General features: G+C 42.3%; 3 protein-coding genes across 4 annotated transcripts; all 3 read left to right on the top strand.

The window, feature by feature from the left end:
- Positions 1-5,032: 5,032 nt before the first annotated feature.
- LOC133127948 (protein Z-dependent protease inhibitor-like) lies at positions 5,033-10,300 on the top strand. Its single transcript, XM_061241093.1, has 5 exons — positions 5,033-5,191; positions 6,203-6,823; positions 7,297-7,564; positions 8,337-8,481; positions 8,870-10,300. The coding sequence occupies exons 2-5, from the start codon at positions 6,235-6,237 to the stop codon at positions 9,044-9,046; spliced, it is 1,179 nt and encodes a 392-aa protein (XP_061097077.1). The 5' UTR covers positions 5,033-5,191; positions 6,203-6,234; the 3' UTR covers positions 9,047-10,300.
- Positions 10,301-24,923: 14,623 nt separating this feature from the next.
- On the top strand, positions 24,924-42,373 carry LOC133129509 (ankyrin repeat and SOCS box protein 2-like). Of its 2 annotated transcripts, none has more exons than XM_061243654.1 (12): positions 24,924-25,063; positions 26,149-26,213; positions 26,766-27,095; positions 29,491-29,610; positions 30,027-30,196; positions 30,500-30,655; positions 31,526-31,771; positions 32,779-32,950; positions 33,468-33,521; positions 36,997-37,570; positions 37,698-37,851; positions 39,405-42,373. In XM_061243654.1, the coding sequence occupies exons 3-12, from the start codon at positions 26,830-26,832 to the stop codon at positions 39,554-39,556; spliced, it is 2,064 nt and encodes a 687-aa protein (XP_061099638.1). In that variant the 5' UTR covers positions 24,924-25,063; positions 26,149-26,213; positions 26,766-26,829; the 3' UTR covers positions 39,557-42,373. The 2 variants fall into 2 exon arrangements, with proteins under 2 accessions (XP_061099638.1, XP_061099639.1); XM_061243655.1 differs by having other exon boundaries at positions 26,763-27,095.
- A 5,219-nt stretch (positions 42,374-47,592) lies between these two features.
- LOC133129466 (ankyrin repeat and SOCS box protein 2-like) lies at positions 47,593-57,212 on the top strand. Its single transcript, XM_061243582.1, has 10 exons — positions 47,593-47,684; positions 49,116-49,464; positions 50,534-50,668; positions 50,974-51,140; positions 52,279-52,434; positions 52,870-53,115; positions 53,346-53,517; positions 54,207-54,777; positions 54,861-55,014; positions 56,462-57,212. Exons 2-10 carry the CDS (start codon positions 49,166-49,168, stop codon positions 56,602-56,604), a joined length of 2,043 nt encoding a protein of 680 aa, XP_061099566.1. The 5' UTR covers positions 47,593-47,684; positions 49,116-49,165; the 3' UTR covers positions 56,605-57,212.
- The last annotated feature ends 14,877 nt before the right edge of the window (positions 57,213-72,089 follow it).

Here is a 72,089-nt window from a genome sequence, read left to right as displayed (position 1 = left end):
ACACTTCGACACACCTAGGGCGGGATCCAACCAGCAACCCTCCGACTGCCAGACAACTGCTCTTACTGCCTGAGCCAATGTTGCTCAGAGCGTGAAACAAAGTTTTATGGAATGCATGTCTGTCTTTTGAAATGAACCCAAGGGAAAGTGTTCAGGGATGTTATTCTAGAAATGCTATGACTATTTCGTAAATGCTAGCTGGGTATGAACTGATCAACCTGCTAGTGATGTTAGCTTATCTGTTTCAAATCATGAACTGGTCAGTCAGCTAAACCATGTTGAGTTGGAAGCTGGTCTGAACTGGTCAACCTGCTGTCAAAACCTAGCTTGAACTGTTTTTTTCAGCAGGGTGAGTTTGTCACTTGTTTTGTTGTTGTCACTGTCACTGTTATGTTCCTGTGTTCTGTGTTCTCTTGTAATTTATTATTTTTCATATTTCATGTCTGGTTCTGTTTATTTTCATTAGTCTTTGCACTCGTCCTCCCCTGTTATGTCTGCGTCTGAATGTTTTCCAGTCGAGTCACTCCCCTGTCTGCGTGCCCCACTATTCAGGTGTTTACAGTATTTTCAGGTTTCCAATTAATTCCTCACTCGCGTTTCCTACTTCCTGCTTTGTCTTGGTAGTTAATTGTTGTAAAGCACTATTCTTACTAACCACTACTAATCTAGGTTTTGTACAGTACTAATCCGATTAATACACTTACTGTCTAACTAACTAACAATCACTTTTATTGGGTAGTTTAGAAATATTTACGTTACTAACTCACTAACGCATCTCTTAGCATTTCTGCGCTGTTCTATAACTCCGCCTTCCTATGTTATGCTATCCCTTATTACTCGTTTGTTTCAGCGAAGTGTTCGCACCTGTCTCTTAACTATCACTACGTCTTCAATCTATGCATTGTCTACTCTCTAGTCCAGAGCCGTTTGTTTTACATGTGTGTCTTTGTGAATCCAGTCCGCGTTTTTTTTTCCCCCTCGTTATTGTCCTATTACTCTTTCATGTGTTTCACCTGATGTTCATTTGTTAGACCGCCCTCACTCCCATGCCCCGCCTAGTTTGTCTCATTTCCCTGTGTATTTATACCTGTCCTTTTCAGTCGCATGGTGCTAGTTCTGTTCCCAAGCCCTTGTATTCCATCCCCCAGTTCTAGCCTCCTTGTTTTCCTTAGCCCTTAGCCCTTAGCCCTTAGCCCTTAGCCCTTAGCCCTTAGCCCTTAGCCCTTAGCCCTTAGCCCTTAGCCCTTAGCCCTTGCCCTTGCCCCTGCCCCTGAGTCCTTTCCCTTGCCCTTGGTTATCTGGTTATCTGGTTTTCTGGTTTTGACCCCTGTCTGCTTCCTTGGACTCTTCTTTGTGTTTTGGATTTTTGTACCTCTGCCTGTTTGGACTGACCCCCTGGATTTGAACCTTGGCTTGTTTTTTGACTACGCTCTGTCTGCCCCTGCTGTATTAAAACCTGCCATTTTTCTGCACCCGTCTGCTACTGGTTCCTCTGTTCCCCCCGGCATAACAGTCACATAGGTTCCACCAAAGTATGACTAATAAAGAAATGCCTCTCTCACCCATCTTAGCCCTTACCTCTAACCCCTTAACCCTTACCTCTAACTTCTTCCCCATCCAACTGTAACCCAACCTCCACCCCCAAAATCAAACCTCACGGGCAGCCCCTGACTTCTACACCCAGATCATGAGTTCCATCGGGTTCATCGTGCTCCTCATCTGGCTATTTGAGGTGGGGATGATGACTAGAGGCTGCAAGAAGTATGTGCATACACAGTACACACAGGAAAAGGGTTGTCTTTTATTCCAATTCACAGGCTTAGAAACAGGAAGACAGCTTTTGGTTCACATACTGGGTCTCAATGTAGAGATATACTGTACTTAACACCCACTGTGGTTTGAACAAAGAAACTAGAGTAAGCTATGGAGGCTGGATGTGACAGTGAGATATTCTTGAAACTGTAATGTCCCTCACATGCCATTCACATGAATTTGATCTCCACTGGGCCCACATCAGGTTGGATGCATGTGTACAGAGTTTCATTGCAAAACGCTATATTTGAGAAATGTTTGTATCTATTTTTGTTAATTTTTGGAAACTGACTTATTTCAAGCACCTTTATTCACCTCTGACTGGTTCTCTCATTGGCCCTGTTTCCCCAGCTGTCAGTACTTACTGGGGTATGCTACCTGCAGACCTCCATGGGGAATGTCCTACGCCAGGGGAACCCTGAGTCTGAGTCTGATGGCTGGTTTCTAGAGAACAGCTTCACAGAGAAGGCACACCACAACTTAAATATCATCAAGAACCTGGGCAAGTGTAACCAGGGTAATGAGGAGGACGACCTCAACATCAACATTCCCACATCTTCTCAAAGCGGGCCTGAAAATGTGTCTTCCGGACAGATGAACCTGCCCAATTAAGCCCCCCGCCAAAAGAACATGACACAGCAAACCTTCTCCCTGGTGGATATATCCAAGGCCTTGCCTGTGTGGCAGCTGGAATTAGAGCTGGAATCTGTATGGTGTCTCTTTAAAATGAGTGCAAGCCCTAAGATCTTTGTGCTATGCCTGAATCCTGCCGGAGCGCCGCTAAATGGTTACAAACAGATAAAAACGTGTTAGGAGGGAAAAGATCTCAGATGGTGACTGCAAGAAGCACATTTTCCCTAACTGCTGAGGCTGTCCCGGCAAGAACATTAACAGAAACCACCATTGGCACCATTGGGTGTCTTTCCCCAATTAAATTTTGAAAATTGACAGTGAAATTTGTGGTACCATAAGCCACCTTGATTCTGCAACTGAGCATGACCTTGAAGAGAAGTCACACTGCGTTCACATTACAATGTGCCTCTGTCCACTCAAGATTCATGGGACATTCTTGCCTGAATCATAACAGTAAAAGGTGTTGATTGACAGCCATGTGTATGCCGATGGAAATGAGTAAATACCCATACTTGGTACAGTAACAGCCATCCATTATGCATTTTGTAGACAACAAACTGTCTTGAGAAGGCACCACTATACCTTAAAGGGTGCACAACTCTAGCCCTGGAGGGCTGATCTGCCTGCTAGTTTTTGCTCCAACCAGTTACCAACAAAACCGGAGTTTTCGTTTTCTGACAGCTCAATAGACTACAGTTTAGTCAAGTATAGTCCTGTAATTGAGCACAGTAAAATGTTTTGGTAGGATTACACTTGTTGTTGGCAGCTGTGCTTGGTGCGAATACAAACAGATCAGCCCTTGTGCCCCCCTGCCTGGCTGTGATTATTTTAAATAAATGTGTTAAAAGCTTGACTGTACTGTTAAGACAAGGCCTTCTGTGATTAACAATACTGTGCGACTGTCACACTGGATGCATTTTGATAGATTTGCAAGTAAAAACTGTAGTGGTAATGCCAGCATAAAAAATATGTATATATGTTTTTGGTTGATTAAGCCATCAAGTTTGTTATTGTTTTCTATGCAACCCAAAATGATTTTATATTTCTTGCTGTAACTACCTGAGAACAATAAACACTATTGTTCCTTTCACATTTGCTTGCAACAACTGCATCAAGCCTGTGACCCACTGACATCACCAAACTGTTGCATTCTTCTTTTGTGATGCTTTTCCAGGCTTTTACTGCAGCCTCTTTCAGTTGTTGTTTGTTTTGTTTTTGTTTTTTTTCCCTCTTTAGGTGGTGAAATGCATGCTCAGTTGGGTTAAGGGTCAGGTTGACTTGGCCAGTCTAAAACCTTCCACTTTTTCTCCCTAATGAAGTCCTTTGTTGTCTTGCTAGTGTGTTTTGGGTCATTGTCTTGCTGCATGATGAAGTTCCTTCCAATTAGTTCCTTTTGTAGACTTCTGAATTCATCCTGCTGCTACCATCATGAGTTACATAGATTAGTGAGCCCACTCCAGAAGCTACCATGCAAGCCCAAGCCATGACAGTGAACTTCTTTGCAAATTGTAATCTTGCCTTCCGATTCTTACTACTGACGAGTGGTTTGCATCTTGTGGTATAGCCTCTTTATTGCTATATAGTTTGAATGGTTAATTTAGATACCTTCACCCCTGCCCTGTGGAGTTTGTGATATCACTGACTGATGTTTTGGGGTTTTTCTTCATTGTCTGTCATCAGCTGCTGTTTTCTTTGGTACAGGACATTGTTGTACAAGCTATCCCCAATTCTTGTGCAATGACTTAATCAATTTCCCATCTTTTCACCTCTGAGCAACAAGAAACGCCTGTCAGTCACATATTCCAATACTTTTTTTTACCTAAAAATTGGGTGGTCTGATACAAAAAGGTATAGGTTCTAAGTTGTTTAACAAATCTAGATAAAAATAGCGGGAAATAAAAACAGATATTTGGATCTGTCATCGTTTGACCCCAAACTCTATTGCCTTCAGTATATAGCAAAAACAAAGGAATTGACCTTGCTGTTCCAATACTTTTGGAGGGGATTGTAGATCTTCCAATAAGTGCCAAGGGGTACGTTTTCTGTTTATCGCAGTGCACCATAAAACACATTCCCTCGGTCTCGTTATGCTTAGGACTAGGACCACAAGATACATTTATGGATTTAATGACTCGGATGACAAGATAACCAGGGGCTCGTTTAACGAAATTTGCGATGTCCAAGCTCTGCGAGATCTGCGAGATGCGACAGAGTTATCCTACCGTTTCAACAACATGACGCCTTTATTTTCTTCAAGTAGCTTAGCTTTCAGTTTAAAGTAGTCTATCTTCAGGTTTTAAAAGTCTATAAAAACATTACTAGTTCAGTAATGGGCTATTTTCGGGACGTTATGTTTTTTGTTTTACAGAGATATCAGAAATACAGATGAACAATAACTAAATGGGTCAGTGTTCGGTTTAATCCTATACATAATTAAATTATTTTTACGCAAATACATTCGGCATACACATATTAAATACTACGTTCGGCATTCAAGAACCAAAATAGCTTGTCCTTAAACCATAGGCGTCCACAAACCAGCGCGCTCTCGTTGCTGTTGTGGTCATTTGTGAAACTGACATGGGTTCTGTTCTCTGACGTCGACAAGCTCTTACAGTATTCTGCTGTTTCAAGCCGAACCCCCACAATCAGTTAAACATCATTCAGACAGTACACATGCACTTTGTATCTCCAAATAGCACAAGGCCGTTTTTGTATCAGAGTGAAAGACGAGGAGCAGAGAACAGTAAGTCTGATTTGTACTGCGTGTGTTTGAAATGTCCGTTTTAATGGATGGGGATTATTTATATGGCTGCTTGCGGATCGGCTGCTGGACAGCGCCCTGAATTATAGCGACGGCGAATTCCTGCGTTTTCTGTTGTTTACATTCCCAACAAGTGCAGTCGTTCTGTTTTGTGTGTGAGGGATGGTGTAAATAACATCGAAATTGTGGAAATTGATTGACTTCACTGTTATTGCATCGGGTAGGCCTGGGCTTTTGTGTACGATTTATAGTATAAAAACCATGGCTCTGTCATATAGGCATTAGGTTAAAGCCGATTTAAATATTTTTTTAAATCTTGGATTAAAAAATTAAAATATATTCCCAATTTCCTGTTCCTTCTTTTGTTGCAAATATTTGTTTCTTTTTACTGTCGATAACTAGGCATCGACGTTGTTTAGTAAAATGTAAGCAGGCGACCGTGCCTGTGATGTAACAGCAAATATTGAGCAACTAGGGGAGAAAAATCTATAAAGTATCGTTTAGCACAGCAAGTTTATGCTCTGTACTGGAGTCATCTTGGTACCAACGTAATACAATATATTTAACAACATTTAGCAGTTAGCTGCAGTCCCCTTTCCTTGTGGTAATGTTCCTGTAATGTGAATGTTCCTCCCTGTAATGAGGCATCAACCGTGGATACTGTAGGTATTTCAGATAAACACATCAGAGGCCTGTTGATTGACTTGGACCAGATAATTTCAAAGCCCTTCCTGGTAAAGAGTTAGAGGCAAATGTTTTGCTGATATCAACTACTGTAGCTGTACATATTGTACAGGAGAGTGGCAGTTTAAAGGATTTTCTTAATTGTATCTATTATTTAATGTGGCTGCAACAATCTAGACTACAAGTAGCATAATTACGCTTCTCCTTTTGTTTTGTTAAAACACATTATGAAAACTTAACTGATCAAATGGAGTTTATTACTGAAGATTATACAAGCTTGTGTCACCAAGTTTTTGACTGTCTTTGCAGGGTAGACAGTAGGAAAATCAACAACTGAGACAATGAAGAAGGCACTTCTGTTCCTCCTGGAACTTGGCTTCCTCCTTCAAGTCATCACCGAAGCCCAGGACATGAGCTCTGATGTCACGGTGCTGGCCTCCAAGAACACTGACTTCGCCACAAGCCTGTACCGCGAGATTTCCAGCGCCAGCGATGACAACGTCTTCTTCTCGCCCCTTTGCGTGTCGTCGGCCCTTGCCGCACTGTCGATGGGCGCCCAAGGAATCACGCGTGAGAAGATCCTCCAGGGGCTCGGCATCACCCCGCTGGACCAGGAAGACCAGCCGAAGCGGATCCCAGAGCTCTTCCAGAAACTGCGGGAAGAGGTGACCAAGAACGAGGGGCTGCAGTACAACCCTACCACCGCCCTGTTTATCCGCCAGCAGCTGGATGTGTCGACGGACTACACTCAAGTGATTAAGCAGTACTTCGGTGCAAATATCAGCAAGGTGGACTTCACCAACGCGCAAGTCAGCAAGGCCTCCATCAATGATTATGTGAAAAGCAAGACGGGGGACAAGGTGAAGGAGGTGGTCAGCACCGTGGATCCACAGGCCACACTGATGCTCATTAGCTCCATCTTCTTTCAAGGTGAGAGGACTTTGATCAAAGTTCAGCAGGAGCAGTGACTGTTCATCGCTCACACTGAGGAATGTAGGGAGAAAGTTAGTTAATGCCTACAAGAGGAACATCCATGTGATCAAAATCCGTTTTTTGCATGCTGATTAGTTCTTGACTTTTGGGCATTCTAAAGCTTATGAATGTGATTCCAGCTCTGCTATATTATAGAATGCATTTTTATGTTGTTTATGTTATTTAGTTACTACAACATCATTTAACAAAATGGGGTTCATTTTTCAAAAGTGTAAAAAAAAGTATTATGGTGGCAGCATAGAAAGTAGTAGTAGTAGTTGAAAGTAAGTACCCTGGGTCTAGACTTTTGTGTCTTCAGGTGGGTCTGTAGAGTATGCTGGGCTTATGAGAATTTTAGTTAATTTTCTTAACGTAAATAAAATCTGGCAATAATTAAAGTGCCTAAAGGTGGCTTGTGTTATTGTGCCCAGGGAACTGGAAGATCCCATTTGCTCCCATGCCAGAGGAGCGTTTCTTTGTCAACAAGTACAAGATCGTCCAGGTCACCATGTTGTTCAGTAGTGAGAAGCACTACCTGGCCTACGACCCCACCATGAAGTTGGGCGTGCTGAAGCTGCCATACCAGGGTGGCGTGGCCATGCTTGTCCTCCTACCTGACAAGGATGTGGACTACACCTCCATCGATGAGGTCCTCACAGGAGATCGCTTCCTTGGCTGGATCAAAATGCTGAAGAAAATGTAAGAGCGTGTGCACCATTGTCACATGATTCCTGTTCTACGGCTATTGCCGTGTTTCATCATACTTCACACTGGTTCCCATTCCAATGATAACTTCCAGTACGGAGTAGCTATCAGACAAACAAAGCCAGAGTGGTTTGGTTGCTGAAACGTTGGCAATGCAGTGCAGTCTGTAAGTATTTGGACAGTGGTACAATTTCTGTTCTTTTGAACACCCACATTGGATTTGAAATAAAACAATAACTATGAGGTTAAAGTAAACACTGTCATCTTTAATTTGAGGGTATTTACATTTACATCAAGTGTTCTGTGTACAAAACTAACTGTGCAGTTGGCTTCTCAGCAGGGGGCAGCCTGTAGCCTAGTGGCTAATGTACATGAATGGGACCCAGAAGGTTGGTGTCTCAAGTCCGGGTGTAGCCACAATAAGATGTTGGGCGCTTGAGCAAGGCCCTTAATCCCGCAATGTTCTAGGGGGGACTGTCCTCTGCTTAGTCTAATCAACTGTAAGTCGCTTTAGTATAAGCGTCAGCTAAATAATACATTATTATTATTATTATTATTATTATAATAATAAGCCAACAGTCCAATTACTTTCTCTCCCCTAAAATGGGATAAAATGGAATAAAAAAGGGATGTAATTTCTGCACAGATCACCTGATATGGACGACTGTGCATTTCAGTGGCAAAAAGCATTTGATTATATAACACTTTTCTTTTTTGTCTTACCATTACATTTTCATGAGATTACAATAAAGCTTCCCTTTTCCAGCAAACTGGAAGTGGTACTGCCCATGTTCTCACTCGAACAGTCGTACGCTATGAAGACCGTCCTGCCTGACATGGGCATTTCCAACGTGTTCGAGAGTGCAGACCTCTCCGGACTGAGCGAAGAGCCAAATCTTAATCTATCAGAGGTCAGTATTCCACACAGTTTGTGAAAAATCAGGACCTAAGACACCACTACTGTCCCTAACTGTCTCCTGTCAGCTCTAGGTGGCAGTGTATAGTAGTTGCGAGTTGTGAGTTGAGCATGAATTTGTGTGTAGTGTCTCAGCTAATATTAATGATATTGTAAAGTGTCTTTACTGTGTGTAACGCTCTCAGTGCATCTTTAGGGCATTGTTATAATTGTCTCAATTGAACATTGCTTTGAGTGTATGTTTATTGCGTACTAGTCACTGCATTTAAGTGCCATGCTTTCACTGTCTTTACTGAGCAGTATTACCACCATGATGTAACTGAGTAGTGGTTTCAGCGTGTTAACTGTACGAATCATTGCATTGATGGCGCTGTGATTTTCAGATGATTCATAAGGCCGCAATTGAGGTTAAGAAGTCAGATATCTCAGCCATGGACACCCCAATGGATTCTGCACCCCCCCGCCTCACCATCAACAGGCCCTTTCTCTTTGTCATCTACCACGAGGCCACCAATAGCCCACTGTTCATGGGCAGGGTCATAGATCCCACCAAGAAGTAACCGTGCTGTTCGACGGCCTACTGGACAAGACTCTTCATTATAAATTGCTTGCAGTTTCAGCTAAACATAGGGCTCATTCCCATCGCTTGTTTTTCTTTGTTGTCTGGTCCTTGCTAGTGACCTATAAATCGATCTAGGTCCACCATCTTTAAGGATATACGAACCCGTTAAATGTTCGTTCTATGAGCTAGAAGTAGAAGTTAGGAACTCCCAATCTTGCCTTTGCGCAAGTATTTTTTTGGAAAGTGTGACGTATAAATGATTGACCTGTGGATCCACCTCCCCTCATCTGCTACGTCTGTAACTGACGTTTGAAGGAGCCAGGACATTCCATTTGCCTAATTCACATTTTCTCAATTTGCCTAATTCACTTTTTTTTCCCGCCTCTTTTTCTAGCCTCTCCCGACTTTTCCTAGGAGTAGAAAATAGAGCAAAGAAAAAAAGAGGAGAATAATAAGTAATTGGAATGAGCTCATAATGTTTGCTTTTGTATGTCATGCACATAGGAGTAGAATAATGTGTATCCATTTCTAACATCTATAACTCATCAAAAGCAGACAAGCCAATATGATCGCTAAATGGATGGTCATTCACAGGTCATACATGAGGTATGCTTGCTGTGTTTTTCAAGACTCTGTCTATCACTTTTTAATAGTTTCATTATATATTATTAACTAAGTGAAACCAGTGTTTTGATAGTATGCCTATTTTGTTCATTTGACATGTGAAATGAATTTTTTGTTTAATTTTCCTATCCTGAAAATGACAAAGTTACTATACTGCCCATTTGGTATTGTAGTTTATACACTGCTTGTATAGCTTCATGGGAATTATCATCATAGTGGTGTGTCTGTTCAGTGTTCTGACAATCAAATATGATCTTGAAGCAAATATTCATTATAGACCAGACACATCATGTAAGTCCTCCAGACTCCTGTGTTTAGAAATGGCATACTTTTCAAGCAAAATATTATTTTCTGGTTTATAAAGTAAGATACATTTTTATCATGTGGACTAATGAATAGTTAAAAACGTAAAAACGAGATTGTACAGGGCAGTAAAGATGATACACAGGTATTATTTATGGGCTGCTAAATGTTGGGTTATTGAATTCCAGGCTTTTTTTAACACATGAGGTTTTTAAAGAGGTGTAAACTTTAGCATTCCTAACTACATCTTACTTGGAAATAAGTGAACACATGCATGATGCAGTGTAACAAGAAATGTTAAATAAATGACCTTCTGCTCCACAAATCTGTTTTCATTGTTATAATTTTGAAATACGATATGTTTTATGACAAAGCGGCTACAGCTCTTGTGCGCGTGTATGAATGCATGCGTCCATGTCCACGTGGACTTGCAAAAATACTGTAATATTTCTCTAATCAAATCCCTGCTACAAGTACACTAGCACAATGTTGTTTCATGTATATTTGCTCTGTAGTCATCATTGTGAAATAATGTGGTCTTCTATAGGTTTTCTATCACATAATTTTCAAGACTCATTTATAATACAGAAATGTACTTCTGTAAATTTCACCTGGAATTTCTCTTAATAAATCCTATTTTCCATTGCAGTTGCGAACCAGTAGAGAGCAGCAAAACCTTTTTTTGTTTATCCATTGTGCTAAATGGAAATGTATCAAGTACACTCGACTCCCATATATACAGTGGACCCTACAGGAGAATTTTCAATGAGCGCAGTACCAGTCTTGCTTGCAGAGGCCAAACTTCCAATAAAAATGTAAATCATACTTCATTTTATTCTATCTTATATTACACAAACAATATACACAAAATACACAATTAATGTAAAACAGAAATTAAGTTTAAGTGATCTTATTTCCCGTCCATAGTAGGACCATACTTCTGTGGCAGTGATTGTTTGCATACGTTTGAATGTGCTGACCTACACTCAAATTGCAAATGACTGTATATTAAACACGACACATTGCACAAGCTTTGGAAAAGTGACAACATGGTTTACATAGCTTTTCAGATAACTTACCTTTTGGGCCAAGCATCTAGACAGTCTTGTGACCTAAAGCAGTAGCACTTAGCTTTGCCTTTGCCCTTGAGACCAGTCTGAATCCTGATACCAGAAGTGGTCTGATCCCTGACCCACCCGGCTGCCCCGTCCTGGCCCCCAGCTGCTCTACGGCCCTTGCACCAGCTGCTAAGAATCCTTTTTTTAGCTCTTGAACACCAGACAGTCCTCACATCCACTATTAAATGAGGCAACTTTCACTTTGATTCTACGAGTTCACAGACATTACCCATGGGGGAAAATAAAAACAGTTCCTTTCTTATCCACTCCTTCCTCGCCAAATAATCTACAGAGCTCCTAGTCCAGTCCTTAGTGCTCTCACACCTGGATTCTTGCAATTCTTGCAATGTTTACACCACTAAACCTCTATAGCTAATACAGAATGCAGCTGCAAACATTGTCTAGAATCTTCTCAAGTGTGCTAATGTCACATCCCTCCTCGCATTGGCTGCTTAATACTGCCATTAGCTGCCTGATAATTTTTTCGCTTTTATTTTACCAAGAAGTCTCATTGAGATTCTAAATCTTAATCCAAGGGAGACCTCTAATCAATCATTCAACTGTACGTAGATTACGGGGCAATTGGCTATCTATTCCCTCCATTGTCTCATATCTCACAACATAACCATTGTCCAGTTTCAGACACAGCCTGGGATCAGTCTTCACTGATCACAGTTCATAGAGCAGATTCCTCTTTGCATGAATGCCTGCCAATAATGTTGCACCATGCATGAAAGTGAGAGACTGAATAAGTCTCAAAATGATGAAAGCATTCATTGAACTTTCCATTTCATTTGGAACATGGTACAGCACCGTAGGTTCATTAGCTGGACATTTTAGTTGACATTTTTGGCACAGCAACAGAGGGAAATGTGTTAGCTGATTTTACACGGCCCCGGTGTTCCCTTGTAAACAGGTCATGATCTATAATTAGTACACACACTCAAGAAAAAATGTTTTGTAAAAGGAACCTGTAAAATAATCTAATGTCTGCGGTGAGATATGGGTCACGAGGCAGTGTGCAGGCAAACCTGTTTCACAGGTGGAAGTAATTCTGTAAATATGATGCTGACAATATGGGTGAAGTTTACACTTTTACACTTTACCCCCAGACCTGTTTTCGATACTATTAAATAAAGCTGTTTCACTGTGTGGCAACTCATTGCAGAGACATGGATGATGGCTGAATTTGAAGGGCACGTGTACCATCAAGACTAAATAATCAAAACCTGGGAAACACATGAGAATGTATGTATGGTACACACACAATCTTCATAAAAGCAAAAAATCATAAATTTACATGTTCTAAAATGTAGTGCAACTAAATCTGCTAGGGGTAAAATTATTGTACACAGTTCATTTCCAACATGTTTCCAACCACTAGAAAAATGTTTGTATAAACACCTAAGTATAGATATCTAAAAGCAGTGACAATCTGCAAGGGTTTTTCCAAGATGAGGCACTCGTATCCTTTTGGTGTGCCAAAACCTCTCCAAATGGTATATTTTGGATAATGTTGTGAACACGTACTCTATATCCTAAATCACATTTTCTTCACTTAAATTACTTATTTTGAACAGAGGAAAATCAATTATAACATGTTTGGCGTGGCCTTGCTTTCGGTCGTACAGCTAATGAAAATGGCCATTCTCCCAGATTTCCAATTTGTTTGTCACAATATTATTTAACTCTAGAAAGTGTAAAATAAATAGGTTTATAATGTCCTTTTGGGAATAATACGCAGTTGGGGGATGGGGAGACTGCTTTTGATTTGTTGTCCTGAGCTAAAGGGAGAAGAGATAGGCTACAGACTAGCTTTGTTAGCTTTAGAAGCATCTCCTGCACGCTCTGAGAGTGAACTTTTGCCGTGTTTGTGCGATGTGTTTTGATACAATTTGGATATGTGAGTAGTCCACAATCTGACCTACTGGCAGGTCAATCGCTATGTGGCCGGATGTAAAGGGTTAACTACTTCCTGAAACTTAACCAGATAGTCTCTCAGAATATCATAGGACACTTATAACTTAGCTGTGTTTTAGATTTAGACCGTTTGATTTTAAGAGGGGCTACGGAGTCAAGAATAGTTAATCAGGTGGCGCTAAATATATTAACCAACTCGTCTGTGCACATAAGCAATGGTGGAGTCTCCATAGTGCCGACGTCAGGAGCAGCTATGTATTTATCTGGAAACTGCTTGGCAGTTGGAAGAGTTAAAATAGGAATGAGAGGCCGAGGAGCTACGCAAGACAGAGATAATAATAATAATAATAAAAATAATGGGTTTATGATCAGAGATGCAAGCATCGCAAATAGCAACATGACAAATGGAACGAGAACACAAGACGAAGTGTGTGGCCCTGCTGATGTGTTGGGACATGAACCGACTGAAGAAGATGGAACCAGCTGTAAAAGCCAAATGCTTAGAGGGGCAGCAGATATATTAAAATCACCAATGATCAAAATTATATCGGATCTTCACATGACTGAAGACAAAAAAATCTGAGAAATCCGAAAAACGCTACTGCTCAAAAGTCTGGAATCACCATGCTTTTTTCTCAGATGTGTTTGAGAGTAAAACTATTCAACAGAAAACAACATAATCCATTCTGATCAGCCAGATTTATGCAATTCATAATTGGGCCAATTGTGGACAATTATACTTTATCATTTAGAGAACCGCATTAACCCCTTAAGCATCGCCCCCTTTCTTGACACAAGCTTGAAAATGACATACCCAAAATAAAATGATTACTATTCTTGAAATATAACTGAAACAAAGTTTCAGAAGCTCAAACACAGTGAAAGTTGAAGCTGTTCTTCTCACTGAAGAGATTTTTGACTGGATATAGAATATTGTCACTTTGGCTAGAAACAAAATGGAGCCAAGTCACAAATCCCCTTTCAATTTTGAAAACAATATCACCAAAAAGGACATTTGGAGACTCCCCACTTGTCACCCTCCCCTACCTCTCTGTCCCAAACTTCCTCTCCTTGCAGCTATCCTCAGACAAAAACAGGGCGAGAATAAAAAATAAGTACTATAATCGCAATAATACCATCTTGTATACAAATATATTCAGGTCTATTGATTGAAATTTTTGTCAAATACTCAACCCCCATCAACAAGTTAAACACATTCCATAATTTAACATTCTATTTATTATTCAAAAGCAGGCTGGCTCCTTATTTATAAGCACACTGAATAATAATAAAATATTTTGAGAATGTATTTAGATACTCACTGATATAAAATGGGGTCACGTCACTGAAAATTCCCTCTATTGTGTTGTCTTCACTCAGACGAGAGATGCCTTGGAACTCCTCTATTTAGATGTAGGCATCGCAAAATACATTTTTTGTTGTAAGACATCAACCATGTTTGGCATAAAATATCAAGAACTGTTTTTGCTACAGTTTTGTTATGCAGGCGAAAAAATGCTGTGTTGTTTCATGCATGCCTAAGAAACTATACACCATTGAAAATGTAATGTCATTAGCTAAAATGGTTTTAGTCGTCACTTGTATAACAATCCCATAGTTAGTTCTTTGATGAGCTGAAGATATACTGCATTTTCTTACACACGGGTGGGGGTAATGCATTTTCTCTGCAACAACGTTACAATTATTAGCATTTGCAAGCCTCAAAAGACAGGAAATTACATTGATCAGCCCTAACGCTAACATGAGCCTACTCTCCATCAAGGTATCGGCACAGACCTTCCACAACATGCTACAGCCCTGTACTGTATATTCAGTTTTTTTGCAGAACAAGGCTCTCATTTATAGCCAGTTCTTTGCATAGCATTAACATGATACAAAATTAATTGTATAAATGAACATATAAAACCTACAGTGAGAATACAAGTGGGTGACACTATCATTGAGTGACTGTGAATGCACAGTAGTTAGCCATGATTTATATTAGTAATTATGTGAAGGCCCATATCTATGTGCATACTGTGGGCTGTATATCTGCTTCTACGCTTTTATCCAGAACGACATACAGTAGGCCAATATGAATGAGATCATAGTAATCACTCTATACTCTACACTGTACACTTTATTGTTGTTTGACATAAAGTAGTACATTAAACATGGCTGTAGCTGTGAGCTCTGTGTTGACACATTGATGGCAAACAGGCTGATGTTAGTGTTAGGGCTGATCAATATCTTCAGTCAGCAAATGCATACATTTCACTTAAAATATAGTTTTTTTTGTGATTAATACAATTTGGTTTCACCACCTAGTAAGTACAGAACTTTTATTTATGTAGTCCAACATTGCAATGTTTTAGACAAATCAACAATGTCAAATAAAAGAGTCATGTTTTGGATTTGGTTACATTTCTGATGTCTGTGATCTATCAATGTCATCCGAGTCTGGATATCTTATTTTCAGGTTGTCCTACAAGTGATACCACAACTCTTTGCATTTGAATGGATCTCTATCGAACAAATTTGTTGGCGAATTGGCTTCAAGGTATCAAATAAGCTGGTAGTTTGAGGCTTTTAACCAACAAATGTGTTCCATTCTGCATCAGCAGAATTTACAGCCGAATCTAGTTCACCCCCCCCCACCCCCCCACCCCCCCAATTCCCTTAGAGATCCATTCAAATGCATTAAAACTAAAGAGTTTTAGTATCGCTTGTACAACAACCTGAAAATAAGAATCTGATGATGTTGATAGGTCACAGACATCAGGACGTGATGGCATGCAAATGATATGCAAACAAATCCAAAACATTAAAGATGTTTAAGACATTAAAGGTCAACCAGATTGATTCCATGTATAAAAGATACAAGTTATGAGGTAAGAAACTTTGGGAAACTTTGATTGAGCCTTTTAAATTCATTAAAGGGATTAACAAATTACATTACAGGTCATTTTTCCAGTTTGGTTAGCAGAATGTGTGAGGGAGGGGCTGGATGGAGAGCCAGAAGCGACCGAGGGTGAAACCCTCCTAAACGAACACGCGGGCGTGCTCGTCACTAAATACCCGGGGTAACAGGAAATGAGGAATACGCAGACACTAGAAGGATTTTTTAAGGAAACAGAAAAGAAGCCAAAAACGGCTAAGCGAAAATAAAACTACCCTTTAAAAAACAGGGCGAATGACCCAACCAAAAGCAGTACCAAACAATTATGCACCGGGGGTCACAGCCCAAGGAGAGAAAATAAAAATACAACCTAGCGATAAACTAGGCAAGAAAATAAAACCGAGTCGCAGCTCGGGACCAAAACACAAACCAAAATACAAACCGGAGGACAACGTCCTCCAACCACCGGCTCACACGAGCCCAAAAAAAAACTAAACCCTTGAGGAAGATGTCAGCGAAAGAACACCAGCTGAACACCTTCCTTACCTTCTCTAAATTACTCTCTAGTTATAGACACTAGAGACCACACACTAACATGATACCTGACTCTCAGTGGCAGAGTCTACCTGTGCGTTACCGGCTTAGCGCAATCGCGAACGGTAGAACACCAAAGCACTGAAGGATAGTCAGTGCCGGTCTTAAATACCCTTAAGGGAGATAATTCCCCTGGCGCTAACGAGGAACAGGTGGAGCCAATGATCTCAGGCCCTCTGGTGGTCACAGTGGGAATAACCTCCCACCGTGACAGGACCCCCCTACTAAGGAGCGGCCCCAGACGCTCCTTCAGCCCCTCGCCCGTGGAACTCGTGAATCAGTTCCGGATCCAAAATGTCCCTTGAGGGAACCCAGCAGCGCTCCTCCGGACCGAAACCCTCCCAGTCTATAAGGTATTGTTTACCCCTGCCCACACGGTGCACAGTATATACTGGACCCCCGTCAATTAGCCGTGGAGGTGGTGGAGGGGCCTCTGCAGGTGCCAGCACACTCGTCAATACGGGTTTAAGCCAAGAGACGTGAAAGGTGGGGTGGATTCTCATAGCACGGGGCAGCTGGAGGCGCACCGTAACAGGGTTGATTCTTTTGATTATCTTAAATGGTCCCACATATCGTGGAGCGAGCTTGCGTGACTCCACCAGTAATGGCAGATCCCGCGTGGACAACCACACGCGTTGTCCTACCCTATAGCGGGGCACCGACCGACAACACCTGCCGGCCAGCCTCTTCTGATTGGCCGTGGCCCTTAGGAGGGCAACCCGTACCTTCTTCCAGGTGGCCCGGCACCTCCGAACAAAGGCCTCAGCAGAGGGCACCTCGCCTCCTCTCTCCAGTTCAGGGAACAGTGAGGGAGGGTACCCAAACTGCACCTCGAATGGCGAGAGCCCTGTGGAGGCGTTCTGCAGTGTGTTATGGGCGTACTCAGCCCAAGTGAGTTGCCGGGACCACGCAGTGGGGTTGTCACTAGCCAAGCACCGGAGCGTGTTTTCTAGGGTTTGATTAGTACGCTCCGTCTGCCCATTGGTCTCTGGGTGGAAGCCCGATGACAGGCTTACCGAGGCACCCAATAAGGAACAGAATGCCCGCCAGAACCGAGAAACAAACTGGGGTCCCCGATCCGACACCACGTCCTGGGGCAGACCGTGAAGCCTAATTTGGGCAGCGCTACAAAATGAGCCGCCTTGGAGAACCGATCCACCACTACTAAAATGGCCGTTTTTCCCTCAGATGGTGGCAACCCCGTGATAAAATCGAGCGCGATGTGGCTCCAGGGGCACCTAGGGATAGGTAGTGGGTGTAACCGACCTGATGGGGGGCCGTGGGAACCCTTGCTGCGCGCGCAGACTGGACAGGCGAGCACAAACTCCCGGACGTCCCTTTCCATTCCGGGCCACCAGAACCGTTGGGAAAGCAATTCTTTGGTGCAGTGGACCCCTGGATGCCCCGCCAGCCGTGAGGCGTGTCCCCACTGTAGCACTCGGGAACGAACCCCCGCGGGCACGAAGAGACAGTTAGGCGGACCCCCTCCTGGGTCCGGCTCTCGGCGTAATGCTTTCTGCACTGCCAATTCCACTTCCCTTATAACTGGCGCCACAATTTGAGAGCCAGAGAGAATGGGTTCGGGGCTGTGTTCCTGGTCTGTTTTATCAAAAGCCCGAGAGAGGGCGTCTGGTTTCGTGTTTTTAGATCCTGGGCGGTATGTAACAGTGAACGAAAAACGTGTAAAGAACAGCGCCCAGCGGGCCTGGCGCGAGTTGCGTGTTCTCGCGGTCTGGATGTACTCCAGATTCTTGTGATCAGTCCAAACCGTGAATGGATGTTCTGCCCCCTCCAACCAGTGACGCCTTGTCCCCTACATCATAATTTCTCTCGGCCTGAGACAGTGACCGAGAGAAAAAAGCACAGGGATGCACTTTTTGGTCTTGGGGGAAACGTTGTGAAAGAATAGCCCCCACCCCCAACTGAGACGCATCAACCTCCACAATAAACGGCAGTGACGGGTTCAGAGTTAGGAGAATAGGTTCCGAACAGAACCTCTTCTTAAGCTCCACAAACGCCGCTTCTGCGTGAGGGGTCCAGGCAAACCGTGCCTGAGCATTCTTTTTAGTTAGCGCAGTGATGGGCGCGAGTACGGTGCTAAAATTTCTAATAAAACGCCGATAAAAGTTGGCGAACCCCAGGAATCTCTGAACTTGTTTAATAGACTCCGGGGTGGGCCAATTCTTAACGGCTGTAATTTTAGCCGGGTCCATCTCGGTTTTGCCTGCGGATACGATAAACCCGAGGAAGGATACAGAATTGGCGTGAAACACACACTTCTCCGCCTTTACAAAAAGGCGAGCCTCTAGCAGACGCGTCAGTACCCGTCTAACGTGACGAATGTGCTCAGAGAGGGTTGTGGAGAAGATCAGAATATCGTCCAGATATACGAATACAAACTTCTCCAGCATCTCCCTGAGCACATCGTTGATGAATGCCTGAAATACCGCGGGGGCGTTAGTGAGGCCGAACGGCATAACCAAGTATTCATAATGGCCTGAGTGTGTATTAAAAGCCGTTTTCCCCTCATCGCCTTCCCGTATGCGTACCAGATTGTACGCATTGTGGAGATCTAGCTTAGTGAATACGGATGCCGTCTGCAGGCGCTCGAAGGCGGAGTTCATCAGTGGCAGAGGGTATCTATTTTTTACTGTAATGGCATTCAGCCCTCTGTAATTTATACATGGCCTTAGGCTCGCGTCTTTTTTCTTCACAAAGAAAAAACCCGCTCCCGCTGGGGATGAAGATGGTCTGATGAACCCGTTAGCTAACGCATCATGGATATATTCCTTCATAGCCTTGCTTTCTGGCACAGACAGCGAATAGAGCGACCCTCGAGGTGGAACCGTCCCCGGGTGTAAATCAATCGCGCAATCGTACGACCGATGAAGGGGTAACGTGGTCGCTCGCTGTTTACTGAACACTTCTACTAGCTCCTTATATTCACTAGGAACATTTACTGGCAGTGGGAACCTAATCGCCCCCACCATCCGGTCCTCACTCCCACTGACTGAGGTCCGGAAAAGGCTCTCGGTGTCCCAGTCCGTAACTTCACTGCCCTCACCCTCGTCCATAGGACGATTCCAATCACAAGCCGAGTCCCACTCCAGACTCCCTTCATGTTCCTCCTCCTCCAATGACCCAACATTAGGACTAAGGAACTCCCTAGCCTCCTCCTCGTCCAATTCGGACCCTATGTTGGTCTCTCTGGGAGTGGTTGAGGAAACATGATCAGAGTGGGCGGCGCATTGCGGACCCCACCGGGACACCGGATGGCTCCGATCTCCCCAGTTTATATGAGGTTGGTGTTTTAATAACCAGACATGGCCCAACACTATCGGATATGCTGGAGACTCCACCAAATAAAAATAGATGCGCTCCCGGTGCCCCCGAAACAGGATCCGCATAACCACCCGCTCGGTTATGTGACGGCGACCGTCAAGCGCCGTAATTGCCTGGGGCTCAGGTATTGCCCGAACCGGCAGTTTTTTCTGCTTAGCCCACTGACGGTCCATAAAATTATCTACCGCCCCTGAATCAATAAAAGCCTCTGTCCCAACTACGACCCCTTTCCACTGCAGTTCAACGGGCAAAGTTGTGCGAAAGTTAATATGTTCGATAGCTTGCAAAAAAAACACAGCCCTTCTTTCCCGGGTCGCCTCCTAGGACGAGTCAGTGTAGTGCTATCGAGCTGCATGGGCTCTTCCACTGTGGGTACCTCCTGTCTCCCCACTGCCTCTCTAGCCCTGCCCATCGGAGAAGGAACCGACCACTTAAACCCACCTGTTCTGCCGGCCCTCTCTCTCTCTCATTCCCGCACCCGATTATCGATTCGGATCGCCGTCGAAATCAGCAACCCCAGATCCCCTGGCGGTTCTAAAGTGGCCAGAGCATCTCTGACAGGATCTGACAATGCGCCCATGAACAGCGTCATGAGTGGTTTATCTGCCCACCCCGTGTCCCCTGCCAGAGCCTGAAATGTCACTGAGAACTCGGCGACACTCTGGGTTCCCTGCCTCATCCACGTTAGGCGGGCTGCCGCCTCTTTGCCCGTGACATTGTGATCGCACACCCGGGTCATCTCCTGCATGAGAAGCTGGGAATTGCCCATAACAGGAGATTGTGCCCGAATCAGCGGTTCCACCCAAGTCAGAGCGGTCCCGGTCAATAATGCAAAAATGAATGCCACTCGGGAATCTTCGGTTGAGAAACGTGAGGGTTGAAAAAATTAGGCACTGGGAGAGAAACCCCCTACATCTACCCGCCTCTCCCCCGTATCGCATCGGCAGTTGTAATTTGGGTTCCCTCACCACCGGTGTACTGGATAGGTAAGCGGGCCCCGTAGGTGGAGAAGAGGTGAGGGATTGGGGGTTGTCAGGGGACGGCACCTGTGCCCGCAATGAGCGGAACTCGCTCGCTAACTGTGGAAAACTATCAGCGAGCCCAATCAGCACATCTTGCTGCCTACCCAGCCTGGACAGGATCTCGTCCTGCCGCTGAAACACTATGGTCTGCTGCTCAGTGGTAGCAGCCTGCTGGGCGTGCAATTCTTGCAACGCCTGCTCCTGCCTAGCTAGCATAGCCTGCTGGGTGGCTACCACCGCTTCAAGTGTGGAACCTCCCATCTAATTTCCTGAACTGGTCGCTGGTCTCTCCATAGTGGCTTTGGTGTTCTGTGAGGGAGGGGCTGGGTGGAGAGCCAGAAGCGACTGAGGGTGAAACCCTCCTAAACGAACACGCGGGCGTGCTCGTCACTAAATACCCGGGGTAACAGGAAATGAGGAATACACAGACACTAGAAGGATTTTTTAAGGAAACAGAAAAGAAGCCAAAAACGGCTAAGCGAAAATAAAACTACCCTTTAAAAAACAGGGCGAATGACCCAACCAAAAGCAGTGCCAAACAATTATGCACCGGCGGTCACAGCCCAAGGAGAGAAAATAAAAATACAACCTAGCGATAAACTAGGCAAGAAAATAAAACCTCGAATCGCAGCTCGGGACCAAAACACAAACCAAAATACATACCGGAGGACAACGTCCTCCAACCACTGGCTCACACGAGCCCAAAAAAAAACAAAACCCTTGAGGAAGATGTCAGCGAAAGAACACCAGCTGAACACCTTCCTTACCTTCTCTAAATTACTCTCTAGTTATAGACACTAGAGACCACACACTAACACGATACCTGACTCTCAGTGGCAGAGTCTACCTGTGCGTTACCGGCTTAGCGCAATCGCGAACGGTAGAACACCAAAGCACTGAAGGATAGTCAGTGCCGGTCTTAAATACCCTTAAGGGAGATAATTCCCCTGGCGCTAACGAGGAACAGGTGGAGCCAATGATCTCAGGCCCTCTGGTGGTCACAGTGGGAATAACCTCCCACCATGACAGAATGAGAGGGTAAATGTGGAAATTGGTAAAGGATGAATTCCGCACAGATATTAAGTATCTTTCCAGACAGAGAGTGGTCATAGCTTGCCAGGACATGTTGTGGAGGCAGAAACACTGGAGGTTTTTAAGACTAGGCTTGATATGGTGCTAGATACTATTTTGCTTTTAGGCAAACTAGGCAGTAGGTACACTTTATTGGAAGGAAAAGGCGAGCATTGCTGGGCTGAAGGCCAGTTCTCACCATTATGTTATGACTCTGACATATCTGACATTATGTTAATTTGTATAAAACATTGTAATCTTGGACTACATATACACTCAGTGATCATTAATTAGGTAGACATGTACACCACCTTGTTAATATTTAATCAGCCAATCATGTGGCAGCAACTAAATGCATAAAAGCATGCAGACATGGTCAAGAGGTTCAGATGTTTTTCGGACCAAAATGTGAATGGGGAAGAAATGTGACTTTAACCGTGGAGTGATTGTTGGTGTCAGACAGGGTGCTTTGAGTACCCTAGAAACTGCTGATCCCCTAGGATTTTCACATACCATAGTCTCTAAATTTTGCAGAGAATGGTGTGAAAAACAAAATGCATGCAGTAAGCAGAAATGCATTGTTAATTAGAGAGGTCAGAGGAGAAAGGCCAGACTGGTCAAAGCTAACAGGAAGGTGACAGTAACAAATAACCACACAATACAACAGTGGAACGCAGAAGAGCAACTCTGAACACACAATGTGTCAAACCTCTAAGTGAATAGGCTACAGCAGCGGACCAATACGATTTTAATTACTTAATGAAGAAACATTCAAACATCAGTGGATGTATTGAAATAAAAGCATATGGTAAATGACTGGCATTTTTATAGCGCCTTTGAGGGTGACTTCCTCAAGTACACTTCGACACACCCAGGGTGAGATCTAACTGGCAACCCTCCGACTGTCAGACGGCTGCACTTACCACCTGAGCCAATGTCGCCCTTTGGTTTTCCCATATGTTTGAACATAACATTAAAAACACAGGTAATAATCTGTGTTGTTTATTAAATGCAGCCTTTTTTCTTCATTTGTATGAAGGGTGATGCTGTAACTGCTGATAGCAGCAGCAGAATTAATTATCTGGTCATAAAATGCTTCCAAAATATTTGGACAACACTACATCTTACAGCGATATAATGGTAATGCAAATGTTTTTCAAAGCCCAAAACCAGAAAATTATTGACTGGTCAAAAATTCTCCTAATCCGAATCCAACTGAACGTGTTTCATATGGTGAAAATGTAAGGCAACGAGCAGAGCACCCCCACAGAAGATACTCAGCACCTGGTGATGTCTGTGTCACAGACTTCAAGCAGTCATTGCTTGCCAAGGATATGTGACAAAGTATTAAACATGATTACTTTCATTTATATAACATTAATACTGTATGTCCCAAACATTATGGTGGCCTGAAACGGGGGGCTATGTACCCTGTAAAAATGGCTATGTACCCTGTACAAATGCTGTAATTGTAATGGTGTAAATGTTAAATATTTTTAAATAAAGTTATGGACCTTAAATTAAAGCTGAGAATGTGCACTGTAACCACATCGTAAATGTTGGAGTGCAGAGCTAAATCAAGAAAATATAGGTCTTCGTCCGAATCATTATGGAGCTCACTATATATCGACTATAGGTTGCCTTTGAAGGCCTGGCATTTTACAAATGCAACCATTTGTTTTTTGCATTTAAAGTTGCAATTGAAGAAATGTTCTGTATGTGTGACATGCTGGGCAGGGCAGAAGACCTGTATCACACATGTTGGAAATCAGAGATCAGTGCTCGAAAGCCTCTTGAACATTATAAGCACTGGAGCCCTGTCACTTCTGATCATGTCACACACAGTAACAAATCCAGCTCATGTCATATACAGTAACCAATAAACCTACACTGTATATTCCATTTAACATGCAGATCAGCACAAACTGCTGGGATTTTCACACACAACAGTCTCTAATGGTGCAAAAAACAAAAAACATCCAGTGAGCGGCAGTTCTGCGGGCAAAAACGCCTTGTTAACGAGGTCAGAGGGGAAGGGCCAGACTGAACGCAAATAACCACACATTACAACAGTGGTATGCAGAAGAGCATCTCTGAACACACAACGCATCATAACTCTAAGTGGATAGGCTACATCAGCAGGAGAAAATAAGTCAAAAAGTAAGTCTAATAAATACCTAATTAATAGCTCACTGAGTGTACATGCTCTGTTTCACGACTTAATTTTAGAGCACGTTCATAAAATAAATTTAAAAAAACACTAGGCTAATAACTTTAGTAATTCTACTACAGTTAGGAAACCGCTACAATGAGCAATCGACCTTGCTCTTGAACGTCTGTTAAAAGGGTCATGGTATGAGTGCTTTCCAGTACACAGGAATCTAACCTATGGAGAATCTGACCTTCCCTCTCTAGTACATAAAGAAGAAGTATAAAGCCTGTCATACAGTACATGGATGCACTAGGAAATCAACAATATGTGAGCAGAGATCCTAACACAGCAGGTGCAGGTTAAATCCCTTGGCATAAATTTGCCAGATGGACTTGTTTATCTGTAAAGTAGGAGTAAACACACAGTCACCACTTGGCCGTTTCACTGTGGCGTCCTTTTGCTCCATGGATACAGAGATCCACATCCCCAGAGCAAAACACTTATAATTCAAAGAAAGCAAGTAACTCTTCTCAGCACATTATCATTAGATTTAAAGTGCCAAGTCAGAACACACCTGGAATGGAAGACATGTAAGTATTTACTGAGAAATTAGTTTTAGGTCTGTTTTTTATTTATGCTTTATCTGAGCTTATTACCTCCTGTAGAAATTCCCGAGGGTTGAGTTTTGGTTTGTGCCTGTGGTTGCCACATTAAAAGTAGGGCAAATATTCCTCCCAAGCAACCTGAGCTAAGAAAAAAATAAAAAAAGTTGGGTCATCACTCGTATATCAAGTGAACCTTCCAGAAATATACCATAAACATCAGCTAGAGGGACACAGAGCAGCAGAAGTCTCAGAGCAGAGGATTGTCGACAGAGTAGTCACGGTCAACAAGTGCTAAGCGTTCCTTCAACTGATGAAAGCATTTCAACGTGTCTCTTCAGTCTTTAGCAGGTTTAACAAGGAGGGAGGTAAGCAAATTTTCAAAAGGCAATTGTCAGTAGAATAGCTCCACTTCAAATAGTACTTGATATGACTTTGAAATACCCTTTAACTCTTTATTTAACACCATTCATATTTCTCCCACATCTAGAAATATTGAATATTAACCTAAACTTAACCTACATAGTAATAGGTTATAGCAGGCTATCCATTCACATTTAACATGCACCCAATTAATTTTTTTAAATTATGTTTACATTAAAAAAATTACATTTAAAATAAAAAAAAGACTTTTAAAATTGCTTAAATAATGTGAACATAAATATTATTCAAAGATGAAATGATTTTATAAATGCCTTGTTTCTTTAAGCTGAAAAACCTGATGTAGTCTGTCTAGATGTCGGTCTTTGTCCTTCACGTGCCAATATTAGAATCGGCAGTGAAATTAAATGCATATAAATCTTTAGATATTTAGAGCAGCATGAACCCTTGAGGTTCCCTGGGATTATGTTTTGTGGAAATCTATTTATGCGCAGCTTGTGATCTTGATATACACTGTATGTACCAGTGCACATTAGGGACAGTGCCAATTCAGCTCAACAGCTGGGTGACACTTTACCCGACTCATGACTTGCAAAACACATATCGTAAAATGCAATGCTCACTGCCCTTCATGTTGTTATTTCCCGCACTGTCCCTTCAAAATCAGATTTAAAGGTTGGATAAGACTGAGAAAACACAGGGCAAAACAAAAACATTCTACGAGTATATGATAAGGATTGCTACCAAAAATAGTATTTTGCACTGAAGTGCATATAACTTAGCTGTAAAGGAAATAAATTGTAGTGCAGTATAGAATATTAAATATTTACTAAATTGTATTATTGTGAATAAGAAAGGTAGTTGTGTGCAGATGCAGGTGCTGTAAGTATACTGTATTATCTACAGGTACTAGATATACAAAATACTACATGCCCCTATGCAGCGTTTGTAATGTCATGAACAGTATGAGATGAGAAAAGCATTACAAATGTTTTAAGCAGTTGGCTATATTTATATTGATGGATTTGTTCATACAGGTTGTTTAACTGTGGCATGGTCTCCTCTCTCATAGGGTCTGTTTGCACAACCAGAAGGTTGACCAACCAAATCCCAGGGGCTGCTGCTCTGTTCAAAAGGGTACTGAACTTTAATTAAATATATAAATGTAGCCATAAAATGTATTTAAACAATTTAATCAAATGTATCTAATATACTGGAAAGTATACTGTACATCTTGACATACACTACACAAATACATTTCCTGGATATAATATTTGAACATGAATGGATGCAAATCTAAAGGGTAACTATAGTGTACAGTGCACATTGACTCTGTGATTGCAGTGCAGAGGCCTTAAGAGATATATATTTTGCAGATGATCCCCAAAGACTATCTCTATGAATAGGACCATGCATTTACTAACATGGTGGGAAATTCTTAAGGTTCCTCCATGACACTAGTTTACAGCTCAACCTGAGCAGTCCTTTGTTGCTCTATTTGTGTCTCTGTTGCTCTGGTCATTTTATCACCAGAAAATAATATTAAGGTTCAGGTAACAACTCAAATTCTAGATAGATGAGAAAGAAGAATGGCAAATAATAAATAAACCTTAGGTTAACACAAATTTGTGGTAATGAATTTGCTCCTGAAATGGGGAATAATGGTTGTTTTTTCCATTGCTTTAGCAGACTTGTACAGTGAATATAACGACTGACCCCACAAAGTTGCTGTCCCTTCGATGCTGGAGCCAACATGGCGGCCTCCAGTGTGTCAATACCCAGTTCGAGAACCACGACACTTGGGTTTGAGGACTACAGCCTTTACAGCGGCCTGTCAGAGGATGAGCTGATAGAGATGGCCATTGAGCGTAGCTTGGCCGAAGCCCATGCATCTGCCACTCAAAGCGGGTCTGCCAAAGTACCTGCTCTCCGTCAAAATCCAGTCCATCAGAATCCATGTGTCCGGCAGATGAGCCGTCCACGTGAGCAGAATGTGCCCCCGCCAGCCAACCCACCCAGGTGCGTTCGGGTCACAGCTGTGCAGTGCAGGAGAGAGGGCTGTTAGATGTATCCACGAAGAGTTATTATCCTCCTTAGTCTTTATTTAGATCATTATGCAAGGTCCTGGGTGGACTGGAGGCTGAGACTTTCCATAAATTTGGCAAGGGTATTCCACCTGCTGAACCACTCAACAAGCTAACCACCAACTCTATTTCATACTCAAATCATTGAGAAAATTGTTAATTTAAAAAGTTGAATCCTATTATAAAAGTACTATTTATGTATAGCACTATTCCTGACTGTAGAATAGAAAATAGAAAAGAATACAATAATTCTATTCCAGAATGTATTAAGAAATATGTCATATGAAAAATCAATATTTAAAACAAGTTAGTTAGTCAATTTCATAACTATAGCAGCTATAAAAAAAGAAAAATAGATGAAAGTGCTAATAATTCATACATTTAGACATAAGATAATATTGTATATATGCTATTTCATATATTTTTTGACTTTCAGGTGTTGAGATACTGTATATTGTGTTTTTTCCTTTTGCTAAAGCTTGCTCGTTTGGACACACAACGATTTTGCGGTCCCTGCAATCAGACAGATTATGCGGGTATTTAGTTTGTAAAAACATCGCACTCAAGAATAGTTGCCCTCCCATTAACAGTTTGAGGGGCTTATCATTGCCAGCAGAGGGGAACGAGAAAGCAGGGCACTGACAGGGGCCACTGAGGATCAAGTCTCGCTTTGATAGCCTAAAGCAAGGTCATATTGCGTGAGCTTCGTTAAGACAACTGCACTCTCTCACATGTCCACATTGCATACATACAGCTTTGCCCGTTATTGTGTTTCTGACACGTCTATAATAACATCGGTCAGTAAAAAGGGTACAGGCAGCCCTCATTTTTCATATCAGCAAACTGTCACTGTCTGCTGACCTCTGTTAGATGTTTTAGCATAAGGCCCTTGGACAACACCTGTCTTCCCAACGTCAGTGTCCCCAGCTGGAGGTCGTCCCAGTAGTTCTGGGTGAGAGGTGTGCATGCCACTAAGGGGAACACAAACACATAGAAGAACATAAAAAATTATAACACTTTAAAATTTCAGCCTGAAACCTGGATTTATAAACAAACAGCCATAATTCCAACAAGGGTTTGGCAAACTCAAGATGCTCGGTTTTGTTTATTGTGTTCAGTAAAGGTTGTTTTTGTGCCACCCTTCCAAAGAGTTTGCTGGCATGGAGGTGCTATCGTATGTTTTTTTTTTTTTTGACTCGGTGACCCCCAGACATAATCAATCTCATAAGCAGTTTGTAAACTGCGATCTTTGGGTTACTTATCACCACCCTCACCATTTTCCTTACTGTCTCGGGGGATAATATGCACTAGTGTCCTCTTCCTGGAAAGTTTGCAACCATTCCATATATTTTGCAGATTTCAACATTTTATTATTGCACTTACAGTTCTAAGTGGTATGTTTAACTGTTTATGTATTTTTTCGTATCCATTGCCTGACCCCGACTTGTGATGGTGAATTAGCATCTGTGTCTTCTGAATTGACAGTTCTTTGGCTTCTCCAATGCTGATGGTTGACAAAGGGATTTTGCATGCTTGTTACCTAATTTTTATAGACCACACCAGCAACGCGTCACCGCCATAGCCATGCCCCTTCTCGGGGCAGGCATAACACGGGAATAGGTTATTTGACCTAAATTAGCTATGTCTTTTGACAACAATATCCAATATTTTTAACATTTTATTTCCGACAAGCTGAAAATCTTTTGAGCATTTCCATACTAGGGCTGGTGTGAGAGCTTTGTCTCACACCAGCCATGGCATTATATAAAAGACACGGAGCTAGCTAGCTAGCTAACGTTACTTGACACTGGTGCAATCTATCTATCAATATATCTAACTATCTATACAAATTATATATAGCTAGCTATCAATCGTTCCGGTGAGAAGTGACCTAACTTAACATCAGTGTACTGCCGGATAGAGAAGGTGCAGATGGAGACTGGAGCAGGTGTCAAACAAAACTCTCGTTCTTAAAAACAACTCATCGTAAAAATGTCAACATAGTACGGAAGTGCTCAAAAGACTTGGACAAATTGGATATTGTTGTCAAAAGATATAGCTGATTTAGGTAAAATACCCTATTCCCGCTGTGTTATGCTTACCCCCAAGAAGGGGTATGTACGTCAAAGCACCCGGATTTGCCGCTCTGGTCTATAGTCTAGTGAAACAGGAAGTGATAGAATGGCACAATATAGTTGTATCATTCCATGTCAACCTTTAGAATAACTGCTACAATAACGTGCTAAAAGCTAACACATGCCAATGATTACAGTAGTTGAACAATGATTAATGTTAACAGCACTGCATACATTTCCATTGTTTCTTTCTAGTGAGAAGCCATTTGACAAAATGGGAACCATTGAGGCCCATTTTACCACTGGCAGTGGGAGGCGAATGGTCCGCTGGCGGAAATATGATGGAAGTCTACACGTTTCACCAGAACCTGTGGAGTGAGTGTATACAGAATAGTCACATACTCTCTAAATTGAATTGCACTTTCAGTTCCTGAATAGATGTGTAACCATAAAACATACAGTGTAACTAGTCTACGCTGAGAAGTCCAGTTGCTAATTTTGTTATTCAAAGTTTTTTTGCTACATTTGCGGAAGTTTGTATAAAATCAAATGAAAGAACATTCTCCCACTGGAAAGTTGTCCATGTAAACAACAATGGTGTTATTTAGGAATAACAAGTGAACAAATTGTTTTTGAAATGGAGGCATTCATATAGCAATGCCATTTTCAGAGCTTCTTATTCATGCAGATGAAGAGTAATCACAGAATTACAGCTTCACTCATACTTGCAGGAGTATGGGACCGTAAATAAAAAAGATAATTTAATATTAATGCACATACTTCTCTTAAAGACAAGCAGACCCATTGTTCCAAGCCATCTGGGATGGTAATGTGAGGAAGGTGAGAGAACTGGTGAAACTTTCCCCAAAAAGTATGGGAGAACCCTACAGAGAAGGGTGGATCGCCTTGCACGAAGCAGCATACTACGGCCAAGTGGAGTGCCTCCAGATTCTGCTGAGGGGTGAGTTCAATAACTGAAATTACCGAAATTGTATCACAAATATGGGTCACAGAAGAACCAGCATCTTTAAAGGTTATACAGTTCAACACACCATGTTAGTTCACAACCTAGGTATTGATCAGACAGTTAAAATGTGAACTGAAAGAAAATGCGTGCAAACCTTAGCCGCTGTTTGTACTTTTACAATAGTAGGTGTGTATAGTTGCTTTGAAGAGAAAATATTTTAAAATTGCCTTGACCATTTATATGCTTTGTGTAAACCCTCCCTCATGTGTATGGTTTGTGTAACTCTCCCGTGTCCAGCCCGCCCAGACATGATAAACAAGCGTAGCGACAGAAACCAGACGCCCTTATTCCTGGCCGTGAGCAGAAACAATGTGCCCTGTGTCGAGTTCCTGCTGGAAAATGGAGGGGACCCTGACATGCCTAACACTCACAAAGAAACTCCCCTCCTGAAAGGTAACATCACCACGGAAATGTGAAATTTCTGATTAGATTTCCAGTCATAATGCAGCGACACACACAGCATACACATTCTTTGCAGGAGTACATAGATGCAAAGTAGGAGTGGCTTCAGGAGTACCCCCACACTGATGTTGTTTATGGTTTAAGATGTTTAGCTGGACAAAAAAAATGTTTTGACTGCAATTAGGACCAGACCAAACAAAACAAAAGCAAAACAAAGGCTTCTGAGGTTAAACTTTTGCATGTTCGTTGCATACTGAGGGGATCCTCAAACGTAAAGTATGTAGTTTCTTAATTCAGGGTATCACCCCTGAGATGAAGCCATTCCCAAGAATCTGGAATTTGACAGCTTAAGCTAATTCGGAATTCACTTTTTATAAAGGACAACCTTACCGCATAAATACAAAATAGCTACAATACAATAGCTACAATACAAAAATGACAAGCACAGAAACACAAATAAAAGCTGTTGAGAAGGTATGAATGACTTCTCATTCAAATTAAGCGCCTTTTCTTTTGACCTCTCAATGCTAGGAACAGCTGTGTAAATATTATGATCTATATACATAACCGACAACCGACAAACCAAAGACAATTGACTCAAAGAAATAGGAGTAATTATTTTCAAGCTTGTGTTTCAAGCTTGGGTCATTGCCCGTTGCAATCGTTGCGGAATATCTACATTTATAGAACACAGTATATTAATTTTCCTGTACTTCGGCTTTCTTTCTCTGTGTAAAAAATGCTGAATTCTCTGTTAAGGTGACCTCTGGTTGTGAAAGTCCCTATGCCCTAATTGCATGAGGAAAAAAAGTTAGTTACTCTTGATTACGGTATGTTCCCTACCAATTCACCTTTCCCCAGCTTGTGAACGAGAGAATGCAGAAACCGTGGCGGTGCTCCTGAACCATGGAGCCCTGGTGAACAAGCCCTGTGTCGAGGGCTGGACGGCTCTCCACGAGGCCGTGTGCCGCAACAGTGTGGAGATATGCGAGATGCTGGTGAAGGCTGGTGCCAAAGTCAACGCTCGCAACATGTACGGCATTAGCCCACTGTTTTCGGCGGCCCAAAGTGGACAATTAGACAGCCTGCGCTTCTTACTCAAAAGTGGTGAGCTTCTCACTGATATTCAGTTGGTCATTTTACTCTGAGTTTAGTCAGTAATACCTGCTGCATGCAGGATAAGGGAGTATGAAGCTCCTGGTGGCTGTGGTTGCCACCAGGATCTGAGGAGGCAAATAAAGGTCATGAGAAGGGTGGGAGGTAAACAGAATAGAGAGCCTCACAGGGAATGACTGGATAACCCAGACTTAAATTTGACTAAAGTATAGTGAATTAAATATATATTGCATTCATATTATTTACATTTAATTGACATGTTTTGTCTTGATACAGACCAGACCCACGAAGGACAGAATGGCCCTCATTCCTAACATTATAATACATATGACTGCATAATGAAATCTCACTTGCCACATTGCAAAAAAGTATTACATTTAATATATAATGTAATATATAAAAACACATATTGAGACTTAAAATCTTATGTCTTTAACTTTTTTGCTTAATAAGACAAAAATAAGGAAAAATTCATTTGTCAAGCAAATCTCATCTCAATATTTGCCATTGGACTAAGAAATGTTCATTTGTCAAGAAAAACATATTTTCTTCTTGAGATAAATAAAATAAATTTAACCCGGTAGATCAATTGAATGCCAATAACATCCTGGGGAATTAGGGAAACAAAGAGGGTAGAAAAAAAGAAGGATTATGTGGCAGCACTTTTCCGGGCCACAGTGAGGCAGGAGCTTAATTTAAAATCTCATCTGAAAAAGGAAATCGCCAGTACAGTACACTGCTCCTGTCACTGTGCCAGAGCGCTTGGCTTTCTGCTTGGTCAAGAGGGAAGACTGTCCCCTGCTGGCCTACTACACAACTACATTTCTAGCAGCAGCATAGGTTTCTCAGTAGGCCACCCGATAAAGTACTAATCAAACCTCATACAAATTTGTACTGTATGAGGCTTCCATGTAGCCTCTGTGTATTTCATTTCTGTGCATGTTACCTTGATTTTCTAGGTTTCAAGTAAAGTGGCTTTTGCTCTATGTTTGTTCCAGGTGCGGATATAAACAGCCAGGCGAATGATGGGGCTACAGCTCTGTATGAGGCCAGTAAGAATGGGCATGAAGAGATTGTGGAGTTCCTTCTGTCTCAGAATGCAGATGCCAACAGAGCAGCTAAATGTGGGTTCCTGCCCCTGCACATCGCTGCCGAGCGTGGAAATGAGGGGTATGCACTATTACATTACCTATTTTTACCTGATGGCTTGACATGTTTTGTTTCCCTTTGTCATTTAATTATGTATTCTTTTGTTCCAACATTCCTCTTTTCATATATCATGTCATATCTCAGGTGATTTAACATTCTTGTCAAATCAACTAGATGAGGCCATAATCATGAATATAATACTATTTATTCAATGGATTTTTACAATGAAGCTGGCAAAAACCTAAACAATGTATTCTGTCACATAAAACAGAATAAAACATAAAACAGTTTAAAATTCAAGCTATAATGTAAACACACCATGAACTTCGATTTAGTGTTAACAAAAACTTAAAATGGTGGAAATGATCAGTACTGGAAAGAGGGACAGTAGTTATTTAATTTTGTAGTTTGTCAAGGCAGACTTGGTGAGGACATTCTACATCCTAATGATGAAGCATTCAGGAGAAACCCAAAGTGCTGTCTGATAGCTGTGATGGAGGTGGTTGTGGTATGCTTCATTCTCTTGCATTGTTTTCAGAAAAAGGCTCCTCTTCAAAATGACCGACAACTACTGTTATGAGAATTCAGTTAAGTAAGTCCTTGTGGCAGATAGTGGTAATTGTAATTTATGCTGTACCAGTTAAGCACTTTAACACGTGGCTTTAACCTTAGCTTTCTGAGATTGGTGTCTGGTAGCACATGCTCTTTTTCTACAGTCGTGCCAGAACCAGGCCTGCTGGCCCGGAGAAGGCACTGTCTAATTCTGCGCTTCACTTTGTCCTGAGCTGAGCTGTGAAACTGGTACCACTATATGTCTGGTGTTGGCATGGTAGCAAGAACGCTAGGGTTGCAAACCACATAAGTCTATATCATAAGTGTCAAATAAATAAATATTGGCAGAGGAGACACAAGCCAATGTCTGGCACATTGTACAGTACCTGGCAGAAATCTAGCAACCAAAAGCTTGCACAACCAAATCATCCAGTTACAATTATTGTCATCTAATGTTCACTCGTGTCCTTGATATGGCTATTAGTGCATGGCAGCTATGGCTGGTCACAAGCTGTTCTATGCCAAAATGAGATGTATTATTGTATAACTTGAAATCTACGGACTCTATGTTACACAGCTATTCACAAAGGTATATTCCTGCACAAAGAGTAGAATTGTATTTTTTTGCAAGTTGGACTTGGACAACATATTTCCTGGCAAAGCATAAGCTTGTCTCTGTTACCGTTCCAGCAGTGGACAGGGGATAAAAAGAGTTATTGTAACGCATTAATTCATGATTGCATGTTTTCAATCTATCTAAATCATTTAATTATTTCTAAATGATGTTTTGCTGTATGCATAAAGTGAGGTTTGCATTTAATGATTCTAATACTGAATAATTTACAACTGATAACATTTACACCAGAAGATCCATGACCAGTGGTTACTGCAAGCATATGATTTAATGTTTGTAAAATCCATGTGCCAGTAATCCAATGTACCACCTGCAACCTCATACGGAAATGTAATATATTCTCCGGAGACTCAGCAATTGATTTGTGTTCCCTGTAAGGTAAATGTGTGTATGGTCTCAAGAACAATATATTCTACTACAATGGGAACCTACACTACAAGGGAAATGCATTCATTACTTCATTAAATAGATAAATACATTTTCACTGCAATGTACAGTCATCCAAGACAATTATTGATACAATTAAAATGTTTAATCTGCTGGATCTCAGGAGGATAAGGAACATATCAGGGATTTCCATATATAGGATATAAAGTATGGACATAAGAGCGAATGTATGTCCATATCAATTCCCCATATATGAATCTTATGAATCCTGGAACATTTTCATATATGGCCATATATACAGTGGGCTCCAGAATTTTTGGCACCCTTGATAAATATACATAGGAAATACTGTTATTTACATAAACTTTATTTTCCAACATGTAAAGTAGTGTGCTTCATTAATCATTCATTAGAATCAGCCAATTTCTAATACTTATAAACAAATACTTATAAACCACCCCTGGCAAAGATGACAGCCAAGACTAATTTGTGGCCAGGTTAGAGAACACAGTTGGAGGGATTTTTTACCATTCTTCCATGCATAGCTTTTCAAGATCATTAATATCCTTAGGCTTCTGCTTATAGCCAACAGCCAGCAGCGATGCAAACATGTCCTCTGCTCCTGCCAAATGGCTGAAGCTAAGTGTGGACTTGGCTGGATGGGAGACCTCCTGGGAAAACAAAGTTGCTGCTGGACATGGTGTTGGTAGACCAGTAGCAGCCAATCTACCCTCTGGTCAAATAAACCACAATGCCCCAGTGCAGTGGTGGGGACACTGTGCATATATTAAGGTTCACTGAATACGAAGAACAGCATTCTGCATTAATATGTGACTATTCAAAAAATATAAGGGAGATGATATGGGTTCGATAGTCGCCATGGCTGTAACCAGTGGTGTACTTAAGTAGGCCAATTTTTTGCAGTATCTGTACTTTATTAGAGTATTTCCATTTACTTTCACTCCGCTATATTTCAAAGTAAAATATTTTACTTTTCACTCCACTACTTTATGTGTATGTGTCATTACTCGTTACTCTTCAGTGTGGGAAAAAATGTAATTCCAAAGAATAATTATTATGCACTAATAATGATCACCAAATGCATTCACAATTCCGTTCTACCACAAAAATCTACCCAGCGCTTACTGAAATATGCAGATAAGCTAGAGTATAATTAGAAGATAGACTTTGCCATCTCGCTGCAGCCAAGCCGTGTTTACTGTTTACAACTTTGCTACGTGCCGCTACTAGAGAGAGAGCTTGTACCGGCTATGAGTTAGCCGAGGCTCTTTCCGAAAGTCGTATTAAATTGTAGACGAGTGGTGGAGCTGGAACGAGTAGTGGTATGGAAATATGGATGTTGTTACCTTTAGCTCATCAGTACAAACATTAACTTAACGTTCAGTGAACAAATATTTGTTAAATATTTACAAGATGTGAACCATACATTTCTCACAGAAAACGTAGTTTGTCCACTTTTTCTTTTTTTATTTCACAGCAGTGCCGATAAAACTTAAAAGAAGTAAGTGCTAGTGTGTCGTTGGCCTTTACTGGTCCCCATATGAGGTTACTAGCTAGCATAAGCCAATAGCACTAGCCCATACAATTAGCTTTTTAACAGTACTTGGTCAGTAGAATGATAAAAAACTACATTCAATTACGGTCAACGGCACTGAAAATTTATGTTGCAACGTGACTGCCCCTACTGTCGGAACCTCGCAATTATTTTTTCCCAGCCAGCAAAATTCTTACCACAGAAGCAAAACGCCAAATAAAACACAAAACACAAAAATAAAAAAGTAAGTCATTTCTATGCCCTAGCGAATCAGGAAGTGATGGAATGACACACTATATTTCATTTAGACTGAGACTTAATTAGGTTAAATTATTTTGCCAATTTGATGTTATTTACAATAATTGTTAGGGGTGCCCATAGTTTTGATACAAATGGTTTTCAGAAGAAAATGAGATTACTTAATAAAAACATTGAAACATAAGAGTACATTATTGAAATTGAAGTACCTGCATATAGTTTTCCTATTTGTTATACATAACATTATTATCATTGGTGTTGTTTATCATATGCAGCATTACTTCTTCATTTTTTATCAAGGGTGCCAATAATTCTGGAGCCCACTGTATATCCAAAGGGACCATATATGCTTGGTTCACATAAGACTATATATGTAACATATATGACAGCCTTCCTCTGGTATAGGGGCATATATGTTCATATATTACTTTTCTGTATGACATTAAAGCAGTTGGTCTCTTCCAATACCCTTGGGGTTCGAAGGTAAGTAAATACTACTAAAACGACATTATGAAATACCTTTTTGTTACCAGCAGTTTCAGCCATTGTAGAAATGCCCTGGCTTCTGAATTGGCAGAATGGCTTAAATGTACAGACTAGAAATATGATCCAGTAGCAATGCTGTGGGATGTGTTAGGGCAATGTGTGCTTCCAGTGACTCTGTCCCATAATCCCTTCCAGAATTGTGTCCCTGCTCATCCCCGTCACCAGCAAGGCCCGCATACGGCGCAGTGGCATCAGCCCCCTCCATTTGGCCGCCGAACGCAATAAGGAAGACGTCCTGGAGGTCCTGATCGAGGCGGGCTATGATGTGAATGCCATGCTGTCACTTGACCGCAGCAAGATGTATGAGGACCGTCGGAGCACAGCGCTCTACTTCGCTGTCATCAACAACAATGCCGATGCCACCACCATGCTACTGGATGCAGGCGCTAACCCCAACTTGGACACTTTCAGCCCACTGCTAGTGGCTCTGAGACATGGCTGCATCCAGACGGTCACCCTCCTGGTGGAACACGGTGCCAATGTGAACGCCTGTGTCCCCACCCACCCCACATCTTTCCCTGGCACTGTCATGTTCTGCATGAAGTACCTGTCCCTGCTCAAGTACCTGATGGACAATGGCTGTGACGCCCTGTCCTGCTTTCAGTGTCCCTACGGAAACAACCCTCACCCACCCATCAAGATAAGAAGCAACAGGAGGAACAGCCTGGATGACAGGAATGAAGACGAGGCTCCCAAAATGCCTGTGCTGGTAATGTGTGATAGGGCTTGATGATGGTCCCAGTGGGAATTGATGGAAATGGTGATTGTGAGGGGTATTGGTTTGCTTTGGCTTTTCTAATTTTCCCTTTTATTGCTGTCCTTCCAAAATCCCTCAGTTCTGCGAGATGATTTCAACAGACCTGATGTCTCGCTGGGCAGGACCTATTATCGACGTACTGCTCGATTACGTGGGCAATGTGCAGCTCTGTGCCAGACTCGTTGAACATCTGGACAGCTACGAGGACTGGGCAGGCATCAAGGAGAAATCTGGTAAACACACTGAAATGGCTTAATAATTCTGCCTGTTCAAACACTGTCATTTTAATTGCTTTGCACAATTTATGGGACTGCATACAGACCACAAACATCCTTCTGTTTCACCCAATTCAGACACTCAGAATAATGTGGCAGAAAAACACAAACAACAATAGCATGTTAAATGTTCAACTGTCTAGTGTTCACAAGGGAGAACTGCAATACCAGCCAAAAGCATAATACCGCCTCTCTTGTTGCTCTCAGTTAAAACGACACTCCTGCGAGTGGTTGCCAGGTTCTCTCAACCTGCGTCTTTGTGTGTGGCGGTGATACAGCACTGAACTGATGAGTCTTACGTTAGGAAAGTTATGAATAATATATTTAAATACAGCGCAGTCCACCATATGTATTTGGACAGTTGGTACAATTTCTGTCCTTTTGGCTCTGTAATCCAGCACATTGGATTAGAAATGAAACAGTAAATGTAAGGTTAAGGTGCAGACTGTCCCCTTTAAGAAAGAGAGCACTGGTATCTGCTCAAGATCAATCAAATGTCTCAGTGGATAGTGCTTCATCCCATAGCCAGGCAATGATCCCAAACATACACCAGTACTCTCTTTCATCTACATGTTCCAAACTGTTTATTTTGGAAATCATATTGCTCAGCCTATGTCTGTCACAGTTTCTCTCTCATTTCTCGCCCTCATAATAGCTTCATTGACAGTCACAACTCTGGGCCTCATGTTGACGAGTTCCAATAACAGACGCCAAAGGCAATCAAAAGCCTAGAATCAAGACTAGATACTGAAAGCTTTATGAAAGCATACCTGCACTATCGAAGTGATTGAATACACTAGTCAGAAGCAGCTTCCTGCAGGCATCACCCGATATGGATATTCAGTTCAGCCCAAAGGTTTTTTATTGGATTAAGGTCCAGCACCTGAGATGGCCTTTGCAGAACATAAATCTTGTCATAGAACCAATTCTGTGTGGATTTACGGGTATGGTTTTGGAGGGGGTTTATACTTGGTAGAGTCCATTATGCTAATGATTTTAACCAGTGCCCCTGGACCTGGACAGAATACAGTCCCCTCCAAAAGTATTGGAACAGCAAGGCCAGTTCCTTTGTTTTTGCAGTACACTGAATACATTTTGGGTTGAGATAAACACAAGACTCAGAATTTCAGCATTTATTGTCAGACCACCCAGAGAGTATTTGAGTAAATCAATGTAAATAACACTTAATATTTGGTCGCATATCACTTGCTTGCAATAACTGCATCAAGCCTGCAACCCATTGACAAACTGTTGCATTCTTCTTTTGTGATGCTTTTCCTGTCTTTAACTGTAGCCTTGAAGGGTTTTTCCCTTCAATCTCCTCTGCAGGAGGTGAAATGCATGCTCAATTGGGTTAAGGTCTGGTGATTGACTTGGCCAGTCTAAAACCTTCCACTTTTTCTCCATAATGAAGTTCTTTGTTATATCATGCAACACTCATTGCACAAATTTTCAGTTTCTCACTGTGATTGGAAAAGCCTCTTAACCCTTCATCCAATGTGCCATTTCAGTGCCTCCCCGCCCACTAATGCAGCTGTGCAGGCAGACGATCTGCAGTCTGGTGGGAGGAAATAGGCTGAGGTACCTGAATACCCTGCCCCTTCCAGGACGACTAATCAAGTTCCTGAAACACGAAGAGCGTTACAGAGACGAGGACTTTTGACCTGTGGCTTGTCTGTTTATTTGCCTTGGCTCATTTTGTACAAATGTCTTGGTATGTTTTCCTAGCTCCTCCATCACTCATTCATACTGTAGCATATACTCTATCAGAGTGGTTCCCAAACTTGGTCCTGGAGTACCCCTGTGTATGCTGGTTTTTGTACCCAACCACAACTGCAATCCAGAAATTTTAACAAGCTGTTAATTTTTTCTTAATTAGGTGCTTTTCATGTTTAGAGGGATTACTTACCCTCTTAATCCAATTATCAGATCATTCCTGTGTTCATATTTAGTTATTTGTGCTATATACATTTAGCTGAACAATTGCATAAAAAGTGGTAAATTATTATTAACTGATAAAATGAAAGACTAAGGTGAATCAGTAGGCTCCTAATTGGTGAGGCTGGCCACCAAAACTAACCTTTTGGGAAATAATGAAGAATTCAAAGGCAAAGCAAATGATAACAAGGCAAACCGGCATTGTTGATATGTTTAAGGAAAGAAATTAGAAGTGGAAGTATGCTCAACTAAGGCGGCACGGATGGTGCAGTTGGTAGCACTGCTGCCTCACAGCAAGGAGGTCCTGGGTTCGAATCCCTGTCGGCGGGGGCCTCTCTGTGTGGAGTTTGCATGTTCTCTCCGTGTTTGCGCGGGTTTCCACCGGGTACTCTGGTTTCCTCCCACAGTCCAACGACATGCAGGTTAGGCTGATTGGAGAGTCTAAATTGCCTGTAGGTATGAGTGTGTGAGTGAATGGTGTGTGTGCCCTGCGATGGAATGGTGACCTGTCCAGGGTGTATTCCTGCCTTTTACCCAATGTATGCTGGGATAGGCTCCAGCGACCCTGTTCAGGATAAGCGGGTAAGGATAATGAATGAATGAGTGTGCTCAACTACCTCATTAAGAGCATGTTAATTATCCTCAGTCTTTTAATTGTTTCTTCTTATGTAATTGTTTGCAAGAAGGTGCAGTAAGCTAAGTACAATATGAACACGGTAATTTTATTTTATCATGCAGTTACAAAGCTATTTCTGGCATGTGGTTTAAGGTAAATAATCCACCTAAAGGTGACACACATAATTAAGAAAGATTAACAGCTTGTTAAAATTGTGGTTGGAATAAAAACCAGCATACAGGAGTACTCTGGGACAGACTTTGGGAACCTCTGCTCTATCAGGATCTGTATCTGCATATGAACAGTGTACATATTCACAAACAGTTCCTGGATTCACTAGACTGTGAATGTCTGATCACAAAGGTACCTTCATTTCCTTTTTTACATAATTAATAACAAAATCTAATTTTGATAGCTAGAGAAGTGCATGGTGTGCTACCTTTTTATTTTGTCATACAAATATAAAAGCGCATTAATCAATTATGGAATATAAAATAATAATATAGAAGCGTGACAACTAACGATCAGAAAGGCTGTGAGAGGTGAATTATTCAATTCAATTTATATGGCACCTAATCTATTAAATTTTAGTATGCTTATTAACATCTTCTGTAATTGGTAGACAAATGAAGATCTATTAAATGACCAGTCAGGAAAATGTATGTCCTGTTAACATACTAACAAATATGGTGAATTTGTATGAGTAACTGTGCTTTCAATTATTATGAATTCTGAAGGTTATTGTGTATGTTAATTTGTATAATCCAAAAGAACAACAACTTTCCAAGGACAATTCCAATTTTTATTTTTCAAATTATGTTCATGTAAAAAATTTTAATTATAATTCTATACCCAACCTGTGAGCAGTTGATCTGAACCATTTTGCCAGCTTGTGTGATGCCATGTCCCAATGTTTATGTGACCATCCTTTGATGGTGGGGTCAGGTCACCCTCCAATTCAGAGTCATATTTTCGGAATTGGCTCATGGAATAGATGCTTGTTCCATTCATCCGTCTAAATACCAGCCTGGGATTAAATATATTTGCATTTTCCTTACAGAAAACAACATTGTTCTTTCAATCTCCAATCAGAAGCGTTAAAGAGTTTCTATGCTAAATAACTATGGCTAGTTTTTCACCCTGGGTGCACTATGATTTCTTGAAATTATTAGTCTCCCATAGTCAGGGTATCCAAGAGATCTGTTAGTTCCTGATTGCCACACCGTTCAAGAGTGGAGCACTTTGGTCGAAAATGTAGCCATAGTTCTCAAAAAGGAATCGTATTAGAGATGTTTTATTGGTGCTTTACATGATCGTCTTCCAGGTTTCATTTATTTTCAAGTTTACTTGCTAGACCTTTGGCTTATGAAGTGAAAAACAGGTACAGGTAACACTGTTGCTGCTGGGTCATGTTCTATTGCAATAGTTTGTATTATGGAACGGAAATATTTCGTGAATGCTGCTGCTTATATGTTTTTTTATATAAATACATTTTCTATTGGTATTTATTGCATAGCTACTGTATATTTTAGATATAAATTTTATGTTTTCATTTTTGAGTCATACACTCTGTTACATGCTGATCAAACACAAGATGTGCTGTATATTGCAAGTCAGGCCAGATTAGACAAGTTTCACTGTTTTTGAGACTAAAACAAATTAGCATGAGCATCTCTGCACGGATAATCCAAATCTAATTTGGTTCTTTTCATCTGTACAAACTTTGTACTTTTATTTTTTTTATAATTTCGCATCTGGGGGAGGGGAAAGGAAACAGGAGGGTAGCCGGTTGCGTCTGGTTAGGTTGATGTTACATTTTTGACCAGCAAGTCAGTTTCTTTGTTCCGCATTTTTGCTGCTCTATGCCCTTGAAGCTCTGTAAACTGTGCTGTATTTCTGTAAATAAATAAATAAATAAATAAATAAGAAGCCAGTAATATGGTGATGCTGCTGAGTTCACCCTTTTTCACTCTTCACAAAAAATAAAGCCAAATACCAGAGGACATGCAAGATAGAAAACTCTGAGCTGACACCTCATAAGGTTGACACATTGCTCAACATTTCTATATCAGCAGTTAACCCTTGTGTAGTCTTAACATTATGTATACTCTCCTTCTCAAAAATGACCTGCCTTCACTAAACCCCTAAAATAAAGCAGCTTAATTGAATTTTAAACCCCAAATCTATTTTGCATGAAGAAACAGCCTGTCGCTCATTACAAATTTGTTATCACGTTTCAAGTTGAAAAAAGGGGGGGCTTTCTCTGCTGTTAAACATAGGCTCATTTTTTACCCTTAAGACAACACAAGGGTTAAGGAAGTAAGGGAGATTGACATGATTTGTTAAATATCAGACAGACTTAATTAGTAGGTTTTTTATATCCATTTATTTCTCATTGAGTGCTTGTGAGAGCTCCCATTGTGGCTTTTATGGATGAATTAAGCTATTGTACTCCTGTTTAGGCTGTGCTGAAAATCTAGGACTAATGCCTTCCAGTGATATACTGCTTACTACTGCCACACATTTCAAATGTTTGCTATGCCACAGGAGGATGTTTCACAATCACTGCAACACCAGCATGTGTGCGCTCACACTCACGCCTGCACACACACAAAGCCAGCTGGAGACAAAGCTTGGCACCTTGTACATATTCTGCTCTAACTTCCACTTGAACACTGCCAAAACCTACAGCAATGCCACCCTGCTGTTGTTGGGGGGAAGACCAAAGCAGTAGGCTGATTTGTAATATAATAGTGCTATTAACAGGTGTTGGGACCGAAGAACCAATTGCAAGGCAGAATAAGGGCCTTTATTTGGCAACAGACAAATGCAGGCAGATGGGAACAACAAAAGTAATCAAGCTCATAGTAGCGGTCACAGGCAAAAGTTCAAACACTAGGCAAACAGCTGTAACAAAGATAATCCATTTTTTTGTTGAGGTCACAGGCAATTGTCCAAAACTAAGGCAGGCAACGTTACAGGACGTAATCCAAGTGTCAAAATCCAAAATCCAAATCCGAATCCAAAGTCCTAAAGTCTGATAGGAGGTAGTCAAACACAGAACCGAAGGTAAATCCAAAGAACAGAAGTCGGGGTACAGAAAGGAGGTCAAAACATGGAACAGGCAGGCAGCGAACCACTGGAAAGAATGGTCGAAACACATTACAATCTGTTTACATAGCAAAAGTTAAATGTCTGCATTTATATAGCGCCGTTATCAAAAGCGCAATACAATTACTGCTTCTTATTCACCCAGCCACACACACCAATTGGCTGCCATGTCAAGGCACCAGCTTGTCAGGAGTTAGGTGTCGTGCTCAGGGATGGGGTGGGATCAAACCGGCAACCCTCCAACTGCCAGAGGACTGCTGTCCAATGAGCCAATGTCGCCCCATGACGATACACGATACGGAGGCTGCGGAGATAGTTTTGGCAGACAACTCGAGAAGTGCCGCTGAGAGGCAGAGCCGACGCCAAGGTCCGTATTTACATTAAACGTCCATAAATATTGCTTAATTCATCATGAGTTGTCTGACTGAAATGCTTTGGCAATTAGAAGCACGGCTTACATGCTTTGGCAATAACTGTCATTGTGTTACTGATTGGGTTACATTGAAGATTAAATAATTGGTGAAAAAATATGTGCAGTGCATAGTGCAGGAAATTGTGTATCTACCTGTAAAACTGGAAATGTTTTGAGATCACTGTCAAGATCCCTCCACCCCTCCACAATCTTTGGGTGGGTTCTGAGAGACCATTTGTGGAGAAATATTTCCTGACCTGGCAACACTGAATATTCTATAATATTTTTTTTGTTTTGTTTTGTTTGTTTGTTTGTCCCTAAAACCTGTCACTGAAAATAGGCTAACTCTTTCAGATTTACCTTTCAAGTCTGTGGACAGAGGTAAGAGGAACTAGCCAACTGGCCCACTTCCCTATGGCATTAACCTATGACACATTTAAAAACAAATATAAATAAACCTTGGACACAATCTTCGGTCTGGACCCGAGGACAACTTGAGTCATTGGCCAGGTCACATGGGAATGCTCATTTTTCATACAAAATACAACAACCACACAAGTTGCTGCTGTCAATCAAAAAATAGAAATAAGAATTTTCTAGAATAGTTAGGCTGTTACCTCAAATGCCCTGCTCCAGCCCAAGAAACTGTGGTAGCATGATTTATTGCAGTAACGTATCAGGACAAATGTGCAATGCATGGCAACTCTGCACCCAAAGATAAACCACAAAAAAAACCCCAAAAAAACATAACATATATAACATAACATTCAATCATAAATCTGTAATCCACTTTATAGCCAAAACACATTGGCCAGATCCTCAAAATTAAAGGCACGGCTGGTTCAAATAGTCCCCTGGAACAATGCATTAACAACAGAAAAATCTCAGAAAGGGTGCCACATAGTGTGTGGGGGGAGTGATTTTTTTTCCAGACTTTTTTTTTTCAAATACATAATAGTTTTGAATTCAAATTCAAATACTTTTCTATGCTTTATTGAGTTTGTCTGGTGTATTTGAACCTATGAAATCTCAAAAGGTCCTCTTGGTTGGCTCAATTGCACAAGGTCAATCGAGCACAGAAAAGTATTTGAATCCAAAATAATTATGTATTTGACCTTGGTCTGTTCCTCATCCAGAAGGAACACCCAGAACACATTATTATGACACCCATCCATAGCCATGTCCATGACCGCGCATTATGCCCCTGACCGGTCAGCTGTAGCTGCTCTCTCCAATCCGCAGGTGTAATATCATATTGTTCCTGGTTGTCATTACAAAATGAGTGATCACAGACATTGCCATTCAGGTGAAGAACAGGCCTTTCAATATGGGGAGTTTATAGACTCCCTCAACAACCTCAAGCAGGTGCAATCTCCCCAAACACAGTGAAAGTGTTTGTGTATTCGATAAAATTAGTACTTCCTGTTAAAAGGTCTTAAAATGCACTCTTCAGCCCGTGTCATGCTATACTTACCTCCCCCAACTCAGAAAAAACTGTTTGAGAAGCTATTTCTAATGTGAGTACATTATAGGGGTTGTAAAAGGGTCAAGGCTCAGGATTGAGGTGCTAATGAGTTGCCATGGATGTGGAATGTATTGTGAGTAGAAGCACAGGAACAACCGAGAGGCTGTGGATCATGCAATACGCTTACTGATAATCCACTTGACATATCCATCTGGAAATTGACAAATGTTTCCATAGCTATAAACTACTACTTTACTACTACTACTACTACTACTAATATTAACAACTGTTGGATTGTTCCATTTGAGATAAAGCTATTGCTAGGAGCACATCAAGTGTTGGTTTTCTTGAGAAGATAATTGAGCAGTAGCATATTTTGGAAAAAGAAGACTGCCTAGATACAACCAGCAATGTTGCCTGACATAGTACCGTTGAGCAACATATCAAACCTAATTTTGAAGATGCTTTCATGTTTGGCATGATAGTTCCTGTGGATTTGTCATCATATTTGAATACTTGGTGGGATTTCTGAATGCACACATTGAATCAATATTGCAACAAATAAGCCAATGTAAAAAAGTATTATATATGGCATTGTATAATATGAAAGAAATTAAAGATTGCCACATTATCATAATTCCAGCAAGTGCATTTCACTTACTTTGGAAATAAACTGAACTGGCTTCAGAAAGTATTTACTTTTTGCACATTTTATTATTTGGCTATTAATCTACATTCAATAACACATTATGACAAATTGAAAACATGTTTTTAGAAATTGTAGAAAATGTATGAATCAAAAACTGAAATAAATCAAAAATTGTGGCCAGGTGCATCCTGTTTGCTGTATTTATCTTTGAAATGTGTCTACAACTTGATTGGAGTCTACCTGTGGCAAATTGATTGATTGGACATGGTTTATAAAGGCACACACCTGTGTATATAAGGTCCCACAATACACACTGAATGTCAGGACAATATCCAAGCCATATTATACTTTCTGTAGACCTTGATCTTGTGGCGGGGTAAGTGCAAATGGAAAAAAACATTTTGAAAGCTTTGCGTACTCCCTGCAGCGCAATGGTTTCAATAGTTGGAAGAAGAAGAAGAAGAAGAAATGGAAGAAGTTTGGAACTACCAGGACTCTTCCTGGAATTGCCCGTACAGGCAAATTGAGTAACCGGGAAAGAAGGGCCTTGGTCAGAGTGGTGGTCAACAGTCACTCTAACAGAGCTTTGGAAATCCTCTGCGGAGATGGGAGAACCTGCCGGAAGGACGACCATCTCAGCAGCACTCCATCACTCAGGACATATATTAGAGTGGCTAGACGGAAGCCACTCTTGACTAAAAGGAAAATGACAGCACTTAAAGGATGCCATTTAAAGGATTCTGAGAACATGACAAAAAAGATTATCGAGTCTCATGAGAAAAATGCAACTCTTTGAGCAGAAATCCAAGCACTAGGCACTGCTCATCATCTGGCTAATACCATCCCTATAGTGAAGCATGGTGGTGGCAGCATCATGCTATGGGGGTGCTTCTCAGTGGCAGGACAGAATTGAGGGAAGGATGAATGCAACTGCGACCACAGACTCGGGCCACGGTTCACCTTTCAGCAGGACAATGACCCAAAGCACACAGCCAAACGCAGCTGGAGTGGCCTTGAATGGACCAGCCAAAGCCCAAAGCGAACAACTGTGGAGAGACCAGAAGATGGCAGTTCACAGATACTTCCCATCCAATCTGATGGAGGCAAAGGGGCTTCTACAATGTACTGAATTAAGGATCTGAATACTTCTTTAAATAAGAGATTTCAGCGTTTGCAAACATTTCTAAAAACATGTTTTCACTTTGCCATTATGGGCTATTGAGTGTAGTTTGATGGGCAAAAATGGCGATATTTTCGCTGTATATAGAACTTTTAACGCCATCCTGGGGTTCTCTTCATTTATCTTGTATTGCTTTTCCAAAGCTCCCAGTGATTTGCTTGCCTTGCTACTAAACTTTGAAACCATGACATCTGTATCTATTAACGAGGAACTTGAGCTCAGGGAAAAAAACAATTCAAGTTGGCTCACACCTCTGTGTATACTGTTTGCATCACATGTGAGTTCTCTTGAAATATACCACCCACCACAGAGCAAGTGTCTAGTTGTAGGCAAGTAAGGAACCTGCAAGGGCACAAGGATTATAAGCGAGATATTATTAACAGTGGAGGTTGCCTTCACCTCAGCAGCACGATCACGGAGGTAGGAATCCTTTGTATATTTACTTACATTTTTTATCGTAAAGATTACTTCCATTTATGATTGTTTACTTGAACGGTGTTTTTGATCATGTTTTGCAATGCTACAAAACATTGAAAAAGCAGTGAAGGTGGTTAATTTGTACGCTTTAGGACACTTCTGTCTGTGTGAGAGAATTATTATTTCATTAAAATGTCGATTTCTTAGATTTTCAAAAAAGACGCCAGCATTTCTGTGATGTATTCAAGCTTTTGTATTTAAAAAAAAAAATCCTCTGTCTGGGACAAATGAAAAACAAGATAAATACTTTTTATTTTGGTTGGTGCTATGGATAAATAGATGCTTGCTTTGTGGATTTAGAAGGCATCAGTTCAGATGAATCTGACTGTGATAAAAATATGTATATTATACAGTAGATGTTTTTCTGCTTCTCAGTTTCTCCCTGAGCTATCAAAATGTCTCAAAGTGTCTAAAGCAACTCCCCAATAAGTGCATATTGGCCATTAGGGTAAGCTGTCAGTCCACCAGCATTTTGCAAATCTCCACCACAGCAACTGAGTGGTGACAGGTCCCCATCTCAGCAGCTACATCTCTGTCCACTCATGGACAGCTGAGATGAGGTTAGATGACTGCTGTACTGCTGCGCTGCCATTTGTCAACTCATTAAATTAACATAAAGATTTTAGATTGAGAGCCTAAAAATGTAGATGTAAGTAATTCAAGTTAGACTTTTAGGTTTATCCGCTGAAACATGTTTTGCTGGAGTAGAGGTCATAATGGGTCTGTAAAATGTATTCCAAATGAATTGTGCTATATAAATAACTATTGCTTTTTAAACTGTTGTATATACATTACTTTCCACATTTGTTTGATTACTCCAATCCATGTCCCACAGAAAATACATTTATTGGATTCAATATCAAAGTTGATATTGCATCATAGTTGCTGCTGAATTGTAACTTTGGCGACAGCAAATAGGCTTGCGTGCAATTCAATCCCTGTAACACCTGTTATATTGTCCTCCACTTGGCCTCTAACAGCAAAGGGATCATGGAGGACTCCACTGCTGGACATTTGCCAGGTTATTTGCCCTCAGGTATTGAGTGTAGATACCCTCCAAAGAGAGAGAAAACAATAACATCTTGAAATCAGCTAATGTCCTCTCATTGGTCAGTTGGCAAACATCTGTAATCTGGTTTAAACCAGATTATTTTTGCTCATTTCTGCAGGCCAGTCTCTGCCCACAGTGTTATAATGTGTCATTCTCAAAGTGTTTTTTCAATATTTGATCAGGAACAAATTTAGTAGTTTTAAATTAATTAATTGGTAATTATACAGATAAGGGTATCTTCACTCAGGGAAATACTGAGCTTTAGATAGATCCGTTAAGCAAGTGTCAATTGTGATAACAACCACCTATTTATTGATCCAAAGGAAGAAGAAATATATTAAGAAGCCACTATCGTCTCTACATTGAAGACAAAATGGCAGCCGCCAGCTTGTCCATGCCTGGTTCGAGGAGCCCGATGCTTGGGTCGGATGACTATAGTCTTTACAGTGGCTTGTCAGAAGATGAGCTGATTGAGCTGGCTGTTGAACACAGCCTGGCCGATGCCTACACCTCAGTTACCAGAACAGTCTCCGCCAAAACATCTGCTTTTCAGAATGGGCCTGCATGGAACCCGCCTAAGTCAAACCCAACCTTCACAGGAAGCAGCCTTCCAGGTCCACATAATGCCTCTATGCCAACCACTTTTCCTGTCCTGCAACAGAACCAACATTGGTAAGTGTGAGTACAAATCCAGTCAGTACCTGCTAGACATCCCAGAACTTTTGAGTCATATTTGTTCCATGTAATTGGTATTGTGTAACTGATATTTTTTTCAGTTTCCTATGGTTGATACAATGGAAAGATAGTTTAAACATATTATAGCCTATTCGATGATAGGATGATAGGATGTTGAAAGTCTATACCATAATTGACACAGAAGGTCAATATATATTTATTTCATTTCCATAAAAGGAGTCACTGCACTAAATGTTCCACCTCAGCTCTTACTTAAAATCCGCTTGAGAGACTTGATTTGCCCTACTAACACCTTTCTGTCTTGGTTGTGTTTACTCTCTATAACTGGGTCAATTGCAGTAACTATCATTATGAGTAATGTCAGCAAATTCTCAGCTGGCCTTTCTCTCAGTCACTTGACAACTGTATGCAATTGAGCTGCAGTCCCATTGGATTCAAAATATGTTGCAATGTTTGGCAGCTGGATTTCATGCATTGCAACTTGGGCTCAACAAGTAAGATAAGCTTTTGCCCAGTGTAAAACATTGCAAAACATCTGGTCTTGCTGTTGCCCATCCGTCAGGATGTTGGACGCTCTAGCACAGTGATGCCAAACTGCCCAAATGTAATTTCCCCACTGGGCAGCAGGCCAGTGTCTAATTAGTTACATGCAGTATTTGTATTCTAAATAGCTACCTTATCTGCCTTTTTTCCTCGATATAACCATGCTAAGTATTTGCAGACATGAAAAGCCTTCAGAGGATGGTATTTGCTCACTAAAATAAATGGCACACATTTCCAAGAATTGTTATTTTTGTCAAGCTTTTCCTGCAGCAAAACACAAATGGAAAATGTATGACTTATTTCCCATTCTTTCATGAATAATCTAGGGCATAAGAGTGTGGCCAACAGCAATTAATCTACATTCCCTTTCATGTCTCTTAAAGTATCCACTGACAGTCCTCTTAACCACTGTCAGTTGATTCATTATTTTTGGCCAAATCAATGCTCCAGGAATTACAGTGTTCAGATGCTCAGAGCGCGTTATGCATTTTCATTCATGTAGCAAAGAAACGACTGTACCTGAGCAAAGTGCGCTATCGGATGATGCCACCTGGAGCCATTCCTACATCACAGACAATGGCCAACGATGTGTAGCATGGAGAAGATACAACGGCTCTATGTATATCACACCATCTGAGTGAGTGCTCTCTTTTATGCTGATACGCTCACTCATCTAACATAACTTCTGGAAACTTCAGCTAATGAAATTTTCTCATTCTTCATAAAATGAGATTAGATTTTAAAGCACTAAACACAGATAAGTCAAAAATGAAAGTTTTAGCTAAGTCATACATTTTTAAAGGTAAGATTGTATTGTAATTAGAGAGTAGTTAATGATCAGAGAATGTTAAAATAGCAAGGACTGGGGTGATTTATTTGAAACAAAGTTATACAAATAGCCATACAAATTAAAAAAATTAAACCATCACCTGTTTTTTGTAGGCTTTTGGACCCTGTTGTCGAAGCAATCAAGCAGGGTGCAGCAGAGACTCTGATTCAAATGTCATGGAAGGGGAAAAGTCTAGCAAAACCAGACAAGCAGGGGTGGACCCCCCTTCATGAAGCTGCCTATTATGGCCAAGAGAAATGTCTCAAGGTCATATTGAAGGGTGAGCACAGGTCACGCATCACACCCATTCCTTAGGACATTAACTAATGCCCTCTTACAAAAGAAATCATTTGTTTTATAAATTACTTTGACTTTTTGAGGGTTCACCACAAGATTAAAACCCCTGGCAAGCCTCAAGAATAGAATGGCTAGGTTAAAGTTTACAAAAACGTACATAAAAAAACCTGTAGGATTCTGGAATAAGGTGATATGGACAGAATGAAGATCAAGTGGTACTAGGGTAATGGAAAGGTGTGGAGAAAATCGAACAGCTCATGACCCAAAGCATACCACCTTATCTGTCAAACATGGCGGAGGTAGTTTTATGGCATGGCCATGTATGGCTGCCATTGGAACTGGCTTACTTGTGTTCCTTGATGGTGTCACTGCAATCCAGAAATGTCTTGTCTGCTCAGATCCAAGCAAATGCATAAAAACTGATTGGACAATGCTTCATCATGCAACAGGACAATAATCCAAAAAATACTGACATACAAACATAAAGTGGAATGGACTTGGCAGGCCAAGTCAATCACTCAAGTTGAGCATGCTGGAGACCAGACCGAAGTCAAATAGTCCCCAAAACAAATAGGAACTGCAGAGGGAAGCAGTCTAGGCCTGGCAGAGCATCACCCAGATACCCAGCATCTGGTGATGTCTATGAGTCATAGATTTCAGGCAGTCATTGATCGCAAAGAATCTGCAACAAAATATTGTATATGATTACTTTATTTTAGTTTGATTTCATTTGGCTACTTATGGTCCCCTAAAATTGGGGGAGACTATGTATAAAAAAGGCTGTAATTCATGCACGGTTCACCCAATATGGATGTAATAACCCTCAAATTGTAACCTGTGTAACAAATTGCAACCTGTAAGACTGCCCTTTAATTGTTTGATTGATTTTTTGATTGTTTCATTCCAACTTTGTGTTTGCGGGAATACATAGCAAAAACAACAAAAATTTGTCACTGTCCAAAAACTTACGGACTGCACTGTACATCATTTCTATCTCAAACCAAATTCTTCGACTTTTTATATACAACCACAGCACAGGGTCTGCTTAGCAAAGATCATTGCTCCGTTCGTGCCTAGTTTCCTCCGGGTGTGGTAGATTAATGTGTAGGTCTCCACTGCAGCCCACCCTGAGCTGATCGACAGCCGCACCCTTCGACAGCAGACCCCTTTGCTCCTGGCTGCAGCAGCAGATCAAGTGCGCTGTGCACAGAGCCTGCTGCAGAGAGGGGCAGACCCCAACATACCCAACAAGAATGGAGAGACCCCCCTTTACAAAGGTAACGCATGTGCGCTCGAAGCCCACGTTATGGGGAGGATTTCAGTTAAATTCATGAGGGTGAGGTATATTATTTTGGCCCTTCCCCTCAGCCAAGTGGGTGCAATGATAATATGAATAAACATTTTTTATAATGTAAGAAGAGGAATTTTTCTGAGGGATTTTATTTGTCATTTTGTGTCCAAATGTCACATCCATAATGCTGGAATCGCTGCCCATTTATTATATTTATATTCTCCCTTTGAGTATTTGTGCTTTCTTGTTTTTATTTTGTTGGGCTACCCAGCAGCTGCCACTGTATAGGCATCCTTGAGGGCTTTAATGAAAATGTTAATGGACTGACAATGCAGTAATGGGTGTCTGTGTCTGTGTAATGACTGCATAGCTCAGTAGGGCCTGGCCCCCTCTCAATTCACCCCCCCCCCCCCCCCCCCAGCTTGTGAGCAAGAGAATGTGGAAACTGTGGCACTGCTCCTGGACCATGGAGCCCAGGTGAACAGGACCTGTGTCCAGGGCTGGACGGCTCTCCACGAGGCTGTGTGCCGCAACAATGTGGAGATATGTAGGATGCTGGTGAATGCTGGTGCCAAGCTCAACGCCCGCAACATGTACGGCATTACCCCGCTCTTCATCGCAGCCCAGAGCGGACGCGTGGAAACCCTCCTCTTCCTCATCAAGAAGGGTGAGCTGTTAAATAAAACGTGATGTAATGATACACTAAGAACTTTGTAACTTTGTCAAAGTCAACCACCATTTGGTCATATTGATTCAGCCAGAACTGATAAGACCCGTTTCACACAGGGCAAGGGAGTATGACATATAGTTCCATGTAGGTTATTTGTATGTTCCATATTAGTTCCTTCTAGGTTCTGTGTTGAAATTAAAGTAGGTATTGTGCTGTATTTGTTCCAGGTGTGGATATAGACAACCAGGCAAATGATGGGGCTACAGCTCTGTATGAGGCCAGTAAGAATGGGCATGAAGAGATTGTGGAGCTCCTTCTGTCTCAGAATGCAGATGCTAACAGAGCATCTAAATGTGGGTTCCTGCCCCTGCACATCGCTGCCCAGCGTGGACATGAGGAGTATGCACTATTGCATTCATAACATACCACTACTATTACTACTACTACTACTAACAACAACAAAACTATTATTATTATTATTATTATTATTATTATTATTGGGTATATATATTTTTTCTAGCAGACTTTTTTAGTACTGCAAAGTTTAATGAGTGATGGTGAGAGCCAGCTGCTCCTTGTTCGGACCAATTGGGACGACGAACAGGAGGGAGGAACACGAGCTGACTATTGAGGGGCTTTAAAAGGGAAATTCAATCAAACCGCTGCAGTGGCTGGCAGATGCTACCTGTGTGAAGGGACTAACGTAGGCAGCCTGTAGCATAGTGGCTAAGGTAAATGACTGGCACACATAAAGGTTGGTGGTTCGATCCCCGGTGTAGCCACAATAAGATCCATATAGCCGTTGGACCCTTGAGCAAGTCCCTTAACCCTGCAATGCTCCAGGGGAGGATCGTCTCTTGCTTAGTCTAATCAACTGTACGTTGCTCTGGATAAGACCGTCTGCCAAATGCCAATTATGTAATGTAATGATTATTAGTGTTAATTTGTGACATTTAGTTGTATCAGAACTATTATTACAGTATGGTTTACTCATATTATTCTAAGAGTAATCTGTATTAAATTATCCATACCATTCATTTGGGCTCTCTGAGCTTCCACTGACCCTGTGGCATGTTGTTCTCATTCAGAGTTGTGTCACTGCTCATCCCAGTCACCAGCAAGTCTGATATACGGGGCAGTGGCATCAGCCCTCTCCACTTGGCAGCTGAACACAATGAGGATGATGTCTTGGAGGTCCTGATCGAGGCGGGCTACGACGTCAATTTCATGCTGTCACCTGACCGCTCCAAGATGTATGAGGACCGTCGGAGCACAGCGCTCTACTTTGCAGTCTTCAACAGTAACATCGAAGCCACCACCATGCTACTGGAAGCTGGCGCTAACCCCAACAGGGATACATTCAGCCCACTGCTAGTGGCTCTGAGACAGGGCTGCATCCAGACGGTCACCCTCCTGGTGGAACACGGTGCAAATGTGAACGCCTGTGTCCCCACCCACCCCACATCTTTCCCTGGCACTGTCATGTTCTGCATGAAGTTCCTGTCCCTGCTCAAGTACCTGATGGACAATGGCTGTGACGCCCTGTCCTGCTTTCAGTGTCCCTACGGCAGCAAGCCTCACCCTCCCATCAAGACAACCTGTGACCGGAACAGCCTGGATGACAGGACTGAAGAAGAGACTCCCAATATGCCTCTGCAGGTAGGTGATGGGGCTTGATGATGGTGAGGATTATTGAGTTTGAGTTTACTTTGGGTAATTTTCCCTTTTATTGCTTTCCTCAGTTCTGTGAGATAATTTCTGCACCAGAGATCTCTCGCTGGGCGGGACCCGTTATTGATGTACTGCTTGATTACGTGGGCAATGTACAACTCTGTGCCAGACTCACTGAACATCTGGACAGCTACGAGGACTGGGCAGGCATCAAGGAGAAATGCGGTAAACAACACACATACTCAAACAGACACACACACACACACACTCACACATGCACACATGAACAAATATACAGTATATGTAAACAAACCCTTTCCTAATATTAAAAAGAACTTCATCTATCCACATATTGTTTCATTGCAACAAGAAAGTACTTATGGAAAGAATTCAAGGGAGGGTGATAACATTTATAAGCATATGTCAACAGCTAAATTAAAATTAAGGGTCAAAGATTATCTGTATATATGGTCCAAGTTTGTTATAAACGTGAGTTGAAGATAACATTTAGAGAAGTATTTGCAGGCCTATTTAAAATGTTCCGGATTACGAGAGACAATCTTCACACAGAAATAATTGTGGCAATGATCCATTGGACAGAGGAACAGGCTGTTCTTCAGGCATTCCACTGGGAGTATGTGGGCCTTGTCCTGTGATGCCCCCTTCATTGTAGCATGGGTTTCTGCCACCCCCATGGGCAGCTTGCCACGTTTGGCCCCTGGCTTGCTGAGAATGGGCTCATATTGATTTCCAGGTCTGTCTATACTTGTCAGTCACGTGCTGACCACTGGGCAGTACCTGTTTGTGCCAGTTTGGATATTTTTGCGTTTCCTTATGGTAGTTGCCCACAATCAGTCTCATGCTGTTTGCAAACTTGGATGTTTTTCTGGGTTTTTTTTGTTGCTTTGGTGGAGGCCAAATTTGGGGGAGTTTGCCTGTGCCCCCTGCGTTCACCTGGGTCTTTTCCTGGTACTCTGGCTTCTCCCCCACTCAAAGACATGCATGTTAGGCTAGGTATGCGGCTGCCAATGTCCTTGAGCACTGCTCTAGCCTCAGAACAGTTGGTCCCCGGGCACTGCACTGTGGCTGCCCTCTGCTCCTACAGGAAGTAACTAGGATGGGTCAAAAGTAGAGGACAGTAGAGAAGTACCCCACAGGATTCAATTAAGTAGATCTTATCTTAAAAGCACTTTCTCTTATCGCAATGCCAGGTCCATGCTAGCTTAAACACAGCTCAGATTCGTAGAAGTGGGGGGCATACAGTACTGGACACATGCCACTTACTATTAAATCACTTCCTTGTGTCTCCTAGTTTATATCTGAACCGGCTGCTTGAATTCCCCCCTCATCTTAGCTGGCTTACACAGAGTTGTTCTGTCGTTGTGTTGTTACAGCAGCAGAGTAAGATTTCCTGTTTAATATGACACTTATGTATCTCTCATTTCATTGCCATAACAAGACAGAAAAGCCAGTGCTTGCATAAAATGTTTATTCACAATTTGACAATATCGTTAGCATATTTCAGAACTTGAAGAAGTAGAACAGAAGCAAGAAGTTTATTATGAGTTCTGGCTATTTTTGTATTGTGATATTACTGAATTCTAAGTTTCAGCATATAATACATTCTGCTTAAGACAAACTTGAGGACTAAGTACTTATTCTCTTTTATCAGCTCTTCCATGCTCCCTGATGCATATGTGCAGACTGATGATTCGCAAACAAGTGGGAACTGTGAGGCTCAACCAGCTGAACACCCTACCTCTCCCAGAACGTTTAATCAAGTACATATCTATGGATCGCTTCCAGGCCTGTTAGACACCAGCTGCTGTCTAGCCAAAAAATGGTGCATGTTGCAGTCCAGTTTTGTGTGGTATATCTTACATTGGACTGTCAGCCCAATTTAGACATTTACTTTGCCTCATTATATATGTGTGAAAATACTGGCTGTGAATTTTACATGCATTTGGCAGCAACATTTGGCAAAAGAATACAAACATGAAAGCATGTCCTAGTGTTTAACAACCAATCATTCAGGTGCAGACCTTTTTTGTTATTGCAAACTTTGCACAGGTTTATCTGTATTTTTATATATTCAGTTGTACAAGCCTTTATATTATGAAGGATAAGTCTTAACAGACAGTTAGGACAGCTGACCACTGGCTTTGGTGAATATTTTACTTAATCTTAGTAGCTGCGTAAAAATTGTGAACATGCTCCAAGGTTTGGTTAAAGTTAACAGAATGTTTTGAATAGCGAGAAAAGATTATTTCTAAAATTGGTTTAGAAATATGTGTTTGAGTAATGAGTGCCTCATTAATTTTCATTATTTCTTTAACCAGACATGTGAATTGTAAATTCATTCATCCAATTTAATTGTATGTAAGGGTGTTGAACAATGCATTACTGTATATTATGGAGTAACAGGTGATTTGATTATTGACAGAAGAAAAAGGGTTTTTGTCATTTTTTTAAATAACAAAAATATTACAGTTCTGCAAATCTGACAAATATGTCATACACAAGTCTTGTAACAATCTTTTGAGATAGTATTTGCAATTTATGTTATTAGTCTCCTTAGCCTAAGTGCGACTGTAAGAGAATGTGAGTTTAAATTTGTTCAAATAAAATATGTATAACTGCAAATAGATATTTTTGCCTTTAATATATAATTTAGTGATAGCATAAACAATATCGAAACCCATTATTTCAAACATGAACGGTAACTCTTAGATGAAACTTGGGAGAACATTTATGGTAAAATAATCACATTTTAACACTTTAATAAGCATCTTACACTTTAAGGGCCGGTTCCACGGACAAAGATGAATATGAGTCTACTGGGTGCACTCATACTCTGAGAAGGTGAGATCAGTGTCAATCATTATACTGTAAGATATAATCATTAGACACAGTCTCAAACCCAAATCTCAGCAACCTGCTCATATTCCGCATCCACGTGTAAGCAGAGCATTCTCAGAGTAGCTCACTGGCTTTTCCTGATGACAGACAGCTTTTTCCAGACCAGGCAGCTTGAAGGTCACATACGACCAGCACCATCCAGTGGCCAAGGCCTATTTGGCGGATGCTCTGTCTTTGCAGGCTATTGTGTTCCCTGCGTGACGGTTAAAAAAAGTCCCTACACCTGCTGCAAGGCAGAGCCAGGGGGGCATTGGGTTTCCCGGAGCAAGAGGAAGGCATCACACGCACTTAGCCACACGGGAAGCTGAAAAACATATTTTGCGTCACCCTGTACTCTTAACCGTGTGTTGATCACCCTGTTGTCCTTCTGCATGCAGCTGAGGTGCCTGCTCTGTGTGGCAGGTCTATCGGTCTGTAAAAGGTCAAGTCTACTGAGTAAACTTTTCAGACCACCAGAACTTTGTCTCGTGTCATAGTCAATACAACAAGGTTGCAGACCCTATAGTACTGCAAACAACTTTGGGACATTTTAGTTCAATAATGGTACTAAAACATGGAATACAAGCAAGACTAGGACTACAATTTAGATGGATGTAAAACTGCAAGAATGGATAAAATAAGGATTAAAAATGTGATGCTATTTTTGCATGCCTATTCTGCTACAACCCTGGTTCCCCTCATTTGGGGCGACATTGAGTAGTCGCAGTAAGAGTAGTCGTCTGGCAGTCGGAGAGTTGCCGGTTCGATCCCCCGCCTGGGCTGTGTCGAAGTGTCCCTGAGCAAGACACCTAACCCCCAAATGCTCCTGACGAGCTGGTCGGCGCCTTGCAGGGCAGCCAATCGCCGAGTGTGTGTATGAATGGGTGAATGAGAAGCATCAATTGTACTGTGCTTTGGATAAAGGCGCTATATATTACCATTTACCATTTGCCTTAAATCTAACGGTCAAGAGAGGAACAGCAGCAACAAACACCCTCAAACTACAACCCTGTTTATCCCTCCCCCTTCTCTGTAAACGTGCTGACATTGAAACGCCATTGGTTGTGGCAATTAGAACCAATTTGAATTATTATTGAATTATTGTACAGTTATACAATGTTTTGGTACCAGGCCGTCAACTATATATTTTGAAACCCAAATTTAAGGACTATAAACACAGGCAGATAGTGAGTCAACATGTCAGTGAGCCTTTTTCAGTGATAGGAAGGGAAGAGAATGGTCTTGTAACAATGTTTTAACACAAAAATCGTATCTATTGTACCTTTAAGGCTCACTGGCAAGTTTCACCAGAGCTGTACTGTGTTGGTCTGTCCAGTTCAGCTGCACATGGAGAACCAGCAATAAATCTCCACCTGTCTTTCTGTGTCAACTGAAGGACCCAGACAAGCATGTCAGTCATCTAATTAGAGACTGGGCCTCTGCCAACAAGTGAGCTTGTTTTTCAGAATCAGCTGCTGCAATGCAATGTGTGTTTTCCCAAGCCAGAACTCGGCAAATAAAAAACATGTCCACGGAGTTTCAGTTGGAGGAAAGTGAACCCAGAATCACGGCTGATTCTGTGTTGTTTACAAGAACATGAGTTTATTGCAGGGCTCTAATTTCATCGGACTTTCACGTTTCAGGAAAATTTCAAGTCAGGAGGCATCCAATTTACTGGTGTAATATGATTTATAGCCACTAGGTGGAAATGCAGCTCTACAGGAATCATGGCACATTTGCCGCAAACAGACAAGGGTGAGGGTGACCAGATCCCCTGGAGGACTATGTGCATAACCCACAGTCAGAAAACCCTTTGACTGAAATATGAAACAAGATTTTCTCAGAATAACAGGTCACGTGAAAAATGGAAATTCAGGGGTATGCCAGGAAAAAACTGAATAACTGGTCTATTTCCATTGTTATGGCTCTGCACTTTGTTGTAGGTCATAATTTCTCATTCTGAAATACAGTTCGACAGTAAGTTTCCTCCATCCTTCTTTCCATCCTATTTTCCCGCACCAAGGATAATGGCAAGACATCCACCGATGAAACCCTTCATAAGAAACGTGCAGGGTGATGTGATGCCATCTGTCATGCCATACAGAGAACAGACCTTGCTCAGGCAGCTTGAGAAGAATGGAGCTTTTTTCAAGGGCAAAATATGGGGGCTGTTATGTGATCATATTTCAGAAAGGAAGATGGCGGGGCAAATTGACATCTTAGAAGGATTGGTTGAAGGGGCAAATTGACATCTTAGAAGGATTGGTTAAATTCTAACTGAATTCTAAGTTAGGTTCTGATAATTTTTTTTAGAAAAAATGAGTTAGTGTCATGAATATATTGTTCATTGGGATACTAAATATATTTGTGAAGTTTTACACAGAAATACTATTTAAAAGTATTAACAAATGTTAATACAAATACAAATGTATCTGCTTGGACCTTCCAAGATCAAGAAATGTGACCCTTGTCATGGCACTACTGAACCAGCCATGGGGTGACTGTGTGCTATCTGTCACTGTTAGCAGTGCTGAGGAGTCCAAACAGTCCAAACTTACCTGCATTTATGCCCCTCCTTTCCATTTCTGCAGTTGGTAAAAGGCTCACTGAGAGTCTTTTTAGCCCAATATGTGGATAGTGATTGCAGCTATTTGTTTTCTTTAGGCTGGAATTAAAGTTTTCCTTGCCTCTCTGTCACTCTCACATCAGGGTACAACTGCAGTGCGGCAAGTCCTGTTCCAGCAGGGAATGGCTACTCCCTGAGGGGATGCAACTAATTTATCTCACAATTAGGACTTAACTCCCAATTTAACACTCTCTTAACTCTCTCTTCAATGCCTAATGTATGTCTCGCTCTCGTTCTCTCTCACACACACATACACACACACATGCACACACACTGGATGCGTTAAAGGATGCATGGAGGTGCTAATAAAATGACTTGTTCTGTGGGATCCTCAAGGATGTTGACAGGGAAATGTTGTGGAGCAGTTCCTGAATATCATTTATGAATTAATTGATTTGGGGTGGAATTGATGAGAGTTGTGGATGATTGGATGTGAATTGTGAATTACTGGTATTGCAGCATGATACATCTAACTTGTACTACCGTGTGTCTTACCACCCAAGTAAAGATATCTTAACATATTCCAGGGTTTGCCCATTTTTCTCTCCTATCCAAGGAATACAGATATTTGTTTTATTTCTCCTTTTTTAGCTGTGTGTGTGGGTGTGTGTCTGTGCGTGCGTGTAGGTGCTGAAGATACATCATCTTTAGACAAAGAGCTCTGGCGCCAGTCTTTCCTCCATAAATACACAGGAGACGGCCTGCTCTTTGGCCAGCCAGTAAACTACCAGTGAGTCACCAAATAAAATGGAAGCTTTCGCCCCAGAGTAAGAGGTGGGAAAGTTAATGTAGATCACTTTCATCTTTAAATGTCAGCCATGTGCATAAATAAGGTTTCAGTGACACAGTGTGCCAAAGGTCTAAAGACAATAGGTGAACAGGGAGGGATTTTCCTTTACATTGGAGTAGCTGCACCAAGCCTGAATATACAGTGCGCTCGGAATATCCAGAATTATTGGCACCCTTGATGAATATGCCGAAAAAATACTGTAAAGTAATAGTTCTGAAATGAGCTTTATTTTCCAACATGTAGTAGTGCATTTTATTAATGACTCAATGGAATCCACCAAAGTCTTACATTTTTTAAATAGAAAATGAATTTCCCCCCAAAAAAGCTTTCACAATTATGGGCACCCCTGGTTTAATACTTTGTGCAAACACCCCTGGCAGAGATGACAGCCATGGGTCACCCCTCGTTCCAGTGAACAGCCTCCTGTCGCTCCGTCAGCATCGGAACTGATGCAAGTCAACCACACCGGCTTATTTACACAAGAGAGACAAAGGAGAATTTCTGAACAGCTGTGGCAGTACTGTGCCGGACCAGGACATTTCCGCTGTGACTGTCCAGTAAAAGGAAATGCCCGTCAGTAAGTGAGGAGGTTCTGACGGGCGCCTCCTTGGATTCAACCTCCTCTACCTCCCACTCCATCCTGCATGCTGTGGTTTCCTGGAAGGGAGCCCAGCAGCAGGTATGGGTATTAACGCGGCCGCCTCTAATCCCCGCAAACTGTTTTCAACTTTCTCCTCTCTTCTGGCCCCCCCTCCCCCCCCACCCCCCTCATCACTCACACCTGATGACTTTGTCTCCTTCTTTGAAAAGAAGGTCGATGCTATTCGCAATTCCTTCTCCCAACCCTCCACCCCTGCTGACCCTCCTACCCTCCCCAACTCCCTAACCTCCTTTTCTCCCCTCTCTGACGCCGACACACTGAAACTCCTTACTTCCCACCGCCCAACCACCTGTCCTCTTGACCCCATCCCCTCTCCCCTCCTACAATCTATATCTGAGGACATTCTCCCTTTTCTCTCCTCTCTAATCAACACCTCCCTCTCTTCCGGCACTATGCCCTCTTCCCTGAAGAGGGCCAGAGTCACTCCCCTCCTCAAAAAACTTCTTCCCTTTCTCGCTAAAACCCTGGAACGGGCGGTCTGCTCCCAACTGTCCACTTATCTTCTCCACAACAATCTCCATGACCCCAACCAGTCTGGCTTCAAGAGTGGCCACTCCACTGAAACCGCCCTGCTCGCGGTCACTGAGGCACTCCACTCTGCTAAAGCAAAATCCCTCTCCTCTGTCCTCATCTTCCTCGACCTGTCAGCCGCCTTCGATACAGTCAACCATGAGATTCTGCTCTCATCGCTGTCTGGGATGGGTGTCACAGGTTCTGCACTCGCTTGGTTTTCCTCCTACCTCTCTGGTCGCTCCTACCAGGTGACTTGGAGGGGCGCAGTCTCCGACCCTCAACCCCTACGAACTGGAGTCCCGCAGGGCTCGGTTCTTGGGCCTCTCCTCTTCTCGCTATACACCATGTCTCTTGGTTCTGTTATCTCTTCCCACGGCTTTTCTTATCACTCCTACGCTGATGACACCCAACTCTTCATTTCCTTCCCCCCTGACACCCAAATCACCACACAGATCTCTGCCTGCTTGGCTGATATCTCTGCGTGGATGACTTCCCATCACCTGAAGCTCAACCTTGCCAAAACTGAGCTTCTCTACATCCCTGCTAAGTCCTCTCCGTCAATCGACCTCTCATTGACTGTTGAGGACCTTGTAGTTTCCTCCTCCCGTACGGCAAAGAATCTTGGGGTGATTCTTGATAACTGCCTCACCCTGGCTCCACAAGTATCCTCCACTGCCAGAACCTGCAGGTTCTTTCTGTATAATATACGCCGCATCCGTCATCTCCTGACTGAGAAAGCCACCCAGCTCCTAGTCCAGGCGCTCGTCATTTCCCGCCTGGATTACTGCAACTCCCTCCTAGCCGGTCTCCCAGCGTGTGCCATCAAGCCCCTCCAGCTGGTCCAGAATGCTGCAGCCCACCTGATCACCAATCAGCCCAGGTCGGCTCATGTCACCCCGCTTCTCATTGGCCTCCACTGGCTTCCCATTGCCGCACGCATCCGTTTCAAGGCCCTAGTGTTGGCATTTCAGGCTGCTAAGGGGACTGCCCCACCTTACATACAATCCCTGATCACTCCCTACTCCCCAGCTAGACCACTCCGGTCTGCCAGCTCTGGTCGACTTACGGTTCCCTCTCTACGTGCACCTGGCGGTCGAGCTGCACGTTCATGCCTGTTTTCCGTTCTGGTTCCTCAGTGGTGGAATGACCTGCCTACCACTGTCAGAACAGCAGAATCCCTCCCCCTATTTCGACGCAGACTCAAAACCCACCTTTTCAAGCTCTACCTTAGTCCTCCCTCCTGATTTCCCCTGCCCCTCCTTTCTGATATCCCTATCCTTGTCTAACCCCCCCCCCCCCAAAAAAAAAAAATGCACTTCTGATGAAAACTATGTTTAGAACAGCATTTCCTGTGTATTTTGCTAGTTTCTGGATGTGATGCTCTGACTTATGGTAGAACCTATGCACTTGTAAGTCGCTTTGGATTAAAAGCGTCTGCCAAATGACTAAAATGTAAATGTAAAAAATGTTCTGATCGACTCCGGGCCAATGTCAAATTCATGTGCGCTACCTTGGTCAGCCGGTTGAAGATTCCCACTTCGCGTCTGATGACTGCTTTAGGGACCAACGCACTTACAGGATTCCCTCTGGCAGAAGTCAAAGTCCAGGGGACGATTACCATTACATTACATGACATGGCATTTAGCAGACGCTCTTATCCAGAGCAACGTACAATGAAGTGCAAATCAAACACAAGTATAGGTGCGAAGAGGACCTGAGAGGACAGTACAGTTCCAAGTCCTAGTGTAAACATACAGATAATCAGAACCCTTGAAGAGTACAATCAACTTCCAAACTAGCATGCCACAGTTGGCAGCTAGAATACCCTGAGTCCAACAATACAACAGCCAATAAAAAAACAACAATATCTATACAAGTAACAATATCTATACAATCTATACATAAGTGCCATTACAGTCTAAGGCTAATCATGGTGGTGAGTTAGGGAGGGAAAGGTGTAGCCTGAAGAGATGAGTCTTCAGTCTGCGCTTGAAGGAGGTCAGAGACTCTGCTGTTCTGACATCCACCGGGAGGTCATTCCACCACCGTGGGACCAGGACAGACAGCAGTCGTGAGCGTGAAGTGCAGGTGTGGCGAGGGGGAGGCGCCAGACGGCACAAAGTTGCAGAACGGAGGGGTCTTGTTGGTGTATAGGTCTTGATAAGGGATTGAATATATACAGGGGCTGATCCCTTAACTGCCTGGTATGCAAGCACCAAAGTTTTAAATTTGATGCAAGCCATAACAGGCAGCCAGTGGAGGTTGCTGAGCAGGGGGGTGACATGTGAATGTCTGGGAACATTGAATACCAGACGGCTGCAGCATTCTGGATCAGTTGTAGGGGTCTGATGGCAGATGCGGGAAGGCCAGCCAGCAGAGAATTGCAATAGTCCAGGCGGGACAGGACCATTGCTTGAACAAGGAGCGGAGTGGAGTAGGTTGTGAGAAAGGGTCGGATTCTCCGGATGTTGTACAGGAAGAACCTGCACACCCGGGTCACCGTAGCGATGTTCTCGGAGAAGGACAGCCTGTTGTCCATCACCACTCCAAGGTTTCTTGCACTAGAGGATGAGGTCACTGTGGCATCCCCTAGTGAGCTGGAAAAATCGGAAAAGGGAGAGGTTAGAGCAGAGATGAAGATTACCTGGTGGTTGCCCATCCAGCTCTGGATGTCTCTCAGGCAGGCGGAGATACGGGTAGAGACCTGTGTGTCTGATGGGGGGAAGGAGAGAAAGAGTTGGGTGTCATCGGCATAACAATGATAGGAGATGCCATGAGCAGAGATAACAGGGCCAAGGGATCTTGTGTAAATGGAGAAGAGGAGGGGTCCGAGGACTGAGCCCTGGGGGACTCCTGTAACAAGGGGGCGAGGGGTTGACACTCTTCCAGCCCAGGACACCTGGGAGGACCGGCCAGAGAGATAAGATTTAATCCACTCTAAGGCTGTGCCATAGATCTGTGTATATGCCAGGGAGGCTAAGAGGATGGAGTGGTTGACTGTGTCAAACGCCGCAGAGAGGTCAAGAAGGATCAGGACAGAGGAGAGGGAGGTTGCTCGTGCAGCCTGAAAGGACTCATTGACGGAGAAGAGTGCAGTCTCCGTCGAGTGGCCAGGTCTGAAGCCGGACTGGTGAGGGTCCAGTAGGTTATTCTGTGAGAGGAAGGAAGAGAGTTGGTTGGAGGCTGCTTGTTCAATGGATTTGGATAGATTACCAGCTGGAGCTCTGGCTGTCACATCTTCTGCCTCCACTCTGCTTCTGGTCCCTTGGCTCCTGTTTTCCCCACTGAGGAGGTGTCCATCAATCTGACCAACATACAAGCCCTATACCATGATCTTCACCAGATCTTCATCAAGTCCCAAGCCTGCTCTCTTCCTTCTCACCGCTCTTATGACTGCCCTATTGAGCTGCTCCCAGGTACCATGCCCCCCAAGCGTCGACTCTACTCCGTCTGCACCTGAAACCACGGCCATGGAGAAATACATCAGTGCGTCTCTGGCTTCCGGTCTCATTCGTCCCTCGTCTTCACCCACCGGAGCGGAACTCTTCTTCGCGGAGAAGAAGGACAAGTCACTTCGACCCTACATTGATTACCGAGGACTTAAGGACATCACGGTCAAGGATCGCTACCCCCTGCCACTCATCTCCTCCATTCTGCGGGACATTATCTCCCAATTTATGTTTGTCTACATCGACGACATCCTGATCTTTTCTCTCATCCTTGGTCTCAAGTGGCCCTGGATTTTGTCACCGGCCTTCCCGTCTCCAAAGGGATGACAGTGATTCTGACTGTTGTGGATCGTTTCTCAAAGTATGTCCGCTTTGTGGCCCTTCCCCAGCTGCATTTTTCACCTAAACAGTCTCCCTCTCGAGGTTACATCAGACAGGGGGCCCCAGTTCTCCAGCTGATTCTGGATGGCATTCTGTTCCCTGATTGGAGCCAAGGCCAACTTATGCTCCAGGTTTCACCCCCAAACCAATGGCCAGAGAGAACGGATGAACCAGGAAGTGGAGAAGAGTCTTCGCTGCCTAGTTGAGAAGTCTCCCACCTCCTGGGCCAACATGCTCCGTTGGGTAGAATACACCCACTGTCTCCGTTCAAAATGCTGTCTCAGCTACTAGCCACCTCTGTTCCTGGAGGAAGAGAGTGATGTCACTGCTACCCAGCTCCTGTTCCAGCATGCACACCGAGCATGGAGGAGGGCTCGTGCCACTCTGTCGCCACATGACCGAAATTAAGAGACACTGTGGGACAGAGGGTTTATGTATCCTCCCGGGACATTCCCTTACAAACCATCTGCTGCAAGCTGTCCCCACGGTTCATCAGTTCTTACTCCACCACCAAGGTCATCAGTCCCTCTGCCATCCGCTTGCACCTCCTACCTGAAGCCCTACATAGCGTCCAGTCTCAGCCCACACTGAGAAAAAGAAAGAGCTCTGCCAAAGATATACCACCTAGCCAAGCTATATTTTTGTGGCTTTTATATTGAATGCATAAAAAGGGCTGATATAATGATTTGTACCATGGAACATGTACCTCTTACACGAACCACTTTTCGCCATCCTAAAACTGAAGCACTGGAGTTAATGTAAGTGCTAGTGTTGCCTGGACAGCCAGAGTCACGCTTTTGACAAACTGTTCTGATGACTCAAACATTAGTTTGATGAGGGTCTGTGGCAATGCGTAATGGCTTGCTTCTACCCTCTCTAGAACTAAAAGCATTTGAAGATGTATTCTGTATCATTTGTCCAAATAAGTTTCATTCCATTTTCATTCCACTTTAAGGCTGGGCAGATTGTTGAAGTGTAAAAGCATAGAAGAAACAGAAATAATGTTTATGAGTTTATCATGAATTATATTAAATGAATTATTAGACAAATACTGTATGTGGTTAGTTCATTGAAAGCATACTATACAGGTTTCCTTGCATCAATCCTGTCTATACCCCATTCCTGCACCCAGAAGATCATTCTGGCTGCTTTGGTAGCTTTGCAGACTACTGTGTTCCCTGATAACTATGGTCTACTATGATTCGTAAAACCTCTGCTTTAGTAGTTGCTTTCCACACAAGCCATTTAGCTAGCTATTTAATTGACATTACTCCAGTGGATTTCAGTCTGCCCTAGCCTGCCTGGAAGGAAGCATTGCACAATTCTGTAACATAAGCACGCATACTCAAAACCAATATTTGGCAAGCCCATTGCCATTGTATTAGACTGACCCACACAGACCTGTATTAGTATAATAAGTGCAGAGAAACAATGAAACCCAGAACAGAACTGCACTACTACCAGGATCAGGGATGCAGACCCCTGCTTTAGTTCCTACCTGTGGGCAACAAGGGGCAATGTCACTGCTCTCTCATTCCATCTTTAAAAAAGGTTACTCTGCCCTCTCATATCATGTTCTAGTATTTTGAAGTGGGTGGCACAGGCCTACATATTTGCCTCGTGTCATTTTTACGTAATGCTTGAGTAACACTCGATATCTCCTGTCTTTGTAATGAAGCCTTGTTGAGTCATTTGAATCCTTTAACATATTTATGAGTTGTTCACACTCAGCCTACAGCGTGTTAGCCCCGATGGTGCTTATAGCCTCCCATAAGGCTGATTACTTCTGCACAGTCAATTGTAGAAACTCCATTGCTTTCATTCAATTGCTAGTAATGATAGATGTTAAGAACATTCTAATCACATTCTTGTGATCTTACACCTGAAATGGTCATTAATGTTGCCCTCTAGGCTTCAACAATGATCGTGTAATGCTTCTTCTCCTCTACTTGATGCCTCTAAAGCACATTTACTCACAAGTTCTGGGGATCAATAGACCAGCTAATATACAAAATTAATTGTGTATATATTTAATATATTTTGTCCATTTCACACTGTCTCAGTGGAATAAAATATCTGTTGACAGAAATGAGAAATGGGAAAAGCTGCATGAATACATTTATTATTTTAGTATACACTGATATACAATTGTTTTAACCCATTCACATATTGCATTAAACATCGTAAAATTCACATCATTAAAATCAGACATATGTGAGGCTGAAGGCGGCTACTAACTTGTCGCGTAAGCCAATAATACAATGACTGATGAACCCAGCAGTGTCGAAGGAGATACAGTGTACACACCTGGCTACTGACTCTCAAAGACTGGCAACTCATTCACCTGGATTAAGCAACCCAATCTCCTAGACTAGCAACTCTAGTTTAGACTAGCGACCCACCTGCCTAAACTAGCAAAGCACTCTCCTAGACTATCAACACTGGCTAGACTAGCGACCCACCTGCCTAGACGAGCAACCTCTCTAACCATGCAATGGTTCCTAGCAAGCTTAAACGCCATCTACAGACCCAACACACCTGTCACTCCTTAACAAGGACACAAACTGTTTTGTGCGTTTACGAGATCAAACTGCTAAACAGGACGATTTGGGAACGCACATCACGGTGTCTGCAAAAGCTCTCGAAGCTACCTTGTAGCTGAGCTAGTGGCTAAATCGAAAAAGCCATACAGTGTCATTGTGAATACAATGTTAGGTCCAGATGTAGGCAAAGAAATAGCAAAAGTCCCTCTTTCAAACAATTTGATCGGCAGACGCATTGATGATATGTCTGCAGACATTGAGAGCGTTGTGCTAGAAAAAATCTAGTGGAAAATTTGCAATGCAGCTTGATGAGTCAACAGACATGAGTGGACATGCTCAGCAGTTAGCAAATGTGCATTTTGTGGCTGGTGAAATCAGAGAGAATTATATTTTTTGAAAAAAGTTGCCTTCAAAAACAACAAGAGAGGAAATATTTTGCGTGACGTCTGAGTATCTTGAACAAGGGGGACTAAAATGTGAACACCGATGGAGCGGCAGCGATGACCGGGCATACGAAGTGATTAGTCAGCATGGTCAAAGGGAGAAATCCCGATGTTTTGTTCACGCATTGTTTTCTGTGAGGCACTTTACCAAAACAGCTGTCGGATGTGTGTATTGTCAACTTTGTAACGTAAAAACAAGACCTTTTAAAAGTTGCCTATTCGCCACCTTATGTAAGGAGATGGGAGCAGACCATCAGGCTTTATTGCTCCATACGGAGGTTCGAAGGCTTTCCCGCGGTAAAGTTTTGTCAAGTGTGTATGAACTACGGGAGGACTTAAAAATATTCCTAACAGACGAAAAACCGGAATATGCATTGCTGCTAAACGATGAGGCTGGCATACGTGGCGGACATTTTTCGACACCTCTGAATACACGAATGCAAGGGAGAAACGAAAATTTGCTAACTAGCACAGACAAACAGCATGGATTCAGATCCAAGCTCGCCCTCTGGCGACAGCATGTGGAAAGGGGCTCTCTCGTTTCCCATTGCTCAAACTGGACATTCAGACAGCACTGCTGCTTTATATGAGGTCTTTTCTTAACATTTGAAAACTCTGGAGGAGAAATTTTCCTTTTATTTCCCCTCAGCTTCCATCGAAGCGTTTGAGTGGGTACGAGACCCGTATTGCTCATCTGCGATAGATAACACGAATAGCTTGTCATTGCAGCAGCAAGAGCAGCTCATTGAAACGAGACAGGACAGAGGTTTGAAAATTACATTCAGTGATCTAACTTTGGACGGCTTTTGGTTGATCGCTGCCAAGGGGTATCCAGCCATCGCAGACAGTGCAATCTCAGTGTTGTTCCCATTTTCCACAACCTAACTATGCGAGCTCAGCTTTTCAAGTCTGACTTATATAAAGAACAAAAACAGAGAAAGACTGAGAGCTGTTGACAAAGAGCTCCATGTGTGTTTCACATTGAATGTGAGTAGCCTAATACTTATAATATGGTAGTAGTAGAGACTACTGGTACTAGTAGTATTAAGCATTATTATACAGTGCATCCGGAAAGTATTCACAGCGCTTCACTTTTCCCACATTTTGTTATATTACAGCCTTATTCCAAAATGGAATAAATTCAGCTTTTTCCTCAAAAATCTACACACAACACATCATAATGACAACATGAAAGAAGTTTTTTTGAAATTTTTGCAAATTTATGAAAAAGAAAAAACTAAGAAATCACATGTACATAAGTATTCACAGCCTTTGCCATGAAGCTCAAAATTGAGCTCAGGTGTATCCTGTTTCCACTTATCAACCTTGAGATGTTTCTACAGCTTAACTGGAGTCCACCTGTGGTAAATTCAGTTGATTGGACATGATTTGGAAAGGCACACACCTGTCTATATAAGGTCCCACAGTTGACAGTGCATGTCGGAGCACAAGCCAAGCAAGGAATTGTTTGTAGACCTCCAAGACAGGATTGTCTCGAGGCACAAATCTGGGGAAGGGTACAGAAAAATTTCTGCTGCTTTGAAGGTCCCAAAGAGCACTGTGGCCTCCATCATCCGTAAATGGAAGAAGTTCGGAACCACCAGGACTCTTCCTAGAGCTGGCCGCCCATCTAAACTGAGCAATCAGGGGAGAAGGGCCTTAGTCAGGGAGGTGACCAAGAACCCGATGGTCACTCTGTCAGAGCTCCAGCGTTCCTCTGTGGAGAGAGGAGAACCTTCAGAAGGACAACCATCTCTGCAGCAATCCACCAATCAGGCCAGTATGGTAGAGTGGCCAGACGGAAGCCACTCCTTAGTAAGAGGCACATGGCAGCCTGCCTGGAGTTTGCCAAAAGGCACCTGAAGGACTCTCAGACCATGAGAAACAAAATTCTCTGGTCTGATGAGTCAAATATTGAACTCTTTGGCGTGAATGCCAGGCGTCATGTTTGGAGGAAACCAGGCACTGCTCATCACCTGGCCAATACCATCCCTACAGTGAAGCATAGTGGTGGCAGCATCATGCTATGGGAATATTTTTCAGCGGCAGGAACTGGGAGACTAGTCAGGATTGAGGGAAAGATTAATGCAGCAATGTACAGAGACATCCTGGATGAAAACCTGCTCCAGAGCGCTCTTGACCTCAGACTGGGGCGACGGTTCATCAGCAGGACAATGACCCTAAGCACACAGCCAAGATATCAAAGGAGTGGCTTCAGGACAACTCTGTGAATGTCCTTGAGTGGCCCAGCCAGAGCCCAGACTTGAATCCGATTGAACATCTCTGGAGAGATCTGAAAATGGCTGTGCACGGACGCTCCCCATCCAACCAGATGGAGCTTGAGAGGTGCTGGAAAGAGGAATGGGCGAAACTGCCCAAAGATAGGTGTACCAAGCTTGTGGCATCATATTCAAAAAGACTTGAGGCTGTAATTGCTGCCAAAGGTGCATCAACAAAGTATTGAGCAAAGGGTGTGAATACTTATGTACATGTGATTTCTTAGTTTTTTATTTTTTAATAAATTTGCAAAAAGTTCAAAAAAACTTCTTTCATGTTCTCATTATGGGGTGTTGTGTGTAGAATTTTGAGGAAAAAAATGAATTTATTCCATTTTGGAATAAGGCTGTACCATAACAAAATGTGGGAAAAGTGAAGCGCTGTGAATACTTTCCGGATGCACTGTATGTTTGTGCCTTTTTGTAACATTTGAGTGGTAAATCGCATAGGGGTGTGCCGTGGCATAATTTCATGGTAAAGTGTGCCTTGGCAGAAAAAAGGTTGGGAAACTCTGGTCTAGCCAGTGTTGGCAGTCTAGGAGAGTGGTTTGCTAGTTTAGGCAGGTCCGTCGGTAGTCTAAGGCAGAGTTTCTAGTCTACGAGATTGGGTTACTTAGTCCAACCAAGAGAGTTGCCAGTCTATGAGAGTCAGTAAGCAGGCATGTACACAGTCTGTCATTCGACACTGCTGGGCTCATCAGTCACTGTATCATTGGCTTA

Source organism: Conger conger, chromosome 5 (genome assembly GCF_963514075.1).
Source record: "Conger conger chromosome 5, fConCon1.1, whole genome shotgun sequence".
NCBI classification, from domain to species: Eukaryota; Metazoa; Chordata; class Actinopteri; order Anguilliformes; family Congridae; genus Conger; species Conger conger.
The sequence above is the reverse complement of the archived record's forward strand: the minus strand, read 5'-3'. Positions and strand labels throughout refer to the sequence as shown.

What these genes read in the sequence shown, in the direction of transcription:
- LOC133129509 (XM_061243654.1), top strand. Translation starts at nt 26,830, where the DNA reads ATGGCGGCCTCCAGTGTGTCAATACCCAGTTCGAGAACCACGACACTT. An exon ending in GTTTCACCAGAACCTGTGGA is followed by an intron (nt 29,611 to 30,026) that starts GTGAGTGTATAC and finishes CTTCTCTTAAAG; the next exon opens with ACAAGCAGACCCATTGTTCC. An exon ending in AGAAACTCCCCTCCTGAAAG is followed by an intron (nt 30,656 to 31,525) that starts GTAACATCACCA and finishes ACCTTTCCCCAG; the next exon opens with CTTGTGAACGAGAGAATGCA.
- LOC133129466 (XM_061243582.1), top strand. Translation starts at nt 49,166, where the DNA reads ATGGCAGCCGCCAGCTTGTCCATGCCTGGTTCGAGGAGCCCGATGCTT. An exon ending in ATGTATATCACACCATCTGA is followed by an intron (nt 50,669 to 50,973) that starts GTGAGTGCTCTC and finishes TGTTTTTTGTAG; the next exon opens with GCTTTTGGACCCTGTTGTCG. An exon ending in CCTCTTCCTCATCAAGAAGG is followed by an intron (nt 53,116 to 53,345) that starts GTGAGCTGTTAA and finishes TATTTGTTCCAG; the next exon opens with GTGTGGATATAGACAACCAG.
- LOC133127948 (XM_061241093.1), top strand. Translation starts at nt 6,235, where the DNA reads ATGAAGAAGGCACTTCTGTTCCTCCTGGAACTTGGCTTCCTCCTTCAA. An exon ending in TAGCTCCATCTTCTTTCAAG is followed by an intron (nt 6,824 to 7,296) that starts GTGAGAGGACTT and finishes TATTGTGCCCAG; the next exon opens with GGAACTGGAAGATCCCATTT. An exon ending in ATCAAAATGCTGAAGAAAAT is followed by an intron (nt 7,565 to 8,336) that starts GTAAGAGCGTGT and finishes TCCCTTTTCCAG; the next exon opens with CAAACTGGAAGTGGTACTGC.